The 72089-nt window shown below is 40.1% G+C and overlaps 3 protein-coding genes and 1 pseudogene across 4 annotated transcripts; 3 read left to right on the top strand and 1 right to left on the bottom strand.

Annotated features, from left to right (window-relative positions):
• Positions 1-14430: 14430 nt before the first annotated feature.
• LOC113461350 (rust resistance kinase Lr10-like) lies at positions 14431-30797 on the bottom strand. Its single transcript, XM_088710119.2, has 5 exons — positions 30668-30797; positions 30520-30549; positions 30169-30381; positions 26673-26676; positions 14431-16632 (listed from the first exon to the last, which is right to left on the bottom strand). The coding sequence occupies exons 1-5, from the start codon at positions 30774-30776 to the stop codon at positions 15714-15716; spliced, it is 1275 nt and encodes a 424-aa protein (XP_088566245.2). The 5' UTR covers positions 30777-30797; the 3' UTR covers positions 14431-15713.
• A 589-nt stretch (positions 30798-31386) lies between these two features.
• LOC103697545 (wall-associated receptor kinase carboxy-terminal protein) lies at positions 31387-43033 on the top strand. Its single transcript, XM_088709686.2, has 5 exons — positions 31387-32779; positions 32856-32939; positions 41753-41785; positions 41903-41920; positions 42006-43033. The coding sequence occupies exons 1-5, from the start codon at positions 32119-32121 to the stop codon at positions 42128-42130; spliced, it is 921 nt and encodes a 306-aa protein (XP_088565812.2). The 5' UTR covers positions 31387-32118; the 3' UTR covers positions 42131-43033.
• A 616-nt stretch (positions 43034-43649) lies between these two features.
• On the top strand, positions 43650-44132 carry LOC103697544 (rust resistance kinase Lr10 pseudogene; annotated as a pseudogene).
• Positions 44133-45469: 1337 nt separating this feature from the next.
• Positions 45470-55676, top strand: LOC103697543 (nascent polypeptide-associated complex subunit beta). 2 transcript variants are annotated; one of them, XM_088709703.2, is made up of 7 exons: positions 45495-45607; positions 47556-47623; positions 53640-53788; positions 53886-53942; positions 54350-54388; positions 55077-55130; positions 55400-55676. In XM_088709703.2, coding segments are annotated over exons 2-7 (369 nt in total). In that variant the 5' UTR covers positions 45495-45607; the 3' UTR covers positions 55402-55676. The 2 variants fall into 2 exon arrangements, with proteins under 2 accessions (XP_008777643.1, XP_088565829.1); XM_008779421.6 differs by having other exon boundaries at positions 45470-45607; positions 55077-55676.
• Positions 55677-72089: the final 16413 nt, after the last annotated feature.

Raw genomic sequence — 72089 nt, 5'->3', positions numbered from 1 at the left:
GCAGCCATCTTCCTCTTCCGCTTCATCATCAGCTATCCCACGCCATCAACGCGTTCACAGCCAGCAAATCTCAGCTCCCAGCATCGCGGCTGAGCCGGATTCGAGATCCCAGCGCCTTCCTTCCGCATCAGCCCGTCCGCATCTCAAGCCATCTTCAAGCATCCCGTCGATCCCGAGCCTCCCAAATCAGCAGCCATCAAGGAGCCACCTCACAGATCGCATCCAAACCTCGGATCCCGCCATCATCCCATCCGGATTCCTCCGCATCCAAACGTCCGTGCCAGCTCTTCCGTGATCGGCTCCTCCCAGCGCCCGGATCCGCGTCCCCACCTTCCGCATCAAGCATTCCGCCGATCCCGCTGATCTCGCCTCCACCACATTTCCAAGGGCCTATAAAAAGAGCGAGAGGCCATTGGGGAGAGGGGAGAGAGGGGTGGTGGCCGGCGGGTCCAAGGGGGAGCTCTCGGTGGGGAGTGAAAGCTCTGTTTGTTTGTAAGAGAGAGGAAAAAAAAAAGGGAAACAGAGCCATGCTCTGTTTCATTCGGAGAAGAAAGCATATTTAATTTGAACGGGGAGTGAAGAAAGCTCTGTTTTGTTTTGTTATTCTTTTTTTTCTCTCTTTGTTTTTATGTCTTGTTTTGTAGAAGGGAGGAAGCATTAAGTTTCCAATCCTCATTTTATTTTTGTAATCAATTTTCTTTTTATGAAACCTAGCAATTTTCTTTCATGCAATCCCTGTTCTAGGTTCAAGTTAATTTCTATTTTCTTTTTATGAAATCTTTTAATTTTTCTTTTTATGCAATACATTAAATCTTCCTTTATGCAATTTGTGTTCACTTCAATCTTCTTGTTTCCATCCAATTTAATTCATGCCAAAGCTTTTCTTTGATTAGTTAAATATATAAATGCTTTTCGAATTTAAATACCTGTCTTTTAGTTAATTTCAATTAAAAAATATTCTCCAGTAGACTAGAGAATTCAAACATCCCCGACGTAATATTTTCCTTTGATCATCCAAAAACTCGATTTTGAATCCGAGTGAACGTTTTTATTTTTAAGCAACTCCAATCGCCTCCCTGTGGATCGACCTCTTACAACCACTATTCTTCGAGTAGGAAAGGTAAGAGTAGAATTAAATTTAAACTTTGTTTGTCGGTTCTAACAACGATCTGTCTAGCATATTTTTAGGTAGACAGGAAAGGGACGAACAGAAGGGATCTTTCCCTTCCTTCCATACATGGGTCTCCTAATCCAATTAGGAATTACATGGTCCCACTTGATCAATTGAATTTTAATTCAATTAGAACCCAATGTGTCTTCCAAATTGATTTATGCGAATCCTAATCCAATTTGGATCCAAATTGGACTTCATGGTAAGTTTCTTATTTAATAAGAAGTTCTAATTAATTAGGCCTTCCCATCTTTATTCAATAAGGTTAAACCTAATTTAATTAGGTCAAATTAAATCGATTAAATTGCAATCCAATTGCAAATCCTTCTTCTTTAATTCACTAACTCTAATTATCAATCAAATTGACAATCAAGATCAATTGTGATTCTAAATCACTATCCAACCATCAGAACGATCAAACCTCTAATGTATGTGACCTCGTAGGTTTTATTCTGACTGGTAGTGAGATATATTAAGATCTCTATCATAATATTATTGAAACTTCTTTCAATGGGTTGAAACGATTTCAACTCTACTCTTAGGGTTCACTGATCATCAAGTAAATGCCTTCGAGTCTTACAATCTATTAGTGACACCTAGCAGCATATAGTGACAATCCAGCAGAACGGAATGGATGAACCTCTAGGTGTAGTTAGCGTATGATACAGTACCTCTATCGTGGATCTCGGCATGATGGAGGTTATGGATAACTCGTCAAACTCCATCGTCTGTCTTATGTCAAATTTATTTGACTCAAGTTCGAGATTAGAAAACTCTTTTTCAGAACTGCCCTGGCCAAGATCTTTCGAACTTAGTCTCATAAATCACATAGGATCACTCCTAATCTATCAAGGTCGATAGATCCCATCTAGATGCAACCCTAATCCGACAGTGAACCTACTGCAGCCAATCTGCACCACAAGGACCCTTAGGGCCCATGTTTATGTGCTCGTCAAACTATAGCAACCTCACCATGATTAGCTAAGGCATCGCAGGTCTAAGTACTAGTTATACAACTGCAGCATTAAGTAAGTCACTGACGAGTGGATAGACATCCAAATGACTTCTTACTTTAGTCACGCTCAGTACCCTTGTTCTCTAACAAGCACTTGCACAATCATCCTAGTATCCCCACACTATGGACTTAAGACTCGTCTATCAAGAAAAGAGATCTGTGCACCAATCTCATCGGATCGATCACCGTTCTTCGTGATGATCCATCGATCAGGAGCAATTCAGAAATTAACTATTAAACACATGCCTTAAATTCTCAACTCTTGAGAATATGTGTTATCATTTTATTAATTTCTAGGACAATTCATGGACACATAATAACATGAATGAACAAAATGCCTGATTTTATTAATTAATAAAAGATCAAATATAAATTTTATGCCTCCAGAATAATTACAATGTGTCTGCTAAATTGGCTTCTAGGGCATACTCCTAACAATCTTCCACTTGCATTAGAGCCAATCAGACATATATCTAAGCCCCATCTTATCAAGATGTGCTTATGTCTTTTGTTGACTCAGCTGCTTAGTGAATGGGTCCGCCATGTTATCTATGGAGTCTACTCTCTGCACCTCTACATACTTCTTTTCGAGGTAGTCGTGTATCAGATGATATCGCCGCTCTATGCGCTTGGACTTCTGGTGAGACCTCGGCTCCTTGTCGCAGTAAAGTGTGATAGCATCTGATGACATCACGCCTAACTCTTCAACAAATATTTTATACCAGAATGCTTTCTTTGCAGCTTCAGAGGCGGCAATGTACTCAGCTTCCATGGTAGAATCTGCAATGATCAGTTGTTTGAAACTCTTCTAATTTACCGAACCACCATTGCACAAGAACACATACCCTGATGTAGACTTTCTATCATCAATGTCAGTCATAAAATCTGAATCTATGTATCCTTCTATCTTTAATTCTGATCCTCCTCCAAAGACCAAGAACAAATCCTTAGTTCTTCTCAAGTACTTAAGAATGTTCTTCATAGTTGTCCAGTGCTCTTTGCCTGGATTCGACTGATATCTACTCGTGACACTCACCGCATATGCTATATCAGGTTGTGTACACAGCATGGCATACATGAGGCTCCCTATAGCCGAAACATAAGGAATCTTGCTCATGCGTTGAATCTCTTCAGATCTGTTGGGGCACATCTTCTTGGAGAGATGAATCCCATGCCTAAGGGGTAGTAATCTCCTTTTAGAGTTTTCCATGTTGAACCTTGTCAACACTTCCTCTATGTACATTTTCTGGGATAGGCCAAGCATCCTTTTAAATCTATCTCTATAGACCTTAATTTCCGAAATGTAGGATGCTTCTCCAAGGTCTTTCATGGAGAATTCCTTAGACAACCATACCTTGACCGAAGTAAGCATGGAAATATCATTTCCAATTAGGAGGATATCATCCATGTACAATACGAGGAATACAATAGCCCTTCCATTAACCTTCTTATAAACACATGATTTTCCTTCGTTCTTAATGAAATCAAACGATTTGATAACATCATTGAAACGAGTGTTCCAATTTCGAGATGCTTGCTTTAGTCCATAGATGGACCTTTGCAGTTTGCAGACCTTGTGATCACCATCGCTGGAAGTGAAACCCAAAGGCTGCTCCATATAGATATCTTCTTCAAGATATTCATTTAGAAAAGCAGTTTTCACATCCATCTGTCATATCTCATAATCATGATATGCTGCAATGGCAAGCAATGTTCGAATGGACTTCAGCATAGCTATAGGTGAAAAGATTTTCTGATAGTCAATGCCTTCGCGCTGACTATAACCTTTCGCTACTAGCCTTGCCTTATAGGTCTCTACCTTGCCATCCGAACTTAATTTCTCTTGTATATTCATTTACATCCAATAAGTATTATACCTTCTGGTGGATCTACTAAGGTCCAGACTTGGTTGGTATGCATAGAGTCCATCTCTGACTTCATCGCTTCCAACCATTTCTCGGAATCGATGTCTAACATCACCTCGTTGTAGGTATTGGGATCCTTAGAATGATCCCTATTTTCCATAAGGAACACTTTTCCTACTTCCTCTGTAAGCATACCTAAGTACCTTTTAGAAGGATGAGAAATCCTACTAGATCTACGAGGTGGAAGAGATTCTACGTTTATTGGCACAATATGAATAGGTTTTATAGGCTCAGTGGCTCGTTGCTCTTTAAGGACTTTCTATTCGAGCTTAATTTTTCTCCTACTACCTTTATCAAGGATAAACTATTTTTTCAGAAAGATAGCATGTCGGCTCACAAACACTTTGTGATCCTCTGGAACGTAAAAATTGTATCCTAATGACTCCGTAGGATATCCTATAAAACGAGCACTAACTATCCTAGCCTCTAACTTGTCCGCTTGTTGTCGCTTGACGTGGGCCGGACATCCCTAAATCTTGAGATGACCAAGACTTGGTTTCTTACCTTACCATATCTCATACAGTGTGGTAGGAATAGATTTAGAGGGAACTCTATTCAATATATATATATGGCTGAAAGTAGAGCATCTTCCCAAAGAAATAAGGGTAAGTCAGTAAAGCTTATCATGGACCTGACCATATCCAATAGGGTCTAATTTCTCCTCTCTGACACTCCGTTGAGCTGAGGTATACTAGGAGGGGTCTATTGTGAAACTATACCATTTTCTTTAAGATAATCATAGAATTCTCCACTAAGGTATTCGCCTTCTCGATCTGATCGAAGAACCTTAATAGGTTTTTCTGTTTGTTTTTCTACTTCATATCTGAACTTTTTGAATTTTTCAAGAGCCTCAGACTTGTATCTCATAAGATACACATATCCATACCGAGAGCAATCATCGGTAAATGTTATGAAGTAAGAATAACCTCCCCTAGCTTGCACATCGAATGGGCCGCACACATCTGTGTGTACTAGGGTAAGTATTTCAGTGGACCTCTCCCGGTGTCCTACAAAGGATAATTTGGCCATTTTTTCTTGAAGGCAGGATTCATAAATCGGATATGACTTGGAAGTCAATGAGCTTAGAAGCCTATGTTTCTCCAATTTGTTTATTCTATCTTCTCCTATATGACCAAGCCTGAGGTGCCATAAATACTTTTGATTTATCTTATCTCTAGATCTTTTTGATCCTATGGTACTCACTGTTTGCTCAGATACATTCATAGACACATCCAAATATAAGTGATAGAGACTGTCAATCATAAAACCATGCGCAACCATTTTATTTCTCAAATAAACGGAATAGTAGTCTTTATTGAAATTGAAATCAAAATTTTTCTGTGCTAGACAAGATACAAAAATCAAATTTTTGCTAGCAGCAGGTACATAATAATAGTCCCTAAGTATCAAACTAAATCCAGACGGTAATCAAAGCTTCCACTAAAAGCACTTCTTACTCTATATTATATTCAGCTGTTATCATCTATCTGCATCTCTTATCAATGGAGAATTTCCGTACAATGAAGAGGGTAGGTGCCCACAGCAACAGCAGCAACTCTTGCTCCATTGTCAGCACTTGTGGCTCGAGTTATCAGTGTGGAGTCTAGTTTTGAGCACCCTGCCACCATGGCTCCTATTCTGGAGGAGTTTCACTCTGTCTTTCCTGATGATCCTCTAGATATACTTTCTCTGATGCTTGATATCCAGCATGCAATTGATTTAGTTCCGGAAGCATCTATGCCCAACCTTCCACATCATAGGCTCAACCCAAATGAACATACTGAGTTAAAATGTCAAGTGGATGAACTCCTCGCAATAGGATATGTTCATGAGAGCCTAAGCCCCTATGTTGTATCTGCACTCCTCACCTCCAAGAAAGATGGTTCTTGGAGGATGTGCATTGATAGTCGTGCCATCAATAAAATCATGATTAAATATTATTTTTTCATTCCTAGGTTGGACGACCTCTTGGATTCTATGTCTGGTGCTACAGTCTTTTCTAAGATTGATCTGAAGAGTGGGTACCACCAGATTCGGATTCATCCTGAGAATAAATGGAAGACTGTCTTCAAAACAAAAGATGGACTCTACGATGGTTAGTCATGTCATTTGGGTTAACAAATGCTCCCAGTACTTTTATGAGGGTGATGACTCAGATCTTTAGATCTTTTCTGAACAAATTTGTCGTTGTCTACTTTGATGATATCCTCATATATAGTCGAACTCAAGAGCTCCATCTCATACACTCAAGACAAGTTTGCAATGCCCTTAGTAGAGAAAGCTTCTTTGCAAACCTCAAGAAGTGTGCCTTTCTGATCGATCATGTCACTTTCTTAGGATTTATAGTGTCTTTTGAGGATGTCTCTGCTGATCCTGAGAAGGTAAGCGCGATAGTAGATTGGCCCGAGCCCAAGTCTCTGGTGGAAGTACATAGTTTTCATGGTTTGGCCACTTTCTACCGCCGCTTCATTAGGAGTTTTAATTTGATAATGTCTCCCATTATGGATTGTATGAAGAAAGGAGACTTTATCTGGACAAAATCGACATCCCAAGTATTTCACGAAATTAAGAAAAGGATGACCGAAGCTCTTGTTTTGCGCCTCCCTGATTTTACGAAAATATTTGAGTTCGCATGTGATGCCTCTCGAGTTGGCATAAGTGGAGTGTTAAGTCAAGAAGGTCACCCTGTCATATTTTTCAGTAAAAAATTAAACAACAGCAGGTTACGGTACTCCACTTATGATAAAGAATTCTATGTAGTAGTGCAAGTCTTGTGCCATTGGCGATATTATTTGCTACCGCGAGAGTTTGTCTGATATTTAAACCATGAGGCCTTAAAATATCTCAACTCCTAAAAGAAACTGAACCATAGATACGGCCGATGGGTCGAGTTTCTCCAAGCTTATACCTTTGTCTTGAAGCACAAGGTTGGGATTAAGAACAAAGCTGTTGACGCACTCAGTCAACGGGTCCTCCTATCTGTGATAAGCACTAAAGTAATTTGCTTTGAAATGATCAGGGAACAATATACCACTTGTCTTGACTTTAGTGAAATATACCTTACCCTGCAAGATGGAGTAGAAAGAGAATAAAATGATTTCTTTCTGCAAAATGATTATCTCTTTTGTTCTGACCGATTGTGTATCCCTCGAACCTCATTAAGAGATTTCTTAGTATGGAAAATACAGGCTGGAGGACTTTTTGGACATTTTGAGGGGGACTAAACCATTGAAATGGTGGAGAGGTGTTTCTTCTGGCTAAGTCTCAAAAGAGACGCCAAAATTATCAGCCAGTGTCGCACCTGTTATGTAGCTAAATAACGTAAACAGAACACTGGTCTGTACACTCAAATACCTATTCTCGAGTGTCCATGGCAAGATGTCAATATGGATTTCGTGTTAGGGCTACCATGTACTTCTACCAAGCATGATTCCATTTTTGTGGTTGTGGACCAATTTTCAAAGATGGCTCATTTTTTCTCCTATTCTAAAACTTCTTATGCCTCGATAATTGCCAAACTCTATTTTGACGAAGTTGTTAGACTCCATGGCCTACCCAAATATATTGTGTCTGATAGGGATATTAAATTCATGAGCTACTTTTGAAAAATCATTTGGCACATGATGGGCACCAAACTGAAATTTTCTTCTGCCTATTATCCTTAAATTGATGGCCAGACTGAAGTTGTCAATCGTAGTCTTGAAAATCTATTGAGATGTTTAGTAGGTGAACATGCTAGAACATAATATTTAGTGTTACCGACAGCTGAGTTTGCATATAATAGTTCGGTCAATAAGTCCATAGGCCTGAGTCCATTCGAAGTGGTGCATGGTTACAAACCTAGGTAGCTCATAGACTTGATCTCCATGTCTCATCAACATAGAGTGTCTGAGTCTGCACAGTCATTTGCATCGCACCTGCATTCATTGCATCAAGAAATCAGCAAACACATTCACTCTAATAACTTAAAATATAAATTTCTTGCTGATTTGCACAGACGTTATCAAGAGCTAAGTGTAGGAGATTATGTCATGGTAAGAATTAGGCCTAAATGACTTTCTTCGAAAACGTTCAAGAAATTGCAAACTCGTAGTGCATGACCGTTCAAAGTCCTAAAGAAAATCAGTTCGAATACTTATATTGTGGATCTTCCTAAAATCTATGGGATTTGCGTAACATTTAATATTGAGAATTTTGTCCCCTACAAAAAGATAGCAATTATTTCTTCTGACCCCTTTGTTGACACATCTGCCCCTGTTGATCACCCTAACCCATTACCTGTTGTTGAGCCGCCACCTCCAAAATTTCATGCACGCAGAGAACAAATAGAATATATGTTAGATAAGCAAATTATATCAACCAAAAAAGGCGGTTACCAATGTTACCTTATTCGATGGAAAGGCCGACCAGAGTCTGACGTGGCGTAGATTTTCAGAGCCGAGTTGTAGAGCCTTGATCTTGATCTTCTGGAGCAGTACGACAGCCGGCTAGACCTGCACTCGACGGGATCGAGTTTTTCTCACCTAGAAGAAGTCGATGGAGATATTAGAGCCGTTCAATTAGACGATCGAGCCATTAGAGCTGCTCGCTCGCGTTCGCACCAGAGATTGACATCATTATGGCTCGAAGATGATCTTGAGCCACCGGTTTGAGTCAGGCCCAGATTGGATCCATTTGAGTCTGCTTCATTTTTATTTTTGCTACATTTTGCTTTTGTTTGATCAAGTCAATTTGGTCGTTTGTTTTTATTTTAGTCAAGTCAATTTGGTCAGTTATTTTATTATTAGACAAGTCAATTGGGTTAGCTTTTAAGTCATGTAATTGGATTGAGTGATTTGATCGATTTTGGTATGTAATCAATTAATTGATTTAGTCAATTAATTTAATTGATATAAGGGTCCAAATTTGGTATGTAGTCACTTAATTGACCAGATGTAAGGCCGATATAAAGGCCATCCCTCCCATGAATTAGGTATTGAATGATTGAATAAAAAAATCTAGCCTCCTTTCTGCTTCTTCTTCTTCTTCCTCCTCCTTTCTTTCTCTTTTTCCTCCTCCTTCCCTCTTCTCCCTGCAGTGGTCCTCCATCATATATTCACATGACCCTCATTGAACTGGAAAGGGTTCAACTATAAAAAAAAAAATCGCCAAGTATGGAGGTATATAGATTGAAGTAGAGTTTGGTTAAGAACAGCCCAAAAAAGCCTAGAATATTGCCATGATCAACTGCAATATTTGTAAGTAGATTGAGGTGACTAAAATGATCTTAGGGATACTCTCAAATATAGAATTGTGACTTAGGTGGAACATATATGATTGTTGACCTGACAATTGCAGAGCGACTGCACTAATGTATGTGCATAGTGGAGGATAATCTATACCAATTCTCAAAATTATCAAGAATAGATGCCAGATGCGAGAACAACTATTGAAGTATACAATTATTATATATTAGTATAAATAAGTGAAAAGTGCACTTTGTAGAAGATACTTCAATAATTAATTTAATGAATCTTTATCTTTTTTCTTAGTTTAATCTACCTCTTATCTTAGAAGTAAGCGTAACTAGCTTTCTACAATATTCCAGGCTACACTCTTATTGTAGCCAAGCACTACACCCCTATCGTAACCAGTGCTATATTCTTCCACTATAGTCTAGTGCTACACCTGTTGTTCACCTTCAAATGATAGTATGACAGTAGCAAATATCCTTGAAGGTCAACACACCTTTGAAGGTCAATACACCTGAAGCCATGCTACTCTCTATCCTCTCTTCGATCTCCATAATTATCTTTCCGACTGGTCAAACACTAGTAGCATGCTCGCATATACCAACCTCATTGCTATTTAAGACTCCTAGCCTTTTTAATAATTGGTTGTTGCTCTTCTTACATAAAGATCTCCTAGGCTTTACAACAATCTGGACTAGGATCAAAGGGGTCCTAGAAGGCAAAAGGATCAGGATAAGCTTCATAGCTCACCTTGCCATGTTATAGGATCCGCTTCTATTCTGCCCTCTGCATATTCATCTCTTCTCAAGATTGCATCAGATCTTTTTATATAGAAGTCTAATTCAATTTCATGTTTGTTGCTTTATTTTTTCTTTTCTTTTCAAATCCTGTATACTCTATATTATAATTTTTGCTTTAATCTTAGTAAAGTGAGAGGCTAGACCTCTCTTACCATCAAAATGAAAAAGTGTCAACCAACTGCACTAACAGTTGCTAGCTAGATTCTATAATCATTAAGTTCTTTCTATTTGGCTTTTAGAAGTTAGCCTATCACCAAAATATCTCAATTCCAATAGGAGGATCCATTCATTAGGTTGTAGAACCAAAAAGGTATAAGGAAACTACTCAAAATTAAATCACACTTCTTGTAAAACATCCCATTAAATAACTCATTAGCTTTTTACTTCTCTCAATTTTTTGCTCTTTAATATAAAAAACAATGACAAGCATGTGCAGGCATGAACACTTTATGCAAATTATAAAGAGTTTTCACTTGGAAATGTTTGTATGTAGGAAGAAATAGTTTTGATGTAAGAGATGTAATGCAAAATATTTAAGTACGTCATAAAGAATATTTTTCCTCTACTAAACAATGAAAGAAGCAATCTTTACATGGTTAGATAATAGACACTAACAGCTCAAAAAGTAAAATGTTAAACAAACTAACTACATGAATAATTAAATTTACCAACAATGAAATGAATCAATGAAAATAGGATATTTAATTTATCAATAATAAGTGGCTAGATATAAAGTGATAAACCTCCCTCCATAAATGACGCTATCAAGCTTTTAAGACTAGTCTAAAAGATCTCACTTCTATGTTAGCAAGTTATACCAAGAGTACTCACAAAAGTTTTTTAAATAAAAGAGAGGGAAACAAGTTGATGTGATTGAGAATGGCAATATAAAGGATGCATGGAAATCCTAGGGCTCCAGTGTCACTATTACTATCAAAAGATAATAGGTCAATAAACAATAAACTTGAATTAGTTGAGCCAAAAGCGCGTTTTCTGATTAGGTCATGATCACAGACTCGACTTTCTCTCCTTTGAAATATCCAATGTTAGACAAGTTTCTCCACAATATTTAGAAGTATTATGAGAAAAGACGATGAATTTCTCTATTGATGCTGATAGATCAATCACACAACCACTCCTTTTATAAGGTAGCTATCAACCTAAGATTCTTCAAATGACCAGTGGTTCTTATCCTTTGTCTACTCAAATAGTTGATAAGGTTTAATATTGCCAAAAAAAGAAAGGGTTAAGGAAGGAAGTGTGTTCCACATTGCCAACACATTTGATGGTTGATCGTTGTCCGATGGCTCTTTAAAAGAAACAATCTAAATTATAAATGTAAATCATACCATTGTTGCTAAAATCTTATGACTCACATTATTAGTTGGAATTAATCTTTTTGTGTCATACTTAGAGGAGCGCTTCATAACACTCCTAGACATTTCTCATCATCAAACTATAATGCTAGCATCATGATAGTGTCTACTTTTAGAATTTCATTTGAAAGTTCTACAATCTAACATAACCATTAGGGAACCATTATATCCAATATTATGAACTCAAGGAGCATAATCTAACTTACTATTCATTATATGTATATATTAATATATATTTATATAAAAACAAACACATATATATGGATGTAGATAAAGATATAGATTTAGATATAGATATAAATATAAATAAAGATACAAATACAGATATATATATATATATATATATATATATATATATATATATATATATATATATATATATATATATATATATATATATATATATATATATATATATGTATATATAGATAGATAGATAGATAGATAAGTCTCCATGCTCTATTTTTAAAAGATTTCTATGTCGGATTCTTTTGGCCACTTAGACAATTGACACTTGTGTTATGTCCCAAAGTAACATCGACAATTCATGAACCATATTGTAAAAATAGCCTTGAACAATCTGGATCACATCCTTAGTTCCATTATGATCACATTGGTCGATATCATGGACTATACAATCTCATAAATATGGAAAAACTTGGAATAACACTCGAGGTAGCTTTAATTAGAAATAGTTGATGTATGATAATACTTAAAGCCAACCCTGAATAGTTGGAAAAAAACTAGATAGTTATGATCATATTTATAATGCAACATGATCATGTTATCTACATATTAAATCAGGTGGATATTCATTTTCTATATTTTTTTGTCTATATGGCTTTTAAAATAACTTATAACTAATAAATATCAAGTAGTAAAATTAGCAATGTCATTGGAGTTCATGGAGTTAAAAGTAATAGGCAAATTTCACATTTCTACAACCATATCTTAATGCTTGATTCTTAGTTTTGTAAAATATTCTATGTAAAAGGATGTTTGACTTGATAGGTGATAGATATATTGAATAACTAGACACATTGTTTATTTCATTAGACAATGCTCTATATAGGCTTATGATGGTGGAAACTAGACTCTTATATATGTATATTGATTTTTATTCTCCAATCATCTATTTTATAGTAGGTTCACATTTCAATATCATATTTCTTTTATATCATAAAAATCTTATTATGTGTGATCCAATCCATGACTCGATATAATCTAACCCCCTCTATGATTTACGACTCGATCCCAATCTTGATAAAATTATGCAAACTTTCCTATATTTCGGTTGTACTAGTACATCAAGTTTACCAATCTTTGGTCAGCACAAAGAAGTTTACTTAGAGGTTCCTTTCTCAGAAGTTATTAGCTTTTGTGCCTTTTTATCTTAAACATAGCTAATAATTGATCCAAATGGTTCACATTTGATTTTCTTAAAACAAAGAACTCCATAATGTTTTTTTCCTTGAAAAGATCTATTATGACTTCCCAAACTATACACACATAGTCCACTAGTTTCAGTTCTTCATTTCCATGTCTGAGTGATGCAAGTCTTGGTATCTTACAGGGATGCCATCCAAATGGCCCCTCTAGAATAATCTAATAAGAAATTTTGTTCTGGTTGCTTGTACGATGGGGCGTAGCAGAATAAAGCATAATTATTAGAACAAGCGATATGTCTGGGAACAATGCTATAACAACCCAGGATCAACAGCCAACTATGCTCAGCTATACTCATAACTACATTAGATCTTTAAGGTGCACATACTGCGGTCTATGACCTGTATGGACTTTGGGACATTACAACATGGGCTATTTGAATTGACCACAGGTTTATCATAGACTTATGATTAAATTTATGGTATTTGCGATTAAATTTGAATAGATTTGGACCGTTAGTCTGGTGAGAATACCAGGCTTACACTGGAAAGTATAGGAGGACCCATACGGGCATGCATTTAATTTCAATTGGCTACGCACTGAGTAGATCTTCAGTATTTATACAGGGCCAGGCAACCTAAATAATATCTTTAAGCCAGATTTTTTGGGTGAGGCTGTGGATTATTACAAATATGAATCCACAAAAGTGAGTAATATTTCATAAAAAATAAAATTAGTGGCTCTAAGCTCTGCGGGAATCGGAAGTAGGACAATAATTAAGTCAGAAGATGATGCTTTTTGATGATATTTTTATGCAAAACAACTGCCAAAACTATGGTACAAGAGAAGAATGGAACTTCATTGTCTGGATACACCGATGACATTGTTAATGAGTCTCAAAGACTTGGGGTCATAAAATTGTGCACTTATTTATAAATTAATTTGGGGTCATAAAATTTAAAAAATCCAATTCACCCTCCTCTTAGGTTATCACCTTGGGCAACAGAGAGCTCGGTGCCTCTCAGGAGGGTGAAGAGGAGAACTCCTCTTCGAGGCAGATAAGCTCGCGGGCAGTTGCACCGCTTGCGAGGATCATGGCAACGATGCCACTGAACGGCCGACAGCCATTCTAACTCCCCGGCGTGGCAACTTGACTCTGAGGAAGACGGAGCAGGAACCCCCTGTTCCGTGTTTTTGGGCCTGGGCTGAAGTCGGCTAGGCGTGCCGGCTTCAGCCCAATTACTCTATTCTCACATGTAGATCATAAAGAATATTTTTCCTCTAGTAAACAATGAAATAGGAAATCTTTACATGGTCAGATAATAGAAACTAGTAGCTCAAAAAGAAAAATGTTGAACAAGCAAACTACATGAATAATTAAATTTACCAATAATGAAATGAATCGATGAAAATAGGATATTTAATTTATCAATAATAAGTGGCTAGATATAAAGTGATATACCTTCCTCTACAAATGACTCTATCAAACTTTTAAAACTAGTCTAAAAGATCTCATTTCTGCCCTAGCAAGTTATACTAAGAGTGCTCACAAAAGTCTTTTGATTATAAGAGAGGGAAATAAGTTGATGTGATTGAGAATGGCAATACAAAGGATGCATAGAAATCCTTTCTCTAGTGTCACTATTATTATGAAAAGATAGCAAGTCAATATACAATAAACTTGAATTAGTTGAGTCAACAAGCGCGTTTCCGATTAGGTCATGGTGACAGACCGGGCTTTCTTTCCTTTGAAAATTTCAATGCTAGACAAGCTAATGAGTCTTAGAGACTTGGTTTACTTGTCAGGCCTATAGGCGTTTACTTTGCAGAGAATCTTAGACATAATTTGACTCAGACTCAAGTGCGGTGGAGGGAAAAGGAACAGGTGGATTGAAAGTAAAGTTGCGTACTTTTAGCAAAAAAAAAGTAAAGTTGCGTACCAAAACAAAAGATTGGAATTTGAAAAGTCCACATTGATAAGCTGGCGTATTGGAAACGTTTGAATCCGAAATACACTGTCATGGGCCAAGTAATGGTCAAGCTTGGGACCGACCACTTGACGGTATCCAGGAAATTTCGCTACCACTCTTAATAGTTTGCTCACGACGGTCCTAAAACTCCAGGTTTTTTCCGGGAGTATTTTAGCTCGAACTGTTAACTGATATATTCTATTGAAAATAAGTTGATTTATGTTTAAATAACTAGCAATGGAATAATTAGTTTAGCTCATAAGTTGATTTATGTTTATAAAAGCTAGCAATGGTGTAAAGGACATACCAGCAAGAGTTCCTGAACAAACAGACGTCTCATTAGGATAATTTTCCTAGAAGAAAATCACCTGCTTACCCATAAAGTTGGGCAACCTTTGGTTTCACCAACATGAGCTGTTGAACATCAAACTATGTACTCTTCCCGCACAAAAACGTTGTGATAGATTAATTTTTATTATTGGAGTTCTAGAGTGAAATTACTTTGCAATGACCCTTGATCAAATCCAGGTATGTATCCTAACCACTGTTAAAAGATAAGCATATCAATCATGAAACCTCATAAGAGCATTGGCACTAAACTATCACCACAATAATAACAAAAATAATCTATGCCAGTATTTTTTTTTTATATATATATGTAAATCTATGCCGGCATTACAGACCTCAAACCTTGAATTACAGCATCAACCCACAATTGAATACTTATTATTCACCACACTGATACGTAAACATAAGCAGGCATGGTTTTGACGATTACACTTGCATCACTTCTCGACAGAAGTAACGGAAACACTAACAAACATCAAACTTCTTCTTGCTCAAGAGTATGGTTCGGGGATAGTTGTCAAATTTGTGCTAAGACGCCTATCGGACAAAGCTGCGTGAGTATTTGGTGGACCAGCAGAAGTGAAAGGATTGGGAGGCATTACCAAGTTCTCCATGCTTCCCTCTAACATCTGCACAACACTTTTCATTGAAGGGCGATCCACTGGATACCACTGTATGCACCAAAGTGCCACAATAGTCAGCTTTCTTGCAATAATTTCTTCATTCTCTTCAATAATGTGGAGCCCAAACTCCTCCCCCTGATACAAACGATTGTAGATCCATTCTGGGAGGTACACTTGGCTGGTGTTTTCCACTGTAGCATCCATGTTCTTCCTCCCACCCACCATTTCCAGCAATAGCTTTCCAAAACTATAGACATCGGATTTGTATGAAACATTTCCAGAGTTCCTAGAGCACACTTCTGGTGCAATGTAACCTGCAGTCCCTCTGGCAGCTGTCATTGACACTATGCTTTGCTCTTTTGAACACAACTTTGCAAGCCCAAAATCTGAAATCTTTGGACAAAAATTATTGTCTAACAAGACATTATGGGGCTTAATATCGAAATGGAGGATACGCTGGTCACATCCCTGATGAAGATATTCAATTCCTCTAGCTATGCCAATGGCAACGTTATGAAGCTTGTCCCAGCCTAGCAATGTACTTCTGCCATCAACTGAGAAAATGAACTTTGCCAGCGATTCATTTGGCATGAATTCATAGATAAGAGCTCGTTTGAATCCGTCAGCACAGAATCCTAGAAGACGCACGACATTGACATGGTGAATCCTACCAATTGTGCCTACTTCATTTACAAAATCTTCACCGTTGCTGCCTATGGATCTTAGGAGTGTCTTCACGGCAACGGGTACTCCATTAGGAAGAAATCCTTTGAATACACTGCCATAACTCTCAAGACACTGGAACTTTTCTTCCCAGTAACACAGGTTCTTCCTCTCCAGACATCGGAACCTCGATCTCTTCCCAGTAATACAGGCTCTTCCCATGAGAACCCCAACGGCTCTCTCAATTCAAACTTCCAAAACGTTTCAAACGGTTTAAAACGTTTCGTAAACAGTAACTGTTGAGATGGAGAAACGGAAACCAGTTGAAACAGGACTCTGAACTTCATGATCCAGAAACTTCATCCCTTTGAATTTTATATTAGTTACATTCAGTTACAATTTGCATTGCTTAATAGCTAGATTAGTTACACTTTAAATCCAGCTCAAATGCATATAAATATCACCAATCTGTGCACTGAATGTAGAGAAAAAAAGAATGAAAACAGTTTCTTCCTTCTCCCCTGTTCCCAGCTTCAGTTCTTTCTTTCTAACATGGTATCAGAGCAGGTGCTAGAATTCTGAATCAAGCTTCTTCTTCTTCTTTGAAGATGCATTAATCTGTATCAGCCATTTCTTTTTGTCATAGGATTGTTCTAAAATGGCAGATGGAGAATCTTCAGCTCATATATCCCTTGCATACTCTTCAACTCACATTCCTTCTCCCTCCAAAGATCCAAACAGTCCATTTTTCCTTCATCACAGTGATAACGCTAACACTGTGGTGACCACTCCTTCTTTAACAGGATCCAACTATCTCTCATGGAACAGATCCTTCACTTTGGCCATTTCCGTCAAGAATAAGCTGGGATTTCTTGATGGAACTATTCCCACACCAGAATCAACAAGTCCTTTTTACTTACCCTGGTTGAGATGCAATAATCTGATCCTTTCATGAATTCTGAATTCCATTTCAAGGGAAATTGCATCCAGTGTTTTGTATATAAATTTTGCAAGGGAAGTATGGGAAAAGTTAAAATCCGGTTTGCACAACCGGATAATGTAAGGATCTATCAACTTCAACAACAACTCAGCTCGGTGATGCAGGGAACCCAATCAGTAAGTGATTATTTCACTCAACTCAATGCCATTTGGAAAGAATTGCACAACTATAGACCACTGCCATCGTGTACTTGTGGACATTGTACATGCAATGCAGTGGGAACTATCAGTGAAGTTCAATAGAAGGATTATGTGTTCAAATTCTTAATGGGACTGAATGATTCATATGACAGTATAAGAGGTCAGGTAATTCTTATGAGTCCTATGCCCTCCTTAGATAAAACTTTCTCATTAGTTTTACAAGAGGAAAGACAAAGGGAAGCACGTGCATTAACACTTCCTACCTCTGAATCCTCTGCATTTTTTGTAACACATACAAAGAGAAGAGAGAAGTCAGAATTAGTGTGTTATCATTGTGGGAAAATTGGACACATTAAAGACAAATGCTATAGGCTGATAGGATTTCCACCCAACTTCAAGTTTACCAAAATCAAATCCGGAAATCCCAATAGTATTCCTTCAAACAAATATTCAGCAAATCAAGCAATCATCAGAGCAAAGAGAAGGAACCAATCTCATCTCAAACAGTGCTCACACAAGCTCAAATGCAGCAACTCATTGATCATTTCAATGCTCAGATGTTTCATCAACCTAAGTCAAATGACTCATCTTCCCTGATGACCAAGCCATCCACAGAATCAAACATTCACTCCTTTGCTAACATGGCAGGTACTTCCATATTTACTTCTTCAGCACTTTCTGTCATCAATCAGAATTCTAAGCTAGTCAAGGAACAAGGAACTCCATGGATAATTGACACAGGAGCCACTGATCACATGGTTTGTTCAGTTTCCTTTCTTACTTCCTTAATTTCTGAAACACATGCACATGTTCAAATGCCGAATGGAACTAAGGCAAGGGTGACTCATATTGGAAATGTGAAGCTATCAAAACATCTAACACTCACAAATGTTTTGTGTGTGCCTTGCTTTACTTTTAATCTTCTCTCGGCCAATAAACTCACCCATGATGCTTCTCTGTGTCTTATCTTCTTGGACAAACTATGTTTTATACAAGACCCCTCTTCATGGATGACGATTGGGTTTGCAAAGGTTCATAATGGTCTCTATTTCTTCCTTCCAAGTTCTGCAGACAACCAAACTACCCTTCCAAGTTCTTTTCCCAAAAGTCAGGCTCTTCATGCTAAAGCCGAACATTCTTTTGATCTTTGGCATTTTAGACTGGGACACTTATCCAACCTTCGATTGAATTTAATTCAATCTCATGTCACTGATGTGAAAGGAAATGAGCCAATGCAATGTACTGTTTGTCAGTTAGCCAAGCAAAAAAAACAACCATTTCCTGTAAGCAACTCTGTTACTTCTTCTCCATTCGATTTAATACATTGCAACATATGGGGCCCCTATTCCCAAGCATCCATTCAAGGTCATCACTATTTTCTAACCATAGTTGATGATTATAGCCGAATAACCTGGGTATATCTTATGAAGTTCAAATATGAAGCTAGATATCTTATGCAAACTTTCATTCACTTAGTTCAGACCCAGTTCAATGCCAAGGTGAAGCAAATCAGGACTGATAATGGCTTGGAATTTCATATGCCCAAATTCTATAGTTCCAAGGGAATTATACATCAAAAAACTTGTGTCTACCCTCCACAACAAAATGGCATAGTGGAAAGGAAACACCAGCATTTACTCACTGTTGCTAGAGCCCTTCTCTTCCAAGCTTCACTTCCAACAAAATTCTAGGGAGATGCATGTAATAACCCCAAAATATTTTTTTTTTATATAAAAAAAGGATAGAATAGTCCTTTAAAATTGATATAAGGGGTAAAATTGGAAGGAATCAAAAGATAATGGCATAGTTGTAGATGCATTGAAGTGGTAAGGGTAAAATTGGAAGGAATCAAAAGTTAATGGCATAACGGTAGATATGTTGAAGTGTTAGGGGCAAAATGAGAATTTAATAATATTAAACAAAGGGTGAATAGTATTTTGATGTGATTTAATTGGGGGGTTTGCTGTGGCTTTTGGATGGAAACCGAGAGAGAGTCACAGGGGAGTCTCAGACGGACAGAGAGGAAGAAAAAGAAGGAGAGGAAAGGAAAGGAAGAAAGGAAGAGGAAAGGAAAGGAAGAAAGGAAGAGGAAGGAGATCCCGGTTGCATTTCTAGCTGAAGGGAAAAACGTAGATCTCCTTCTCCTCTACGCAAGGACCTCGATTTCCAAAAAGAAAAAGGTAAATATCCATCCCTATCTAGTCTTTTGATGACATTAGGCTATACAAAGGGTGGATATAGTCTAGAGGGGTCGGATAAGGGTTGTAGAGGTGGTTAAAAGAAGAAGAATCGGATTTTGACAAATTTTTCCGGCACTACGGAAAAACTGTGTCGAAGTCCCAACTTCGGCGAATTATTTAGGGGTCAAACGGCCTCCGATGATGATGCATGATTATCTTTTTGGAATTCTCTATGAGTGTAGAATGTTAGGTAAAAATTTCATCAAATTTGGAGTCCTGAAAGTGGATCAAAACCGGGATGAAGTAACCCACTGTCAGTTCGGGTTACTGTTCATCCGGGTGGAAAATAGGGGATTTCATGCTATAATAGAGTATTAAGCCTAGATCAAGCTAAAAGGGACCTTGTACTCATGCAAAGAAGTCCCTAATACACATAAATGGTGAGTTAATTAATTAAAAAGAAAAAGAAGAAAGAAAAGAAAAGATTTAGGGAACAGGGGAGTTGAATCAATTAAAGTTCCCTATGTTATAATTGGCACGTAGATTATAGCCCTTGATACAAGACTAAATGTATTGTAAATGCATGTCACAGTTGGGCAAGAAGCTAGGGAACAAGAGGAAGAAGTTCCCCACTGCCTGCTGTAGATTTTTGGAGGCGTATCAGGGCTGTGCCAGATTGACAGGTGAGTGGGAGTCATGTACTTTGCACCATGAGCATCTTTAATTCATTTTCATGAATGTCGCCAAGTGTGAATTGATTCCACTTGAGCATATTGATTGATATTGTAGTAGATTCCTCTATAATCTTGATTCTCCATGCTTGATTATTCTGTACATGCATTTGAGGGAACATTGAGAGGAATTACGAGGGGTTGATGAGTAATCAAATTGATTCCGAATTGTGAAATGAATTCTTTTGTAAATTGATTTCATTTCCTCTATTTTAAAGACTTGTGAGTCGTAGCTTGATTATACTCTTTTATGAGTAATTAAATTGGTTCCAAATTGTGAAATGACTTCTTTTGTAAATTGATTTCATTTTCTCCATTTCAAAGATTTGTAGAGCCTTTTTAGTGGTATATTGAGTTGTATTGCACTTTCTTGACCCTCACTCCTAACCCTGATGTTAGTTTATGATTGGGTCATGATCAAGTGAGTGGTAGTCTTGATTATACTCCTTTTTAGTAGAGTATTGGGAGGGTGCATTATGGCATTTATGCATGGCTTGGCAGTATCTGCAGGACACCTATAGTCGATGGGGTTGAACATCGGCCTTTGTGCACATAGTAGCCTTCTGGGTGGGCGGAGCCCAGTCCCTTCCTAGGGGGGGACACGGCCCTAGGCGTAGGATCGGCCGGTCCTACGACTTATATTCTGCTTGCCGCCGGGCATAGTAAGACCCCGCGAGGTGCAGTATGGCTTTCCGCGGATGTAGAATTCCCGCGAGGTGCCGTTTAGTATGTAGATGTGAGATGGATTTCTGTTCTGGATACTGGCCAGCATTTATATGATCAGTGTGGTGTCTTATCCTGCATATGCATGTGACAGTAGGGAGTTGTTGCTGGTTCGCCTGGGGCGTAAAACCCACCTCCCGATAGCTGTCTAGCATTTATGTTATCGGTATGGTGTCTTATCCTGCATATGCATGTGACAGTAGGGAGTTGTTGCTGGTTCGCCTGGGGCGTAAAACCCACCTTCCGACAGCTGTCTAGTGATGATTTACATATTGGTGTGGTGTCATATTCGATGTATGCATATGGCAGTAGGGAGTTGTTGCTGGTTCGCCTGGGGCGTAAAACCCACCTCCCGATAGCTGTCTTGTTGATGATTCAGCCTATTGACACCTGATTTATATGATTCAGTACTATGACCTGTTGAACATATTCATGAGTAGCATATATGTTGACTTGATTATTCCATATATGCTTCAGATGAGTTGATATTGATTGTGGTGATATTGATAATTTACTCCATATTCTTTATGTTGAGTTCATGTTCATCTTGTTATTGATCTTGAGATTTTACCTCGAGCCATGATTATATCTTGTCTCATGTGCATAGTACTCTCTACTCCACTCACTGAGTATTTATATACTCACTCCCCAGTTTGATGTTTTTGATTGCAGGAAAGGTATTGTATAGAGAGGAGCAGGATTAGTGGTTGCCTGCTAGCTGTGCCGCTCCATAGTATAGTATAGTATAATGCAGATAGAGGTTTATATCTTTTGGTGTATTATAAACCTTCTATTGTATATAGTGCATAGTTACAGTCGTAGATCCTGTTGTGGATATGGGTTTGACCATGGATGGATTGGGAAGCAGGTATATATATATATGTGTGCAGATCAATTGTGTGCCTGTGATAATGTATTGCTATATATTGTCTAGGTTTATTATGTGACAGATTATGTGATTGCTGCTCTGACAGGTAGTGTGTTGTATGTATTGAGATAATCCTGACAGGTCACTATAGGAAAAGTGATCATTTTGTGCATGTATCATGCCAATTTTTTTCAAGATCTATTGATGATTTATAGATAGTAGGGTTCTACGCGGTGGCTGGTGGCCTTATGCCTACCCGCACCCTAGGACCGTCGCGGCGGCCCGCCGGGAATGGGGCGGGGGTCGTGACAAAGCTTGGTATCAGAGCAAAGGTTAAGAAGAGTCCTGTCAGAGCAATAGGATGAGTCAGGATTAAGTATAGGATTATACTATGGAGCATAGGATTTTTCTGTATGTTATTTTATGAGTCATTTACAACTCAGTAAAATATATCATGACTCAGTGTGTAACGACCATCCTCTCTTTTTGACTTTTTTAGAGAGATATAAAGAATACCTCCAAGGAGAGGACCTGCTCGTCCTGGAAGGAGGATGGAGCCAGATATAGCATTGGATGCGGGTTCTGCACATGTCGAGCCCCAAAGAGAAAAACCTCCTCCTACTGATAGACGGAGGGTTGATGATCAAGGAGATGTAGGAAGTAGAGATGCATTGATGGAACAGTTACTGGCGGAGAATCAGGCTCTGAGGGAGCAGATTGCTCGGGGGAAATCTCCTGCCCCGTCAGTAGTATCCATCCCACCTCCTGTACCTGTGCCAAGAAGTTTGGCCAGGCGGGCTCTAAATGATGAGGGGATTACTGTACAAGAATTTCTGAGGCTTAGAACCCCGGAGTTTAAGGGGGAAGAAGGTGAAGATCAAGGTGAAGATCCTCAAAGATTCCTGGAGAAGACTGAAAAGATGATACGGAGATTGCCCTGTTCTGATGCAAGTGCTATAGAACTTGTAGGGCTTACAATGAAGGAAGATGCCTGGGATTGGTACCAGAGGCACGTGGAGGACAGATTGTACAGTAGGAATCCTCCAACCTGGGAAGAGTTCAGGCAAGCAGTGATGGATGAGTTTTTGTCTCCGGCTAAGAGGCAGAATCAGGCTCTTCAGTTTGAGAGGCTGAAGCAGATGCCCGGAGTGAGCGTATCTGAGTACGCTCGTGAGTTCACTAGATTGGGGAAGTATGCTCCTTACATCATCCCCACTGAAGCTGCCAGGATAGAAAGATTCAGGCGGGGTCTGATTTCCCCGCTTTATAATGCAGTACTGGCAGTAGAGGTCCCCACCTTGTCTAGGCTGATTGATAAAGCAAAACAGTGGGAGACCAGAAACAAAGAGGAAAGAGCTGAAAGAGAACAGAGGAAAATGAGTATGGAAAAAGGGCAAAGCAGTAGAGATAGATCTGAGGGAGTAGATCTCTCGGAGGGCCCGACGGAGCAGTCTGTACGCTCAGCTCCACCTGCCCCACGTAAGAGGAAATGGAGGAAAAGAGGTCAATCACAAGATACTTTTCTACCATTAGCACCTCGTCCTCCAGTCACTATGGCCAGAACTGAATCTAGGTTCCAATCATGGCCAGTATGTGGCATATGTGGGAAGCAGCACCCTGGCAGATGCAGAATGGGTCAGGGAGTGTGCTACAGATGTGGACAGCCGGGTCATTTTGTCAGAGAATGCCCGCAGGGTGCCACCCAGCAGTTTGTGCCTTTGGCATCCTATCCTTCTGTGCAGATGGACAGGCCTAGTAGTAGGGAGCCTGTAGGCAGAGGTAGAGGTCAAGCACAAACATCACAGCAGAGTGCTGGACCATCTCAACTGTCAGCTCCAATAGGCAGAGGGCAAGGAAGGGTGTTCACGGTAAATCCACAGGAGGTACAGGCATCGAATGCAGCTGTGACAGGTATGCTCCTCATTGATAAGATTAAAGCTTGAGTGTTATTTGATTCTGGAGCTACCCATTCATTTGTGTCCCCTTATTTTGCTAAGAAGTTAGCTAAGGATAAGATATTAATGCATATTTTCTTAGCTATTAGTACATCTGTAGGGGATAGTATAAAAGCGAAGTATGTGTATCCTACCTGTGTGGTAGAGATAGAAGGTAAAACACTCCCAATTTATTTGATTCCCAATACCACACCGAGCAGAATATGAAGAGCAGATACATTCACCCCTTTGAGTAATCAGGTAATTTACTCTTTTAAATTCGAGGACGAATTTTATATAGGGGGGGAGGATGTAATAACCCCAAAATATTTTTTTTTTATATAAAAAAAGGATAGAATAGTCCTTTAAAATTGATATAAGGGGTAAAATTGGAAGGAATCAAAAGATAATGGCATAGTTGTAGATGCATTGAAGTGGTAAGGGTAAAATTGGAAGGAATCAAAAGTTAATGGCATAACGGTAGATATGTTGAAGTGTTAGGGGCAAAATGGGAATTTAATAATATTAAACAAAGGGTGAATAGTGTTTTGATGTGATTTAATTGGGGGGTTTGCTGTGGCTTTTGGATGGAAACCGAGAGAGAGTCACAGGGGAGTCTCAGACGGACAGAGAGGAAGAAAAAGAAGGAGAGGAAAGGAAAGGAAGAAAGGAAGAGGAAAGGAAAGGAAGAAAGGAAGAGGAAGGAGATCCCGGTTGCATTTCTAGCTGAAGGGAAAAACGTAGATCTCCTTCTCCTCTACGCAAGGACCTCGATTTCCAAAAAGAAAAAGGTAAATATCCATCCCTATCTAGTCTTTTGATGACATTAGGCTATACAAAGGGTGGATATAGTCTAGAGGGGTCGGATAAGGGTTGTAGAGGTGGTTAAAAGAAGAAGAATCGGATTTTGACAAATTTTTCCGGCACTACGGAAAAACTGTGTCGAAGTCCCAACTTCGGCGAATTATTTAGGGGTCAAACGGCCTCCGATGATGATGCATGTTATCTTTTTGGAATTCTCTATGAGTGTAGAATGTTAGGTAAAAATTTCATCAAATTTGGAGTCCTGAAAGTGGATCAAAACCGGGATGAAGTAACCCACTGTCAGTTCGGGTTACTGTTCATCCGGGTGGAAAATAGGGGATTTCATGCTATAATAGAGTATTAAGCCTAGATCAAGCTAAAAGAGACCTTGTACTCATGCAAAGGAGTCCCTAATACACATAAATGGTGAGTTAATTAATTAAAAAGAAAAAGAAGAAAGAAAAGAAAAGATTTAGGGAACAGGGGAGTTGAATCAATTAAAGTTCCCTATGTTATAATTGGCACATAGATTATAGCCCTTGATACAAGACTAAATGTATTGTAAATGCATGTCACAGTTGGGCAAGAAGCTAGGGAACAAGAGGAAGAAGTTCCCCACTGCCTGCTGTAGATTTTTGGAGGCGTATCAGGGCTGTGCCAGATTGACAGGTGAGTGGGAGTCATGTACTTTGCACCATGAGCATCTTTAATTCATTTTCATGAATGTCGCCAAGTGTGAATTGATTCCACTTGAGCATATTGATTGATATTGTAGTAGATTCCTCTATAATTTTGATTCTCCATGCTTGATTATTCTGTACATGCATTTGAGGGAACATTGAGAGGAATTACGAGGGGTTGATGAGTAATCAAATTGATTCCGAATTGTGAAATGAATTCTTTTGTAAATTGATTTCATTTCCTCTATTTTAAAGACTTGTGAGTCGTAGCTTGATTATACTCTTTTATGAGTAATTAAATTGGTTCCAAATTGTGAAATGACTTCTTTTGTAAATTGATTTCATTTTCTCCATTTCAAAGATTTGTAGAGCCTTTTTAGTGGTATATTGAGTTGTATTGCACTTCCTTGACCCTCACTCCTAACCCTGATGTTAGTTTATGATTGGGTCATGATCAAGTGAGTGGTAGTCTTGATTATACTCCTTTTTAGTAGAGTATTGGGAGGGTGCATTATGGCATTAATGCATGGCTTGGCAGTATCTGCAGGACACCTATAGTCGATGGGGTTGAACATCGGCCTTTGTGCACATAGTAGCCTTCTGGGTGGGCGGAGCCCAGTCCCTTCCTAGGGGGGACACGGCCCTAGGCGTAGGATCGGCCGGTCCTACGACTTATATTCTGCTTGCCGCCGGGCATAGTAAGACCCCGCGAGGTGCAGTATGGCTTTCCGCGGATGTAGAATTCCCGCGAGGTGCCGTTTAGTATGTAGATGTGAGATGGATTTCTGTTCTGGATACTGACCAGCATTTATATGATCAGTGTGGTGTCTTATCCTGCATATGCATGTGACAGTAGGGAGTTGTTGCTGGTTCGCCTGGGGCGTAAAACCCACCTCCCGATAGCTGTCTAGCATTTATGTTATCGGTATGGTGTCTTATCCTGCATATGCATGTGACAGTAGGGAGTTGTTGCTGGTTCGCCTGGGGCGTAAAACCCACCTTCCGACAGCTGTCTAGTGATGATTTACATATTGGTGTGGTGTCATATTCGATGTATGCATATGGCAGTAGGGAGTTGTTGCTGGTTCGCCTGGGGCGTAAAACCCACCTCCCGATAGCTGTCTTGTTGATGATTCAGCCTATTGACACCTGATTTATATGATTCAGTACTATGACCTGTTGAACATATTCATGAGTAGCATATATGTTGACTTGATTATTCCATATATGCTTCAGATGAGTTGATATTGATTGTGGTGATATTGATGATTTACTCCATATTCTTTATGTTGAGTTCATGTTCATCTTGTTATTGATCTTGAGATTTTACCTCGAGCCATGATTATATCTTGTCTCATGTGCATAGTACTCTCTACTCCACTCACTGAGTATTTATATACTCACTCCCCAGTTTGATGTTTTTGATTGCAGGAAAGGTATTGTATAGAGAGGAGCAGGATTAGTGGTTGCCTGCTAGCTGTGCCGCTCCATAGTATAGTATAGTATAATGTAGATAGAGGTTTATATCTTTTGGTGTATTATAAACCTTCTATTATATATAGTGCATAGTTACAGTCGTAGATCCTGTTGTGGATATGGGTTTGACCATGGATGGATTGGGAAGCAGGTATATATATATATGTGTGTGCAGATCAATTGTGTGCCTGTGATAATGTATTGCTATATATTGTCCAGGTTTATTATGTGACAGATTATGTGATTGCTGCTCTGACAGGTAGTGTGTTGTATGTATTGAGATAATCCTGACAGGTCACTATAGGAAAAGTGATCATTTTGTGCATGTATCATGCCAATTTTTTTCAAGATCTATTGATGATTTATAGATAGTAGGGTTCTACGCGGTGGCTGGTGGCCTTATGCCTACCCGCACCCTAGGACCGTCGCGGCGGCCCGCCGGGAACGGGGCGGGGGTCGTGACAATGCAGTTCTAACAGCTACCTATCTAATCAATCGTATACCCACTCCTACTCTCAAAAACAAATCTCCATATGAAACTCTCTTTGGCTTTGTTCCTTCTTATACCCATTTAAGAGTATTTGGTTTTCTGTGCTTTGTTTCCACACTCAAACACAATAGAAATAAACTCAGTCCCAGAGCTAGCAAATGTATTTTCCTTGGATATCCAGCAGGGATTAAGGGATACAAAGTCTATGACTTAGAAGCTCAATCATGTATCATTTCCAGAGACGTTGTCTTCTATGAATCCACTTTTCCTTTTCAAAGTTCCAGTGTCAAAGAACTTGAAATTTCATCAACATCATTACCACCAGCCTTACCAGACATATACTTACCATATCAAACAGAAATGAGTCATCTTTCCAACTCTCCGGCATCCAGTTCTGTAGACATAAACATATCAAATGAGTCACCATCACAGGATGAACATCACAACACTGATATTCTCCTCAGAAGATCCAATAGAATCAGAGTTCCACCAAGCTATTTGAAAGACTACCATTGCCAGTTAGCCACAAATGCAACTGCCGAACACCCAAAGTCTCGTTCCACCTGTCACCCTCTGTGCAAGCATCTATCTTATGACAATCTTTCATCATTCCACAAAGCATACACACTCTCCCTCTCCTTGATCAAAGAACCCAAGACATATACTGAAGCCATGACTTCTCAGCATTGGAAAGATGCAATGCGAGCTAAAATAAAAGCCCTGGAAGAAAATGGAACTTGGACCATTACTTCTCTACCTCCGGGGAAGAAAGCTGTAGGATGCAAGTATGTTTATAAGACCAAGCTTAAATCAGATGGAACAATTGAAAGATACAAAGCTAGATTGGTGGCTAAGGATTATACACAAAGAGAAGGATTTGATTACTAAGCGATTTTCAGTCCGGTTGCAAAACTCACAACCATAAGGGTATTTCTTGCCTTAGCAGCAATTCACGGTTGGCATTTGGAACAATTAGATGTTCACAATGCATTCCTTCATGGGGAGTTAGATGAAGAAATATATATGGAATTACCTCCGGGTTATCAGATTAAGGGGGAGTCATCTAACAAGAATTTGGTGTGCAAATTACACAAGTCCATTTATGGCCTAAAACAGGCTTCTAGACAGTGGTACTCAAAATTCTCCTCTTCTCTTACTACTATTGGTTTTCAGCAATCAAAATCAGATTACTCCCTGTTCACAAGAGATGATAAGCATGGTTTTATAGCTCTTATAGTTTATGTGGATGATATTATTGTGGGCAGCAATAGTATGACAGCAATCGATTCAATCAAAGCATATTTACATACTCAATTCAAGATAAAAGACTTGGGAACTTTGAAATTCTTTTTGGGATTGGAGATTGCAAGATCGGTTGCTGGCATTCACCTATGTCAAAGAAAGTATACTCTCGAAATTCTAGAGGACATTGGGTTTCTCGGCAGTAAATCAATCACAACTCCAATGGAAATCAATCACAAATTATCACACTCATCCAAAGATTCCTTGGTTGATGTCACAAATTTTAGAAGATTGGTTGGTAGACTCATTTACCTAACAATTACAAGACCAGATATAACCTATGCTGTGAATGTCCTCAGCTAGTTCATGGATAAACCAGCACAAATCCATTTACATGCAGCTCACAGAATTTTAAGATACTTGAAAGGTTCTATAGGCCAAGGTATATTATTTTCCTCACAATCTCCTCTTCATCTTAAAGCTTATAGTGATTCAGATTGGGCAGCATGTCCCGAAACAAGGATGTCTGTCACTGGTTTTTGCATCTTCATCGGAGACTCATTGGTCAGCTGGAAGAGCAAGTAACAAGCTACTGTATCACGATTTTCTGCAGGAGTAGAGTACCGGGCCTTAGCTCACACCAGTTGCGAAGTTGTCTGGTTACTTGCCCTGCTAAAAGAATTCAAGATACAGCATGCACAGCCGGCACTTGTATATTGTGATAATCAAGCGGCTCTTCACATCACCAAAAACCCAATCTTCCATGAAAGGACCAAACACATAAAATTGGATTGCCACTTTGTCAGGGAAAAAGTTGTAGCAGGAGTTATTAATCCAGTTCATATTAGCTCAAAATTTCAACTAGCAGATATATTCACAAAAGCTCTGTCTGCTACCTCCTTTCATTTCCTTCTATCCAAGATGGGCACGATGAACATCCATGCCCATCTTGAGGGGGAGTCTCAAGACACTGGAACTTTTCTTCCCAGGAACATAGGTTCTTCCTCTCCAGACATCGGAACCTCTCTTCCCAGTAATACAGGCTCTTCCCATGAGAACCCCAACGGCTCTCTCAATTCAAACTTCCATAACGTTTCAAACGGTTTAAAACGTTTCATAAACAGTAACTGTTGAGACGGAGAAACGGAAACCAGTTGAAACAGGACTCTAAACTTCATGATTCAGAAACTTCATCCCTTTGAATTTTAGATTAGTTACATTCAGTTACAATTTGCATTGCTTAATAGCTAGATTAGTTACACTTTAAATCCAGCTCAAATGTATATAAATATCACCAATCTGTACACTGAATGTAGAGAAAAAAAGAATGAAAACAGCTTCTTCCTTCTCCCCTGTTCCCAGCTTCAGTTCTTTCTTTCTAACAATAACCACCCTCACCTAATTTAGTTTTGAATTGATTGGTGATCTTCTTGATATCAGCATAAGAATATCTCATGGGTTTAAGAGCTTTATAGTCTTCCAAGAACTTTTCGACCTTTAGTTGACTCTCCTTTTCGTTCTCTCTTCTTAGCAACGAAGAGTGGCATACCTTAATTGTGGTTGCCGTCGTCGCTGAAAGAACCAAGATGCCCAGGACTACAGCACCTGCATATATGTAAAAGAGCATCAGAATGCATTATGAGCTCTGGTGCGCTATCCGAGCTCTGGTGCGGTATCCATATATAATTTCAGTAATAGAGGGTGAAGATGTCTGGTCCTTGTTGATAAATTAGATGGCCTCACCTATAATCAAACGCTTCTTGCATATTCCGCCTGCATAGAGATGATGGGAGAAGATCAGCAACCAAATAAATTTTGCAGAATGAATTGAGAATTTTGCAGTTCAGAAATTGGGAAACCAAATAAAATAACCAATAAGTGTGATACGGACCATTGCATTCAGGTTGGTATAAACACATAATTTCATGGCTATTAGAATTATTGGGGCGACAAATCCCTCGTCCAGTTTCGCAGCGAGCGCAATCAGGACGCTCCCACATTAGAGTAGGAACATATTCATCATATGCGGATGAATAATCATCTAGATAAAAAATATATGGCCGTATCACTTGAATGGTCTTTATGGGTGTGCAAGATTTTGGTATCTCAACCAAGCTCGAAGATGATGGCACGGCGAAGATGTGATTATCGGATTCACTGAGGCAGTCGATTTCATCATAACGATAATCGACGTAAACGTAACGGCTGTTGAACAGTCGAATAATCGTTTTTGTAATTGAATAGGCTGTTGAACAGTTGAGGAATGTCCAATTGTCAGGCTCGCCTTCCAGGCCGTAACTGTAGAAGCGGAAAGGCGAGTTGGAAACATCAAGGTTCAAGAGGATGGATGCAGGGCAGAATTTTAATTCAAGACGGAGCATCTGTCCAGCATAATCGATGTGTGCTATAGGAAAAACTCCGGATGATGGAAGCTTGATGATAGTGTCATTACCCTGGCAAGCCAGCTCGAATCCTGGATAGCCACAGTACTCTGGGTGGTCACTTCTCGGAAACGGGAATCTGATTTCGTGGCTGTTCGGACAGCATCTTGAAGTCGGACAATCATCTTTGCTAGCTCCAATATCCAAAAAGAAGAAGAAGAGAATAGTACAGAGGGCACCTAAGCTACCCATCCTTCTTCACACGTACAAAGATTGCAACGGTAGCAAGTTGTGGCCTCCTTACAATCATAAATAACTCCCAATCAGGCGTCCCATAGCCCTTTGCGGTGAACAGGGCATAATATGCACTCTTTCAGCCTCCAAGGCTTTTCCATGAACAGAGTGATCACTTCAATCAATTCCTTGCTGCTGAATAGTCACAGGTAAGAAGACAACGCAGGAAGAAACTGATCTAAGCTATGAGGTCAAGCTCATCCTAATCATGGAAATGATTGCTCACGCGCAAGGAGCTCGAACAAAATACTGACCGTACGATTTTTTCCACGCGAAATTTCCAGCTGAGTTTCCGTCTTTGCTTTCTGCCAAACAAAATCAATCCATCCAGTCGGCTAATAATACATCCAAACAGAAATACAAGAAGGGAGGAAAAAAATGCAAGACTGCCTCAGTGACTTCAACATCACCTTGGAATCAAATCAGCCGGGAGGAAGCTTCCTGAGTCAAACATGCATTAATTTCTTGTGGAACATTAGGCAGCACTTCAGTGTAGGAATCAGATAAGCCGAGAGGATGCTTGATGAATTTTCTTGTGGAAAATTAGGCAGCACTTCCTTGATGAACTTTTGGGGGGACGAACTTGCAATCGGCATTTCCTGTCCCAAGTCCCGAGTACAATATTTACCCAAATCCACCGCTCTTTGGAGCCTTATCGCCTCCATCCATGGACCCGAGACGGCTGGCCTCCATTATAGCCATCTTGCTGTTAACGCATACCATCGCCTCCGGAGAGGACTGCCGGCCTTCTTCTTGCGGAGATCTCCGGAACATAAGCTACCCCTTTCGCCTGACCACCGATCCTTCCACCTGCGGCGATCCCCAGTACCAACTCACCTGTGATCAGAACCGAGCCGTCTTGGAGCTGTATTCGACCAAGTACTACGTGGAGGAGATCTCCTACGAGGACCAGGTGGCCCGCGTCGTCCTCGCCGACCTCTCCCGGCAGTCTCTACCCTTCTTGCGTCCGAGCAAATTCAAGTATGGAGATCCCTTCGACATGAACCGAAGCAGCAACAGCGTCGCGTTCGTAACTTGCCCCGCATCATCGGTGGACGATCCTTCGTTACATGTCCCCGTCGCTTCTTGTGTCGATAACTCTTCCTCCTCCAAAGAGTACTTGTATGCGCTGGCGGGGGATGCGACGGTGGCAGATCTTCGGAAGAGCTGCGCTACCGCAGGGACGGTGCCTGTGGCGGGCATGCTTCGGAATCGTACGCAGGCCGCGGTTCAAGACGTTTTGCTAAGAGGATTTTACATATCGTGGAAGGTCCCCATGCTGTGTCGTGACTGCGTGGCTAAAGGGCAGCAATGTTCGGATTATGAATGTGGTCTTCTTTCACCAACTTCTTCTCCTTCAATCCCCCTCAGAATTTTATCTGACAGAAGTGTCGTACTATACAGGTCCCCGCTTTTACGTTTACGGGCAGAGGGCGCACCGGCACTGTTATGATGAATGCACAAATCATCCGTTCGGATCCGCCTTCTGTGAGTTCCTAATAACCTTCCACCAACGTTATCACAATAACTCCTTGATCCAATTTAAATTTTATAGATTTTGCATTAAAATTTTGCATTAAAAAAATATTTAGTTGTTGAAAGAAAGAAGAGATTTTTTTTTTATTTTAAAGGATCTTTGATGATTTTGATCTTACAATTACATATGGAAGCAGAGAAAATCTAAATGCCTCTCGAACTATTTTTTTCATTTTTACCGTAATTCAAAAAGATTATCAGACTTGCTGTCCATCACTTTAGCCATTATAAGTAGGACTCGGAGTAGATCACTTTGGCCATTATGGATAGGGTTGAACAGTGCCCAAGATCAAAATCCGCGACATTAGAAAGTCAAATCGGGCGCCAAACTTCTAGAGCTCATAATTTGGTCATATGACATCCGATTAAAATAATCTTTTTTTAAAAAAATTGGGTAACTTTTCGAAATCTACAACTTTGGGCCAATACTTTTGTAAACTGGGTTAAATTCTATCGTTTGGGCTCTAAAATAGGCTGGTCAAATAGAAAGTTTTTTTTTTTTCGAAAAAAACTTTGATCAGGTGTTTAACCAAAAACAAATTAGGCGAAGCGGCAAAACATAAAGTTAATGTAGGAGTTGAGATCTACATTCTGTAAAATTTATTTTTAATGATTATTTCTATTAGTCATATTTATTTTTAAAATTTAGTCCTATTTGATCTAGGAAAGGAATCTGATCTGTATTGTGCAAAAGCGGACCTCACTACTATTATAGATAGAGAGCATATACCTTCTTTTATAGTGTGTGGATCATCAATGTAAGAAAAGGTGATGTAAACTCTACTTTCGTAATTTTTCGTCTTTTTCTAAATTTTTTTTTAAGATATTTGAGTTGGGCAAGTTGAGGAAATTATTTCTTCTCTTTGATTGGATAAAGTTGGTATCAAAGTAAGATAAGGTAGTAGAAGTCTAAGTTACTCCTACTCCTAAGATAGAAACTACGGTCAACTAAAATATGATAAAATGCATTGATTTGATTGTCGATGATCCATAAATTATAATTTTCACTTATTTATACTAACAAACATTAAATGCATACTTTGACAGTTGCCACTATGTCTGGCCTCCACTTTTGACAGTTTTGATAGCTGACGCCGGTTATCCTCTACTATGCACAATTGTCGGCATAGTTTTTTTGCAACTGTCTTGCCATTATTTATCTCTTCTTGGTTTGGACTTATTTGGATGCTCACATTAGTTATGTTTCTTCACTCCATCCTACAATATGATCTTCTGCACTTTGTGAATGTCTTGAAGACCGATTCAATCACTTTGGCCTACTCCCACTAGCCATTTTCCTTGCATTATGATTTATTATGGCCAAGTGTTGAGCTTTTGGCCTACCTATCAATACCATGGTTGAACTCATCCTCTTCGGTCTATGCCATAGGTAAGATTTCTTATGGTCGGACTCTTTCCAACCCAGCAAGGGTCATGTGATTTTCATTTATCTTTACTTCATCTTATCCTATCCATGTGGTGCTTACTCACGGCTTCTAGCTTAGTTGTCGAGATATGGTGTAAACACCACCTCTCACATCATAGGTAGTGTGAAGTTGGGTATCATTGCTCATAATAGATACTTATGCTTGTTATTGTATGCCACATGGGCCACTATTCCCATGCATGGTAGATAGTTTGACCACTCCTCCTGTGCATGGGTAGTTGTAGCCATTAGTCGACCTTTCATCACAAATTGAAGCATTTACATAAAAGAATTCTTTGTGGACAAGCGGTAAGGCCCCCCATGTGGCGCACCCTCAGACCAATAGAAGGGGATTTCGAACTACCAACCATCATCCCTAGACTCCACTCCATACGGATTCATCATAGATCATCATACATCGATAATTCTCGCACCCTTGGATGTATACCATATTCACTCAGTTTGCATTGACCGGACTTAAACATAATGTTGCCACTAGAGTATCAGCCTATTGATTGAAGCTGGTCTAGATGTGGTGTAAGAAATAGCATCCTTCCAATGAGATCTGAATGTATCAACTGTAGTAGCCAAGAAGATCTTGTTTTGGTCTCTTAAAGGATAGCTTGTGCATCTTTCCTTGGATGTACACCATATTCACTCAGTCTGCACTGACCGGACTTAACATAAATGTTGCTACTGGAGTATCAGCCTCTTGATGGCAGTTGGTCTAGATGTGGTGTAAGAAATAGCATCCTTCCAATGAGATCTGAATGTATCAACTATAGTAGCCAAGAAGATCTTGTTCCGGTCTCTTAAAGGATAGCTTGTGCATCTTTCCTTATTGGCATTCAGTGCAAGTTAATGCTAGTATTCACTTTGATTCTAGGAAGTCTATCAACTAGTCCTTTACTCTGCATGTCTTGAAGTCTGTCATAATTTGCATAAGTACATCTAGCATACCGCAAATCAGTTGTGCTATGTCTTACTTAATAGTCTGAACTACATAAGAATTACCAGCAGATATAATATAAATTTTGTTAATTTTTTTATCTTGAGTAATAAGTTTTTCAGAAGCTAACATTAACATAAATCTCAATAGTAATAGGCCCAAATAAAATGGATACCTTTTATCCACGATTTGTGAGACAAAAATCAAATTTTTATTCATACCAGGCATGCAATATATATTATATATAGAAATAGAAGAACCGGTAGATGGTATGAGAGATAAGTCACTAATATTTTTAATAAGATAAAGTGAATCATCAGTTGTAGCAATAGCATTAGAACCAGTATAATCATGTAGAGAATCCAATATCTCTCTATGGCTAGCAAAGTAATTAGAACGTTTAGAATCAATAATCCAATCATGAGAAGAATTAATGTTTGACCTGGTTATTAAGGCAATTGGCATCAACGATGGAAGTAGTGAGAGCCTAGTTATCAATACCCTTCTCTCCCTGATACCTTGAAGTATAGAGTGCCATTTAGACTATTAGAGTGTCACCTTGCAATCTTCAATTTCATGACCAAATTTTTAACATCTATTATAATTTTCCTCGAATTTATTATTTTTCTTCTAATTAAAATTTTTTGGCCTTCTTAGATTCTTCAACTAACCTTTTTTTTCTGAATTTTTAAATTTATTATTCCATTTCTTAATTTTAACTTTACTATCAAAAAATAAGATTTTCTTTTTAGGGGATATAGTCCAATTACATATTTAAGTATTAAGCACTTCTTGATTAATAGGTAGATTTTCCAATTCTGCCAGCTCATCTAGAGATAGAAAGTATATAAGCACCATACTCTTTATTCATACCATGAATCAATAGTATATGCCATTTATTTCCACCATAGTAAGAAATTTCATCAAGCATGCCAAACTCATCAAATAATTTTTTTATTTAAGAAAATATTGGGAGATCTTAAGATTATCTTGTTTGAGAGCACCAATCTTATTCTCCAAAAATTGAAGCCGAGCATCATTAGACTTTAAGTGGATGGCTCCGAGAATATCTCATGCCCTCTTAAGATCCTCTATGTCTTGAATATGCTGATGATTATTTTCATCCATATTGATTTGAAGAATATGCCTAACCTTATTACCTTTATCATCAACACTTTCCTTACTTCTTCATTATCCAGAGTTTCTAGTGGCATCACTATATCTGTCCCATCAATGATCTTTCATAAGTTTTATTTGATCAAGTAAGACTTGATGCAGAACATCCAATAGCCATAGTTAACATTGTTCAATTTTCTTATTCAATTAAGAGAGATGGTGTTTACACCACATATAGATTGTTTATACCCTATTTCAACAATCTAGCTGGTGATCACGAGCACATGCCATGTGGATCAAGTTAAATAGAATAAGAATGCATAAAGGTTACGTGACCCTTACTAAACTAGATAGAGTTCAGCTATAAATCACCCTAAATATGGAGGAGTAGGCTGAAGAGATAGAATTTGGCCATGATGGGGATGGGTAGGCCGAAAGATTGGAACCTGGCCATGATTAACCACGATGCACCGATACAAGTCACAAGCCGAAGGACATTAAATAGTGATGTGATTCGTGGTTACCCTACGCATGAGATCATGGGAGTGAACCTTCGAAACTGTTGAGGATCATTGCGATCTGGGTAGTTACAGGGATCAATGATTGTGTTCGGTTATTCTATTTCTTAGTATAAAGAAATGTAATTATTCTTTATTAAGAACTTTTGAACAATCCAACTTATCAATGCATCTTATTTTATTTTAGCTTATTTTACTAATAGATTTCTACCTTAAGAGTAGTGTTAACTTAGAGTTTTACTATCGTAGCCTAGACTCCGCCTCTATGCAGATCCAAATACATCTTCTTCGAACAGTAGTGTGATAGTGGCAAAGTTCTTGAAGGTCAAGAGATCTAGACCAATGCTACTCGTATCCTCTTTTTGATCACCATCTTTTTGATTGCTCTAATGCTGGTGGCATGCCTATACACATATCTATCCAACTATTAGACTTGTCCTACAACTTCTCTGGCAAGTTAGCTGGGAAACAAGTTTATTTGACACACTCGGAGGACGGAAAATAAATAAATGATAGTAGCATCAGCCATGATGATTTACCTATTGAATCATAAGAATAAGAGTCCACATGCTTGCACTAGCACACTCATATTGAATTGCGAGATGTACTTCAACTATGCTGATCTACACTCATAAATCACCGATCTCAAAGTTTATGGCTCTGATAATATGTAGAATAGGATATCTTTCAATGCAAATCAAATTCAAAGAAGCCACCCAAAAGCAAAAAATTATTCAAAAAGTTTGTATGCCGACAACCAAACTTGGTTCTCTCTTACACAAAAAAAGCCATCCAAAAGCAAAAGCCACCACACTCTAAGATCCCTCACTATCATTAAGTAAAACCCACATTCTCATATGTTCCACTTTCACTAAAAGATGGAAATACTGCTATCTCCCACTAAAAGATAAACTAAAAGACAAACTCAGTGTAATTAGCATAGACCAATACTAAAAGACAAAAAAATATTTTATTTTATTTTATTAATAAGTTGGAGTTGTGATGATTCCTACAAGAAGCCCCTCTTCTCTACTCTCTTCGTATAAAACAAAGAAACAAAAATTATAAATACATAATAATTTGAAGGTGATTTTGTCAAATTCATTATAAAGAAAATTATACTCCTAGTTTCTCTATTTCCTCTTCTACTTCTCCCTTTTGTTCCAAACTTTTAGGGTTTTGATCTTGAACCTAGAATTGATAAAAGGCAATGGTGAGAGGACTGCGGCTAGTACTTATCTATCTTTCTCACTCTTTTTTTCTCTCTTTATCTGTATATAAAAATGAGTAGCCTTGCTCTTGTGGTCTCTCTTTTTTCTACAACTAATTTTCTTTTTTCTTTAAATCCTAAACATAATTTTGTATGTGCTCATACACTAATTGGAAAAAGGAGGAGAACCAAAATAATCCTAATAAGCAATTATCTATTTGTGCATGTGATTTCATCTGCTAACCATAGCGCAATTACTTACTAAAGAAAAAATTGTTATACTACATATTTGTACAATATTAAAAAGATCAAACTTTTCAATAAAAAGAGAAAAAAATAATAAGGCAAACTAAAATTGGATTTATCAATTTCCTATCAATTTTGGTGTGCACTAACTTCAACTTATTCATAAAGTCTTAATACCCCCATTCTTAAAAAATTCACACACTATCTCATAAATGTCAATCGCATCTGAAAAAAGCTTTTTGAATGATACATTCAAAAAAAGTTTTCACGAAACCCATGATAAAATAAATGTAAGCATGCGAATTAGCTATTCTCTCTGCATGTTTATGTTTTGGTGACGAAACTCTCTAGTTGCATCTTTGTTTCTGTGCATCATTTTAAACTAGAGAAATGTATATGATGTGTATGAGTCAAAATAGTGAGATGGAGCAAAAGAAAAGGAAAGAAAAATGAGAAGAGTAGCATTGGCTGAGGTTCGAGACTGTTGTGGTTGAAATCTGTCCTGAGGGTGACCACGCCGGAGGAGTCGGAGGAGCCGCCGGGTGGGCCGAAGAAAGGACAACACCTCCCATATGCCGGCGTACATGCACAAAGCCTCACCGGTGGATTCTAGTGAGGGCCCTCCGATGCTTAAGTTAGAGCGGATCTTAGTTGGTCCAAAAAAGGTCCCAAGCATTACCTGATGTGGGCTATTTATAGTCCTCGCAGAGGTACCCAGGTGGCGGAGGTATGGCCCGTCCTCATCATGGGAGGAGATGGCTTTAGCCAAGTAGCGTGCAGTCAGGGCTTGCTTGAGGCACACGGTCTAGATCGTTCTTGTGAACGGCATGGCATCGACAGACGTGGCAGGGTATGACTCTTGACAGGCATGGCAGGGTATGGCCCTTGATGGGAGTATCATGATGTGGCTAGGTACGGTGGCGGGGCCGAGGTTGGCTCCGGCCTCTGGTGGAGGTTGGTCTAGCTCTTGGTGGGGCTGAGGTCGACCTGGCTCTTGGCTGGGCCGAGGTCTGCCTGCTCAGCGCTGAGGTCTGTTTGGCTGAAATTGGGTGGTCCCACGCTGAGGTAGGACGATCCATTTTGCCTCCCATCATTTGCCCTCCGACTTACGAGTCCGAGTCGCCTTTTGGCTCGGGCGAAGAAAGTAGCCGAGCTATCGATCATCCTGTACTGTAGCCCGATGCTCATGAAGATGTATGCACCGAGCATAGTACACTTCTTGTATTTTTGGGGGTGGCTTCAGGCTGAGCTTCTTGAGCCGAGCTTGGGTGGTTCAAATTGCCACGTCATTCCAAGCAAAAATGGCTGTAGGAGCTCTTCAATGCATTGCGTGCGCGCTCCCTTTCGAGGCGTTGCTTGGTGGAATGCAAAGGGCCAATCATTAAGGGCCCGTCGGTGCGCCTGGTGGAGAGCGAAGGGTCAATCATCAAGGCCCCATCCTCCAAGGTGGCCAATCATCAATGCCCTGTTATCCGAGGCGGCCATCATAATCACTTTGCCTTTAATATCGCGATCCGGGAGGATTCGTTGGGGGAGCGTCTGAGTCTGCCACGCGGCAAGATCCAGCTACTCGGCTGCCCAGGTTAGCCGATCTGAGCCATTGGGTAGGCTATATGAAGCCTTAGAGAGGCTCTAGGGCCCTCATTTGATTTTCCTTGCTTCCACCCTTCTTTCCGGCCGCCATCGTTGCTCTTGAGCTTTCTTGGAGCTTTCCAGAGTATTTCGAGGCGGATTCCCTCCTTTCTTCGATTGTCTTCTCCGGTGAAGTCTCGGGTAGGTGTTCTTTGTCTTCTCAGTCGCTCGGAGAGCTGTCCTCCTTTTTCTTTTTTCTTTGATATTCTGTGAGTAAGGCGATAGGGTCGCTCACAAGAGCCTTTGTGCTTGGCGCAGGTTCATCCCAAGCCCGGGCTTCTTCAAATGTGGAGGAGGCATAAGAATAGTGTGTATTTCATTTTAGTTCATTTATTGGCATATCATAGCTTGATGATATATAAAATATAATTAATAAATATAATCTTTTTTTTAGCATATTTTGTTGGGATATGAAATGAGTACAAGATAGTAGAGACTAGAATATGACATGTGCTATAATGCGGGCGTTTCAATCTAAATAAGTATTTATTTATTTATGCATGTAATTTTTGCCAACAAGCCATCATGTAATTGTAAAATCGTCCCCCCCCCTCCCCCACACACACACTATAATAAAAGAGCATTTTTTTCATAGGAAAGAAAAAAAAAACAAATTAGGACTATCTATCTATCAACTCTCTTTCAAATATCATTCAATATAATTGTACTAACATCAACTTATCCATATAGTTCTAAATTTCAACATTTGTACCTCCATTCTTAAAAAAAATATCACATATTATCTCATAAATGTAAGTTGCATCTAAAAAAAAGCTTTTCGAAGGATATGCATAAAAGAAGTTTTTATGCATCTCAAAATAAAATCTAAACTGACAAATTAGTTACTCTTTTCATGTTTATATTTAGGTTGCAGAACTCTGTAATTATATCTCTGTTTCTTTGCCTCATTTTGCACTAGTGATTTGCATATACAATGCATGTGAATCAAAATGGAGAGATAGAGTAAAAGAAAAGAATTAAAAATGAGAAGAAAAGTAGCATTAGCGGAGGTCCACGAGTATGGAGAAAATTCAGAAACTTTTGAAATAATTAGTATCAGGTAGGTGCAAAGCACATGTTTGTGAAGGAAAAAAAAAGCAAAAATATCATTATATCAAGTTCCACGGCCTACCTTAAGAAGTTATTGAAAGTTGTGTAGCATTTTATTAATTATTTTAAAGGTGGAGTTAAAAAACGACAAAGTTCTATACCAAAATGTGCAATACACACGGTCTTAGAGAGGGAACTAAAAGAAAAAAAATTTAAAAGAAAAAAGTGAAAATATTATAGACTATGATATGGATATGGTGTGAAGAGTTGCATAGTACTTTAGTAATTATCATTAAGGAGGAGTCCTATTTGTAAAAGTTTCTAGTGCAATAGTAGAGATAAGGATTGCATATATTTAATTTTAGTGCTTTCATCCAGAAATCATTAGCTTGATGAGCAATAAAATATTGTTAATTAATATAAAATATTATTTTTGAGCGAAAAGACTCACCCAATATTTTATTGAGGTATGAATGAGTAAAAGAAGGTCCAAAGACCGAAGAGGGATAAGCAGGCCTAGCCCTTCAAGGTTCATTGGAATCAAACATTTGCGAAGGAACATATATGGTTCAAAATGTTGAAAACATTTATTGAAATATTTGTTTTGGTCTCATGCAGGTTTCTTCGAACTATTAACGTTCATTATACTAGGTAAGACCTTTGGAAATCATTTTTACTGAATGACAATATTTTTTTATTTCTCAACAAGACTGACGTTCTTCAACTGCTTGGGTTATTTTTTTGATATATTGGCGGATGCTGTAAAAGAGATCCTTGTCGTGGAAGGTACAGTTGGTTGTTTATCTTGCAACTACTAGTGACCTTGTTGCTATGTTCATCTGAAAATCTCTTAATGTCTCTCTTTGCATAGGAGTTGTTATCATACCAGGACGAACAATCATTGGGATATCATGCTTGATGGTCTACCTTGTGTACAAATTACGAAGGAAGCCTAGATCAATGGACAGCAGAATCGAAGATTTCTTGAATGACTAAAGGAATTCCATGCCCATCCGGTACTCTTATCGGCATATCAAGAAGATGACCAATCAATTTAAAGAAAAATTGGGCCAAGGAGGTTATGGTTCTGTGTTCAAGGGAAAGCTTACGACGAGCCGTCCAGTGGCAATTAAGATTTTAGAGAAGGCCAAAGGAAATGGGCAGGATTTTATCAATGAAGTGTCTACCATTGGAAGGATTCATCACACCAATGTGGTGCAACTCATTGATTTTTGCTTTGATGGTTCAAACAGAGCTTTAGTTTATGAATTCATGTCCAATGGATCACTAGATAAGTATATATATTCCCAAGAAGGGAAGGCTGAGGCTTTGAGTTGGGAGAAGATGCAGGATATAGCACTCGGAATAGCACGAGGGATTGAATATCTTCATCGAGGTTGTGACATGCAAATTTTATATTTTGATATCAAGCCTCACAACATCCTTTGGATGACAAATTCAACCCCAAGATATCTACGAGTGCAAATGGGTCGGGTCGGATCAGGTCCGGAGTGACCCCGATCCGATTCGGTTTTTTGTTCGGATCCTAATTTTGGACCAAGACCCAATCTGGTTGAAGATCGGATCGAATCGGATCGGATTCGAGTCGGCTTCGGATCGGTCCGGATCCGAATCGGATTGGGTTCGGGTTCGAATCGGATCCCATTTTTTTGTGCTTTTGGGGGGAGAATTTGGGCAAATCTAATTTGGTCATATCATAATTATGAGGTGCTGGGCGACCCATGACTTGAAAGACTTGCAATTGACCTCCAGTCAGAACGAAGGGCCCGTGACGTGCTAACTAAGTCGGTCTACAAGCCAAATTTCATACCACACTATTTTTTATCCATATGACTGGTTATACGGAACTTGGTGTCTTCCAGCTCCCCTGTCACGAGGGCAAAAAAAAATCCCAGACCTTCTTCCAAAATCCAATTCCATCGCAGAAAACTGGCACATGACCCATATTCAGTTCAGCGTCCCCTCACTTTCTCTCTTCAAAAGTTAAAGGAAACAAAAACCAAAAAACAGAAGGGAAAAAAAAAAAACCAGCTACCGAGGCACCACAGGTATCAACAGTGTAATAGATGGAGAGAGAATCCTGACGGGCCGAGGTTCCATTGGCTCCTATGAACCTATGTGCCTGTTGCTATCCTTCCTACTCCCCTTAGAGTTTTTCCCCTTTCTCTCCCTCTCTCTCTCTCTCTCTCTCTTCGGGTTCATTCGCATCAGATCGGGTTCGTTCGGTAAACCTAGACTTGACATAAAAAATAATTCGGATCCAATTTTCGGATCTGACCCGGACCCACGGGTCCTCAAATTCGGGTCGAGTCGGATCTACGCGGGTCGGATCGGGTCGGGTCAGGTCTACGCGGGTCGGGTCTGCACGGGTCGGGTTACGTGTCGATCCGACCCATTTGCAGGCTTAAAGGTATCTGACTTTGGATTAGCAAAACTCCATCCTATGGAAGAGAGTAAGGTTTCGGTAACTGCTGCAAGAGGAATCATGGGATACATGGCCCCTGAACTATTCTATGAAAAGGTAGGTGAAGTCTCTTACATGTCTGATGTTTATAGTTTTGGGATGTTATTGATGGAAATGGCAGGCAGAAGGCAGAATCTAAACCCACATGCTCCACGAAGCAGCCAAATCTACTTCCCCTCGTGGATTTATGACCAGCTTGATCAAGGAAGAGACTTGGAAATGGAGGATGCCACTGATGATGAAAAGGAAATTGCAAAGAGACTCCTAATGATAGCACTACGGTGTATACAAATGAATCCGGCAGAGAGACCATCTATGAGCCAAGTTGTAGAGATGTTAGAAAAGAAAATGGAGGATTTGCAAATGCCATCAAAGCCTTTTCTATCATCTCTAGACAAGGTGTTCAGGGAAGATCATGCAATCGACATGGAATCCTCAGAATCGTTATATGAGCCTGGAAGCAATACAAACAATAGATCAAATGATGAGATAATCTCTTGCTCTTCCAAATAATAAAGTAAGGGATGTTGTCTAATAAGGATATCTCAGCGTTCTTGTGGTCGTCTAATAGAACAGTTGAATTGGATGTGTCTTAGGAGGGGCTTCCTGTCGTCTGTGTACTCTAAATAAGGAGGATATTATGAACTTGTATGTTGCCATCCCTATGAACTTTATCTGTGTACTCTAAATAATGATATCATAAACTTGTATGTTGCTGTCCCTGTGAACTTTATCTGTGTACTCTAAATAATGATATTATGAACTTGTATGTTGTTATCCCTGTGAACTTTGTTTACTAAAGTTCAATAAAATGTTGACAAAATGAAATGAAAGGAGTAGCAGTGGCTGTTGCAACTCCAAGCATCCTCATGTGCCATGGAGATCAGATTCTTCTAGTTAATTGTTTATAAATTAATGTTCAAGCCAATTATCTGCAAGTACGATCAACATATATACGTGATTGATGTAATCCCAAACTGTCCCAATCTAGCCCGATTGGGTAATACCCGTCTCGACTATTCATCACCTGACACTACTATAGAAGTGAGGATGGCTAAGAAGTTGTTGCTTTTGCATCACTTTCCCACCACCCCAATCAATGAATTAGTTTCTGTGGAGAGCATAGCCAATTTTTCAAATGCAACTCAACCCTTCAACATTCAGTCTACCTCTCAGCAACTCAAGCTGATGATCTTTGCCATAGAATAGCCAACCTTTCTAATATTCACCATTCATTGGCTGACCTGACCAAGGAAATAGATGCCATAACTACTTCCACCGATGATCTAGAAGTCAAGATCTCTTTCTTTGAAGAAGAAGTTAAGCTTGCCCTGGATGCATATATGTCAGTCCAGGATAAATTGCAAGCCTAGAAGGACTAGATAGCATTCCTTGAAGTCGAGTTCCTGACATCTACAAAGAAATACAACTCCTGGAAGAAGAGTAAGCGAAGCTGGAATACAATAATAATAATTTTTGGTTGGAGATGCAGGCAACCAAACAGCCTGTTGTTTGACATGTAACCAATCCAAATTAGCTGGCTCTAGGACTAGGATTTCAAATTTATGCAGAAATATCATTGTCCATTAGATGGGCCATCCGTGACATGTGGGTCTTGTGTTGGGTCCGGTCGGGACACCAGGACTGATTCAGGACTCCGTGCAACCTGGCCAAATGGGCCCCTGCGAACCATGAAACAGGTTTAGGCTTGGGCCCCCTGCGAACCATGAACCATGCAACCAGGCCAAAGGAGCCTGAACACAGGACTCATTTGCAGTGTTCAGGCTCAGGATTCGGGTCGGGTCCGACGGGCGACCATCTGTGGAAATCGGGGTTATTTTGGTAATTTCGACCTCCCTGAGAATATCTTCGTCTACGCCCGGGCCGCCCACGGACGCGTTGTTGCTGGAAGTGAGCTTTTGCTCTTGCAGCGTCGTTCCCCTTCGCCATCTTCTTTCCTCTCCTATCAATCCTTGAAATCCCCGAAGGTATTCTCTCTTCTTCTTCTTCTCCTCTCGGTTATGTCTATCAGCAATAGGCTATTCTATTTTTTTTCCTTTTACCCCTTTCATTCTCTAGTCGGTGATGTTAGGGTTTAGGGATTCTCATTGAAAGGGTTTTAGGGTTCTGTGGCTTTTCCTAAACGAACTGGATTCTAGGTTAGGTCTTGGTAGATCCTGTTGGTTGTCTAAATTGGAAGGGTTTGCTTCCATCTAGGGTTGCTCTCTGGTACTTGGCTTCACCAGGGGAATTCAGTCTTTTTTTTTCCTTTTTATGCTCTCTATTTAGATCTTTATATGATCTTGTTTCATCTTAGAGTTTTATTCGTGTATAATATATGCAATAGAATGCTAAAAATGCTTTTGTACTTGTGAATTAAAATTCTAAAACTAACGCTTTATGTCTTTGTTGTTTGCCTCCTAAGCGTGTAGAAGTGACTGTGTGTAAGGAGTTTCCTAGTTTCAATTATTCTTGATGGTTGTGTTACATGTTGATTTTTAACATAATAGATTGCTATGATTGATTGATGAGTTCTTGATATATAAAGCTCTCCTTTTTAATGGTAGCTTGCTAAACATGAAACACGCCTCAAAGTCCTAGAGGAGAAGGTCGTGATCTATGAGCTGCTAGATTGATTCCATGCTAAGAAACATGCACATGCTCAACTACATGGTCTTATTCATCATTTCTATAATAAAATTTAACTAAGTGAAGATCCTATCAACTTATCCTTGTCAGATAACGTGAATACGAAGTTGAATGATCGTCCATACAAATTCAGCTCTAAGAACTGCCTGATTTCCTGAATTTCCACGTATCAGAAAATCTTCTATGGTTTCAAAACATTTGCAATTTGCAGGTAATTTGAATGGGAATATATCCTCAGCTATTACCCTCCCCTGCATGAATACGTACATATATGTAATTATTTTTTCTAGAACTTCGTATTTAGCGAACTTGAGGCAGTGAAAAAGTGCACTTTTGTCAACAATGGATCACTATTTTCCCAATTATGGTCAGATTATCTTACCTATAATAAACCAGTTGTTTGTGAAATGCCCATCTTGTTTCCATCACTAACAAACATCCTGAGTAAAATAAGGGGGGCTCCTCAGCTATCCTGGATACTAGCAATAGCATATCTGGAGCTACTTTATAGACCTTGAAAGAAGTGCTGAAAGGCTGTAAGCATGCGCATTGTGTCTGATTATGACCATACTTGCATTATACTTGCTCACACTGAGGATTAGAATAATCTTTGAGAGTAGCTGGTTGCATCTATCTCCCAATCCCAGGGTAGATTACTTGCCACCTCGAGATCTCAACCATGGTTACAATTACTGACCTTTGCATCTATAGTTTGTTGGTCTGATGCTCTGTGGTTTCTGAGCTTTCCATAACAAGATCTATACCAACACTTTGAAAGGGTAATTATTATTCTTAAATATAACAACAGCTACATCATTTTTTGGAAATTCTCTTTCAAAGCTTATCTACATCCATATGTCATCTATTTCATGAGGATCTTTTGACATGCAAAATTTGAAATTATTAGCTACTTTCAGGCAAAGCCCATCTCAGGGAGCACTTCTATTTGATCTTTGACCAGTCACCAAATGGTGATCTTTGTCACGCCTCTCTGCTTTTTCCCTTTGTGGTTATATAGTTGCAACAACTCCCTTATATTACATTCTTGTTGGAATATTTTTGGTATCCTTGTGTTTGACTTTTACATTGTTGATTCCTAAAACTCTAGATAAAATTGTATCGTAATCATTGTTGTCATGGCTGATTGCACTTTCACCTATGCATTTCCTCGTCGTTTTGGGTATAAAGTCTTTTACCTATACTCTTGTGATGTGTCATACTTTCCTCTGCAAATTCTTTTGAATGATATGTACCCATCAATTCTTTACATTTCTTTTCGCTGTGCAGATGGATAGGGAGAAGCTCATGAAGATGGCCGGTGCAGTTCGCACTGGTGGAAGGGGCAGTATGCGCAGGTTCTAAAGTTTTTCACTTAATTACCTACTATGAGAGTATACCATCTAGATTCTCTAGAGCAACATTTTGAGTGGTTAAGGATATAATATGGCCGAAGTGCTTGTGAAAGTTCTTGACAGAGAATATGCAATAAATGTCTGGAGAAATTAGAAACCTGTTATTAGCTTGTGGTTGATAATTACATTGGTAATTTATATGGTGTTCTTTAATAGTTAATGAGAAATGAAAGTTTTATAAATTTTAGCGGATGTGTCTTGAATAATGAAGCCAACCCCATAGACAGGGTAAGCATTTTGGTGCAAGGTTGGTTGAACCGGACCGAATTGCCTGGTTCGGCTAGTATCGAGTCAACCTAGTGGGGAATCGGGTCAGTTCATCTATTAAATTCGGCTCTGGCCCCGAACCGGTTGTGAACCAGCCATAACCGTTCGAAACCGGCCAGTTCCATTCGAACTCGGTGCGAACCGGACTCAAATCGAACCAGTCAGAATCGCCGCGAACTAGCCATAACCGTTCGAAACCGGTCAGTCCGTTCGAACTCGGTGCGAACCGAACTTGGACCAAACCGGCCAGAACCGACTGCGAACCAGTCATAATCGTTCGGAACTGGCCAGTTCCGTTCAAACTCGGTGCGAACTGTCCGATTCGCACCCAGTCAACTCGGTTTGAAATCGGGCCCCCTCCCCCTTTTTCCTTTTCAATATCTTGTTCTTTGTTTGGTAATTTAGACTTTAAAGTCTAAACCGCTCCCTCTTTCTTCCAATTTACAAAATCATACCTATTTAGCGCGATTGCAAAAAAAATTCAAGCCTAAATAAGATGTGCTTTCTCTCCCCTATCTCGTTCCTTCCAATTTTTTTGGCTCTAAAAAAAGCTTGAAATTTGCAATATAAGGAGAGATTATACCAAAATTTTTGATTTGGGCTTGATTTTACGATATGTTATAGATCTATGGATGATCTACACGATGACATAAATTTTTTTAATTTTCGAATTATATATAATTTTTAAAAATTTTAAAAAAATATTTTTGATTTAATATATATAATAAAATTAAAAAAATATAAAATCAGAAGTTAGCGGTATGCAAACTACTATCCAGCAAAATTTGGTGCCTATTTATTCAAGTTTTAATGCGATTATGCGCATAGTGGCCTAGGCCTAAATTTTAAAAAATTAAGAAATAATTGGCATTAGATGCATGCCCATGGGCCTAAAAAAATATATGCAGCATCCATTGTTGGATTCTATATGGATCTGAGCTGAATTTAATTTTTAAATATTTATATTTAAAAATTATTTTAAAAATTTAAAAATAATTAAAAATATCTAATTAATTCCAAAAATTATAAAATATTAGTAGTACATATTACATATTTCAGAGTATTTTCTGAAGTATAAAATATATGTTTCTGAATTTATGTTATTTAAATATTTTTTAAAATTTAAAAATTATTAAAAATATATAAATAAATTAAAAAATATGAAAAATTAGTATTATGTATTAGATAAATCAGATATATTGTTTGTGGTAAGAAAATTATCTTTATTATAATAAATTTTGATAATTTTAAATAATTGATAAACTGACGTACTTGATAAATCTGCAGGAATGGACTATCAAAGAAAAAGGAGTCAGTGTAATATTGATTGGGATCGTGGGTAAATGCTCTCGGGTTGTTACTATTGGAGGTACAATCGATGCAACATAGAGTTTAAGAGAGGAAGAGTAATCAGATTGAAGCAGCACTTAGTTGGTGGTTATTACGATATATCTATGTGCCGCAAATATGCACAGAAGGTTCGATAGTTGAAGAAGCACTTCGTTAAATTCAGAGCAGCGAATGAGAGAATTTTCAAGAAGAAGATGGAGGTAGACTACCGAGTGGCAGAGTCACCTTTCTATCATTTTAAAGAGTCAAAAAAGGCATTCGCTCCAGATGATGAGGCACAGATTCAGACTGTCATGCTGACGAGCCTGAATGATCAGTAGCAGCAGGATGAGGTGGCCAGGCATAGGCCTCAATTTGGGCCCTCATACTATAAGTCAGGTTTTGGTTTTGCAAGCAGCAGAAAAGATGCAGAGTTCAAGAGGACTTTCTCAGTTAAGGAGGCCGTCAGTAGAGGTGGTGGCTATATTGCATCTATATTGGAAGCTTTTGGTAGCAAAAAAGTCATCAGGGGAGATTTTATCAGGAGCCACCATTTATGATTTAGATCTACATGCCTTCTCTAACAGAAATTCGAAGCAGCAGAGGGTTGACACAATGTTGAAGAAGGATAAGAAGAATTTGTGGCAAGCTATTTGATCTTGCTTCTACTTTAGCCACATCCTAGTGAATGTGGCAAACAATACGTATTATAGGTCTGCCATTTTTTTATACAAGCTATCGGTCCCGATGTAGATTTTTTAGGACCGAAAAACATCTACAGTGAGCTTTTTGACAATATTGAAGAGCTAGAAAAGTGGATTGCCTTATATAAAAGCAAGTGGCCCACATACGGACTGACAGTGATGTGTGATGGTTAGATCGATCTTACTAGACAGAGCATTGTCAACTTTCTTACATATTGTGATATGAAGACTGTCTTCCATAAGTCGGTTGATGCTTCCAATCAGGTGCAGGACGATATATACATCCTAAGTTTGATAAAAGAGGTAATTGATCAAGTAAAAGAGAAGAATGTCGTGCAGATCATCATTGATAATGGGCCACAATATAAGACCGCTAGAAATATCTTGATGGAGCGGCGACGATAGCGGCAACCATATTTTCTGGATCCTATGTGCTGCATATTGTATCGACCTTATGTTGATAAACATTGCAAAAATTTATAGGGTAAAGCAGATAGTGGAGACAACCCAAATCATTGTTAGATATATTTATAACTAAACATGGGTCTTTTTACTAATGAGAAAGTATGTAGTAGAGATCTTGAGATTAGGAGTTACACGATTTGCTACCAACTATGTTGTACTTGATATTCTTCTTGAGAAAAAAGCAGCCCTACGCTAGATATTTGAAAGTTCCGAGTGGCAGAAAATTAGATTTACGAGGGCCAACACTGAAGGGAGCATTGTCGGAGACCTGGTGATGAGGCAGATGTTCTGGCAGTAGGCTACTATGATAGTGAAGGTTATCAGACCATTGTATGAAGTACTTCGGGCTATGGACAGCGAGAGGTACCTCAAATGGGCTTCTTGTATCATATGATGGAGAGGGCAAAAATTTAAATCAAGCAGATTCGAAGTATGCCCAAGTGTACATCGACATCATTGATCAGCGATGGGACTAACAAATGGGTAGAGACTTGCATCTAGCAGGTAATCAAGAACATTGAAAATTAAACTGTTTCTGCACTTGTACAATTTTACTAAGATAATAACAAACTCTATATGTAGCATATTACATGCATCCGAGGTTTCAGTGCATCGTAGCTGGACTCGATATGGATGAGAAACCTCTGGCCGCTCTATGTAATGTGATTTACAAAATAGAGTCTGATCCAAAAGTCGTGGCCTTATGTCTAGAAGAGGTAAGTTAACTTAAGTGATATGTATAAGTTAATTGGTATATTCAATTGTTAATATATTACAACACGGTTTTTTTTCACAAACCAAAATATTTAGAGAGGGCACGGACAGCTTTCGAGTTTCGACAGCTGTCATAAGTAAGAAAAATATGAATTGAGGTATATTACACATCAGGAGGATATTTACCTGGCGCTAGATAGCTACTAATATGATAGTATCTTTTATGTAATTTTTTTTAATATTTTTGCAGCTGAATGGTGGATTTATTTTGGTTTGTCCACGAAAAATTTAAACAGCTAGCTATTCGGATTCTCTCCTAAAGGTTCTCGAGTGGCTGTGAGCACAACTGGTCAATCTTTGCCCTTATCCACAGCAAGTGGAGGAATTGTTTGACACAGAAACGCCTCAACGATATTGTATATGTCACTATAATCTGAGGTTGAGGTTGAAGTGTATTTAGGCAGAAGAAGAGCTAAAGTATGCAGATGTGATTCATAGTGCTTTCATTGATGATGAGGATGATCCTATAATTGGATGGCTTGTGGGCCAGTAGCAGGAGCCAAAGCTTGATGAGTAAGGATTGCCTCCACGACTGATCAGTTTCGTAGCCAGGAAGGTTAGGGTCAATGTAAGGCAATGGACAGAGAGCAATATTCCATGCATCCTTTCAGCTGATGAGCCACAGCTGTAGGGGTCACCACATGACTCTGTCTGAAACATCCTCTCAGAGATATGATCGAGAGATGCTTAGATAAGGCCACTATGCTATCCGGTTGACTTGGTCAAGAGGGCGACATACACCCTTCCAACATAACAAGGCAGCGAGTGGCACAAGTGGTAAGCATGCAGCAAGTGGCACGAAGGGTAAGCATGCAGTGAGTGGCACGAAGAATAAGCAGGCAGCTGTCTAGCACACAAAAAAAAAAGAACAAATGACATCTACAACCTCAATGAAGAGTGTGGAGAAGCCAGTTTACTTAGATTCAGATCAGAAGCAGCAGTTTTGGTGGTCATGGATCTACTGGCAAGGGAGTGGAGGATATGAAACTACCGTTTATGAGACAGTCAGGATGGTCTTCGATTCACCAGTGAGTCCCAATTTACACATGCTACATAGGATGGGGACCATGGTGCACGATCTGGTAGAGCCCACAAGAATACGATTACATATAGGAGACGAGCTCCTCGAGGTCATTTAGGAGGACACGATGTAGCTACAGATGATCTTGCATGTGGAGTACGATTTGCAGATGTATCAGGTTCCGAGTCGTATATTTAAATCCTATTATCCACAGTCATAGGCAGTTTATGATCCATAGGGATACATATATGGATATGGTCCGTCTGAGGCATCTTCCGATGGCTACTACTTATGCAATCCAGAGTATCTTACGGGTTGGATTTTACTGCTGGCTTATTCGGATGGGCCCCTTTACAACTGTTTTATTAACCATTTTATTAGTTAGAGGACATTTCTTAGAGCCAAAGTTTCAACGAGAGATTCGAGAGTGCTTATAGCCTAGAGCGCGTTCCTTATGAGATGAACATATATGACTACAATGCTTCTTGATTATAGGGATGGACCGATGTGCTTCCTGACTATGTTAATGATCCGGATATCCACGAGAAGTATTGCCATTCGACGAGATTTTAGTTATCGATATGTATGTTGTACTTTAAATATATATAATTGATTGTATTATTTTATATTTTTCACCTCACTACTTGATTTGAGGATATTTTTATGTTGTTTCTTATAGCATGCAACATTTCACTAATCATTTTATGTTTTGTATCATTTTAAAACAATAAGATGCATCATTTTGGAGATCATAAAAACATCAAAAAAATGTCAAAAAATAATCAAATTAAACTTAAAATTATTGAAAAAGTTGAAAAAGATTGATTATCAATTAATTAAACTTGAAAAACTAAAAAAAATTGGGTGCGCTGGTTCTAAACCGGTGCACCACAGCGTACCGTGTGTCGGTACAGTACCGAACTGATATCATACTAATTCGTCTGCTGACTGGTACGGATTCCGGTATTGGTTTGGCGGACCTTATTTTGGTGGATGTTAAAATTAAGTAAACCCTTGATATCTCTTATTGATTGGACAGCATAATTTGGATGGATGTTTTGGTAAAGTTTATTTACTTAAACATAGTTGAAATCCTACAGCACATGTGCACAGATACAATGTGTGCATGTGAAACGACCACTTCTATTGTTTAGGAAGGAAGAATTTGATTTGGGTAATGATTTGTGATTTTAATTACGTAATTGCTGATGTCTCTTAGCATTAATTTATCTTAAGAATTGGATAGCTTGATTATATGAATGTTGTAAAACTTATATTTGGGCATATAATTTTAACACTTCTAATGTTCAGGAAAAAAGAATTTTAATTTTTTTTATTTGGGCAATGATTTATGATTTTTCTTCCCTACGTCTTCATTCTATTTAGTTGTGTCCATTAGGAAGAAGAAGGCAATCCACAAGACCACGCCAACAAATGACAAGAGGCTTCAAAGCACTTTGAAAAGAATAGGGGTAAATGCTATCCCTGCCATTGAAGAAGTCAACATCTTTAAAGATGATATTGTCATCCAATTTGTGAACCCTAAGGGTAAAAAGCACATCGTGTAAACTGAGAGAATGAAGTGATAATTATTTTCCAGAATTGCTCAGTTGTGACTAAGTAGTTTTTTTCTTTATTTGTCCAGTGCAAGCTTCAATTGCAGCAAATACGTGGGTAGTTAGCGGTTCTCCCCAGACAAAAAGTACTCTTCTCTCTAGCTTATAATCATGACTAAAGAAACCCCCCCCCCCAACCCCAAAAAAAAAAAAAAAAAAAACATGGACACACTTGTGTCTGCCGGCAAATTATTGCATGTATTCCCACCAGCATGGAATTTTGTTTGTAATCATTGAATCAAGTATCATGATGTTACCAGAAGTAGTAGTCACACTGCACAACCCTACAGGTTGAAGGACTAGTTTTCCTGCTGGAGGTTTTCTGCTGTCATAGTGGCCACAAACATGATACGATATTATGTCCAAGATTGTCAACCAAAATTTAAAAAATATTCTTTCCGTATAAAAACCATTTTCTTTTTCATAAAGCAAGTCTGTTCTTGCTAGCTTTCCTGAATATTTACAGCTCACACGTGGCACTTCATGGTGACAGGACTTCAAGATCTGCTGCCTGGGATCATCAACCAACTGGGTATGTTTTCTTGCATGATCAAATCATACTGCTTATCTGCTTTCACCAAGACCAGTTTTCGCTTATAATCTGCCTTGTAATAACTTGCCAGTCCCCATATGACTTGAATGCCCTTACTCTGTGCTTATTGATTATGCTGAACTTTAGTAGCTGGCTTTCTGCAATCATCCGCTTCCCCACACACCCTCCTCTCCCATACTCACTTCCGATTACGGCAACTAAGCAGCTGACTATCGATTGCCTTACCTAAGGCACAATTATTCAAGTTTTTTTTTTTCCATTTTGCTTGTATACTATGATGTCAAATTTCCATTGCCTCTAGCATTTGTTTATGACAAGTTTGGGAGCTGGGCTCGACCCTGCCAGACTACCATTTTTTTAATCCTTATTACTTACTGGAGTGTTTTTTTTTAATTTTTTACCCTTTTCTTTTGGGTTTGCCAATTTGCAAGTACATATATCCTATGGTATCATATCTTCCATATTTGCTGAACGAAGGACGGTTTAAATTCCTGTGTTTCTTATTCATTTATTTGTTAACTTACATTCCTAAGTTATACAGAATTGATGGGAGTTTTTTTTAAATGATGTTCCAATAGCAATCTGCCAATTAAAAGACTTTCAGTGCCCTGGTTTTTTTGTAATGCATGACTGTGTTAATTACTAAACTCTAACTTCTCTTATTCAGGCCCTGATAACTTGGACAACCTGAGGAAGCTGGCAGAACAGTTCCAGAAGCAGTCACCTGGCGCTGGTGCTGCTGCTAAGGTGGATGACGATGATGATGTGCCTGAGCTTGTGGCAGGAGAGACATTTGAAGCGGCTGCCAATGATAACCAAACTGCAGCTGCTACTGAAAACAAAGCCGCAGCTGACCATGAAAACCAGGCACCATAGAGATTACAAACTTTCAGGGAATCTGTCAAAACCCCGTTTTAAGTGTTTTAAGTGTTATATGGAAGCTTTCTAAAGTTTTGATTTCGCAGGTTCTTTCTCATTTTGTGACAAAGTAGAAGACCTGATCCTGTCATTCTTGTTTTGTCACTCGAATAGTCGGCCATTTAAGGAAGCTGATGTTTTGCTACTTTGTTTTCCTAGAAGGCATGTTGGAGTGCTTTCTTCTTCATAGGCATGGTTCGCCTGACCAAGTTGATGAACTGCACAAAGTGCTCATTTTACTGTCTTATTACTTAATGGATTTAGTTCTTGTCAAACTTGCTGCTTGCCAACAAAAAATGCAGTATTCAACATCTAAACTCTTTCAAAGAATCCTGCAAAGATTGAAATATGTCTACTTCCTCGTGTAATAGAATCTGAATAATTTGTTTTGAATCGGGAAGTAGTACAAATCCTTTCCATAAAAAAATAAAAATTTAAAAAGAAAAACTCCATGAGTTGGTGGAAGCACGGAATCACCATTAAACATTTCACATAAAGGATATGACATAATTTGTTAGAGCTGACCTATGTGAGAGAGCTGGCTTGATTTACCTTTTGTATCATCTTTTTCGTATTCTTTCTTGGTTTGACCGTTAAGTACGATATACTACTGTAGTCATTCTCTATCTTGTTATCAGAGCTTACAATGTGAGTTCTTGTCCAAGATTCAGGTGTGTCGTGGAAATGAATATAAAACTTGATAAATGGAGATCAGAGACATGGTTTGTTGGAAGGTCGAAAGGCTGTCAACCGGTGGGGGAGCGCCCTTCAAAATGGCTATCTGCAAGAGAGTTTGTTGCTTCTCAACTACTGAGAATTCTCCCGAAGTTCTACGAGCAGTGAGAAAAGCAACTCGAGCTTGCCGAATGTCTTGTTCCCGGGCATTCTATCCTGGATGTATGATTTCCTGTTCTATTAGTAGCATTGGTTGCCGTTTTGAGACTAGTCTACCTCTTCATTAGCATTTGAGATTCTTACAAGTATCATCATGTCCCTGGTCCTGCATGTGAATTTGCTGTTGGTTCAGCAACGAAAGGAGATTGTTTTCATTGAGCTTAAGGAATCATATCCAGTCGGCTGACAGATGAAAATTGCAGCTCTATACCTGCACTAGAGGGTGGCAATCGGATTAGGTCGGGTCAGATATGGGTCAGGTCAAAAATTCATCAACTCAAATCCGATCTATTAAATAAATAGATTAAACTTTTAAATCTGAAACGGGCCTATTTATTAAACAAATAATTCAACCCGATCTACATAACATATTTATTAAATGGGTTAGAAAGATTTTTAATGACTCAAATGGATTTAAACAGGTAAAGCGGGTCAGGTTAAATACGTCAGAAACAGGTTAAGCCAGTTTTGAATAGATTAAATGGGTTTTAAACAGATTAACTGGGTCGAGTCATAACCTGACCTAATTATTAAATGGGTAAAAATGGATTAAACGGGTCAAAGATTTAACCTTGAATCCAACCCATTTAATAAATAGGTTTAAACGGGTTAAGCCAGCGACTGAAATTTATTTATGTCGAATCCAAATCTACTTAAAGACATAACCACTTCTCAGTCTCTTTGTGAGATTCGTCCTGGTATATCCTTTTTCACCAAATAAGCAAAAATTAGGAAGAACAATCCTTGAATCTGTTGCCTCGGTGTGCCCTGTAATTGTTCTATCAAGTGTACCGTTCTCTTCTACCAAACATGCCGAATGTCATATCCACCCACCCTGTCTTGATTGTAGATGTGACAAATCTGCTAAATATCACGGGGATAAGCAGGCGTTAATATTTAAGGCTACAGCCAGCTTAACAGCCAACGGGAGGGCAATGGAGTAAACCTAGCAGAGATTAATTTTTATTTACAGCAGCAAAAGAGACACAGCAGAGTCGATAGCCAAAAACATCTGCAGCAGATGGTGCTACGAACATTCTCATGTAAATGTTACTGCATCTGATACTGTAAACTTTTCTGCACATCTGATCAAGAAGCCATCATACCACCTCGTGCATAACTTCCTTTACCATGCTACCAGCACTATCTCCTCGCCTATCAGGAAGTAATAGAAATGGTGAAAAAATAATGGGACTACCTTCTCGAGCTAAATCAAGGACCTCACCTCAACACCAGCACTCTAGAGAGAGGTGCCCACCGGCAAACTAAAATCCAATTGGTCATGTTCAACTTAGTAATCATTATTTTCCTCAAAAAATTTAGTAATCATAATCGTATCTCCATCATGGTAGTTCGTATGGGAACGGTCTAAATCAGAATTCCAATGAATGACCAGATAAGAGCAGTATCTATCAATGACAAATCCTTTGTCTGAGCAAGCTCTAAGAAACTTTTAAGAAAATAATGAGAGAGATTCCATATTCGGAAGGTTAAAATTGCTCCACTCGAACTATTGATAGTCTGACCGGAAAACGTATTTGAGCATCACTGTCTATAATTTACACAGTATTTATTTCATCAACCAAAATTAACACCCAAAAAACATTTACTTGTAGTACTTACAATGTTTATAGCAATGATTTCTAAATAATTGGGATGGTACAGCCAACTAAGAGAGACCCACCTACAATAATGTTGATGCTGTGGAAGTTCGTTGTTTACTTCCAAGAATGATAAGAATGATTTTCACGTCATCATGATATTTTCTCCTCCTTCCAACAAGAACACTCACCAATTCTTCAATGCTAAACTCTGCGCACCAGATGAGATGATTTAGAAATCTGAACAAGAGTTGTATAGCACCGCATTCATGTCAAATGTTAATGAATAATTATATCGCTATCATTTAAAATCAATACATAATTGAGATGCATTAGTTCTCACATAATATAATGCACCATACTGAAATGTTATACTATTCCTTGAACTTACTAAGCTACCTAAACCTATTGTCATAAATCACAGGACACACACCAAGATAACCAACTTATACTTAGACCATTTATTTTATCTCAACCATTTATTCTATAGTTAATTCAGTACCATAGCTACTTTTTTCCCCATAAAGTCTATCATTCATATTTTGAGACAAAAGCCCAAATTCACAACCCATAAATCAAACCTAATCAACAACCTTTTTCAATTAATCAAGTACCATTGCCAACATCCTACCCCAAAACCATAGTGACACAACCTTCAATCTACACTAAAAACCCAATCCATGACTCCAAATAAAACCTAATTAAAACTACTTCGAAATCCAACTCAAATGCTTAAATACACCCCACCTCAACATAACTAGCCAAGTGCAACTACCCAAACACATTGGCAACACGAATCTATTTCAAATCAGCTAATAAAGCCAAAGCACGTATTCAAGCCTATCCAAATCCAATAACCAAAACCTAGTAAAGCCTAACCACCCACTCTTAATCCCATTACACTAGCCACCTTATTTCCACACTATGGCCGCCTTTTGGCTACTCCATAACCTATTATTGACCCACCTAATTCATTCTCATTGCTTTAAATATTCTCATTGCTTTCTTAACTTAAGAGAATGAAATTTCCTTCTATCATTACTTTACAAAAATTTGAAATGCATAAATATTATCGACTCAGTGTTGGAATGGAACTATAAAGAAAAACGAAGGACCCAAAGCATGATATTGGCTGGGGGCATGGGCAAATGCTCTCAGGACGGCACTATTGGTGGTGCAATTAGTACAACATAGAGTTCAAGAAAGGAGGAGCAACAAGATTGAAGCAGCACTTAGCTGGTAGTTACTCTGATATATCTATATGCTGAATGCCTATAGAAGGTTCGATAGCTGATAGAGTAGCACTTTGCTAATTTAAGGGCAGCAAAGGAGAGGATTACTAATAAGAAGGTAAAGGTGGACCGCCGAGCAGAAGAGCCAACTTCCTATCACTCTAGGGAGTCAGAGTAGGCTTCCGCTCTAGATGACGATGATGCACAGATTTAGGCCACCATGTAGGCGAGCCTAGATGATTAGTGACAACACAAGGAGGTGGCCAGGCATAGGGCTCGATTTGGGCCCTCATACTATGAGTCGAGCTCTGGTTCTGCGAGCAGCACGGCAGATCTAGAATTCAGGAGGGCCTCCTCAATCAAGAAGGCTGTCAGTAGAGGCGGTAGCCGAATTGCATTTATACTGGAGGCTTTTGGTAGTAAAAAAAAGTCATCCATAGAGATTCCATGAAGAGCAGCAATCCATGATTTAGATCCACATGCCTTCTCTAGCAGAGATTCGAAGCAGTAGAGGGTTGACTCAATACTGAAGAAGAATATAAAGAAAGATATGTGGCAAGCTATTGGATCCTATTTCTACTTTAGCTACAACCTAGCGAATGTAGCAGACAATATGTACTATAGGTCTACAATTTTCGTCATACAGGCTGTCAGTCCCGATGTAGATCGTCCAAGCATGAAGGGCATCTTCGGTGAGCTTCTTGATAGTAATAAGGAGGAGATAGAGAAATGAATTGCCTCCTATAAGAGCAAGTGGACCACATAGGCAAAGCATCATCAACTTTCTGACATACTGTGATATGAAAACCTTCTTCCACAAGTCTGTTGATGTTTCTAATTACGTGCATGATGCCACGTACATCCTCAAACTTATGGAGGAGGTGATTGATCATGTAGGAGGAGAAAATATCGTGCAGGTCATCACTGATAATAGGCCACAATATAAAGCCGCCAAGGAGAACTTAATAGAGTGGCGGCCCCATATTTTCTATACCCCGTGATGCACATTGTATCGACCTTATGTTGATGGACATTACGAAGATTTGTAGGATGCAGCAGATAGTAAAGACGACTCAAACTATCACCATGTATATTTATAACCATACCTGAGTCCTTATACTGATGAGGAGGTATGCAAGGGGAGAGATTCTGAGATCAGAAGTTATACGGTTTGCTACCAACTATGTTGCACTTGATAGCCTTCTTGAGAAGAAAGCAGCCCTACGTTAGATGTTTATCAGTCTCAAGTGGCAAAAAAGTAGATATGCCCAGCATGACGCTGAAGGAAGCAGTGTCGAAGACTTAGCGACGAGAAAGATATTTTGGCAGTGGGCCACTACGATAGTGAAGGCTATCAGACCATTGTATGAAGTGCTTCGGGCTGTAGATAGCGAGAGGTACTCCTAGATAGGCTTTCTGTATCACATAATGGAGAGGGCAAAGGCTTAAATCATGGAGGCAGATCCAGCCCATGCCTAGGAGTACATCGGCATCATTAAGCGGCTTGGGACTCCTAAATAGGTAAAGATTTGCATCTAACAAGTAAGCAAGAATATTAAAAATTAGACTGCTTCTATATTTGTATAATTTTACTAAGACGGCCTTCTCTATATGCAGCATACTATCTGAACCCTCGGTTCCAGTATAGCGTAGCTAGAATTGGTATGGATAACGAACTTCTGGCTGCTCTGCGTAATGTCATTTATAAGATGGAGCATGATCCAAAAGTCGTGGCTTTATATTTAGAAGAGGTAACTTAAGTGACATGTGTAAGTTAACTGATAACTTCTATTATTAATATAATACAAGGTTTTTTTTCATGGACCAAATTATTTTGACAAGACAGTGACAGCTTTGGACGGCAAGCAGCCGTTGTAAGTAAGATAAGTATAAATCCAGGTATATTACACATTAGGAGGATATTTTCCTAATGTTAGATGATTACTAATATGGTACTATCTTATTACTATTTTTTTAACATTTTTGCAGCTGGATAGTGGGTTCATTTTGGACTGTCTGCAAAAAATTTTAAGTGGGTAGCTATCCAGATCCTTTTCCAGACAATCTCCTCGAGTGGCTGTGAGCGCAACTGGTCTACCTTCGTCCTCATCCACATCAAGCAGAGAAACAGTTTGACATAGAAGCACCTCAAAGACCTTGTATTTGTCCACTACAATCTAAGGTTGAGACTAAAGTATATTCAGAAGGAAGTGGAACTCAAGTATACAGATCCGATCTATAGTACTTTCGTTGATGATGAGGATGATCCTATGATCAGATGGCTTATGGACCAGCAGCAGGAGTCAGAGCTTGACGAGACAGGATCGTCTCCACATCCGGCCGGCTTTGTAGCCAACAAGGCTAGGGTCGATGCAATGCAATGGGCTGAGCGCAATATTCTACGCATTTCTACAATTGATTAGTCACATCCACAGAAGAGCCAATCACTATATGACTGCTTGTCCGAAACATCATCTCAAAGATATGATAGAAAGATGCTTAGATGAGGCCACTACGCTATCCGGTCAACTCGGTTAGAAGGACGACATAGCCAGATGAGAGAGGCACGAAGAATAAGAAGGCAGCTGGCCAGCACACCAAGAAAGAAAAACAAAAGGCACTTGCAGCCCTAATGAAGAGTGTCAAGGAGTCTTGGAGCAGCGCAATGGCAGTTTTGGTGGTCATGAATCTACTGGCCATAAAGAGAGTGGAGGACAGAAAACCACTATTTATGAGACAGCCGCAGAGTGGTCTTCGATACATCGATGAGTTCTAATTTATGCATGATATACAGGATAGAGACTACGGTGCACAATTTGATAGAGCCCGCGAGGATACGATTGTATATATGAGATGGACTCCTCGAGATCATTCAGGTTGACATGATGCAGCTGTAGATGACCTCGCACGTGAAGTAGGATCCATAGTTGTATCAAGTTCCGAGTCGTATACTAAATTCTATTATCCGCAGCCACAAGCAGCATATAACCCATATGAATACGGATATAGATATGGTGCATCTGAGGTAACTTCCAGTAGCTAATACTCTACGCAGTCTGGAGCATCTCACGGATCAAATTTTGCTACTGGCATATTCGGATAGCCCCTTTATAGTCGTATTATCAGCCAGAGGACACCTCTTAAAGCCAAAGCTTCAGAAAAAGAATTGAGAGTGCTTATAACCTAGCGTGCATTTCTTATGTGATGGATGTACAAGACTCCAACGCCACTTGATTAGAGAAGTGGGTTGACGTGCCTCCTGACTATGCTTATGATCTATATATCTATGAGAGCCATCGCTACGCAACCCGATTTTAGATATCGGCATGTATGTTGTACTTTAAATGTATATAAGTAATTGTATAATTTTTATTTTTTATGTCACTACTTGAATTGAGAATATTTTATAATTTATATCATTTTAAAGCAATAAGATGTATCATATAGGTTAAACCAGAATCATAGAAACATAAAAAAATATCAAAAAAAATCAAGACAACATCAAAAATGCATCAAGTTTATAGAGAAAGTTCAAAAAGAGTGATTACCAATTAAATTTTTTGAGAACTGCAAAAAAAATTAGGGTGTGTCGGTCCGTGAACCGGCATGCCCTACCGGTTCGATTCAGCACTGAACCACTACCTAACCGTACCGGGCGCCGATTGATAAGGGACCTGGTATTGGTTCGGCGAACCTTGATTGAAAGCCTAACGATTATTATTAACTACCCAATGAGAAGTAACAAAGGAAAATAATGAGAATATTTAATGGATCCACTTATCACCAAATAAACAGCTACTTTTCTTGCTGCCATGGTTCAAAAATAAAAATGCCAAATGAAAATTCGACCAAGCAGAAATTACTCATCAACTTTTTTTTTTGTAGTACATAAGAACTGTTATAGGAGTCTTCTAAAATAGTTATAGTAGTTTTTTAGCAATTAAAACAGTCATGCTAGTTATAATGTTATAAAGGTTGTTATTGTGAAACCTTGGATGGCCGTTGGGAGAGAATAGAACTATATGAACAACAAATAGAAGAAAATTAGAAGATTAGTATAATATAGAAGAGAAACTTGAACCAAGCCAACATGGGAGGGAGACCAGGAAATCTCGAGAAAGAGTATCATATCAGACCAGCAGGCCAGGATCAACAATTAGGTGAACAATGGGCAGAAGGAGGCCAGATGAAAATGCTTCTTTTAGTAGGGTTCATCGATAACATTTTCCTATTCATCCTTGTTAATATTATCATGCACCCAAAGCTTTTTATAGTAGTCGACAAACTGTAGCATAATCTTGTCTTGTAATTCAAAAATCCCACCATTTGCCTACTCGATGAACTCAATTCAGATTCTACCGCTTCTTACTAATGTTATAGAGTGAAATAAAGGTGTGTTTCTATCACCATTCTTAACTCAAAGCTTAACCTTCACTTCCATATTATAGTTGTTATATTACTTGATAAAAGAATAGGAAAGGATGTTCCATAAAATGATTACATGTGTTGGGGGAATATAAATTGCCCCAAAGCACGTGATCAGAAGCGCCCGACCTTGGACGCCCGACCAGGCGCTCGACCTCGGAAGCGCCCGACCTCGGACGCCCGACCTCAGATCGCCCGACCTCGGACGCCCGACCAGGCGCTCGACCTCAGAGCTCTCGATCTGGCGCCCGACCTCAACATTCTCGACCTCGGAAGCCCGGCCTCACCATCCACCCGCCGCGGTCACATCCTTCTGCAACTCGACCGGAAACCATGTCCTGCTTCCGCTGCCAACAATTAATACGCATGGCCTCTGCTGATCTCCGGCTCACTCAATAATCAATGCGCATGGCCTCTGCTGATCTCCGGCTCACTCAACTATCAATGCGCATGGCCTCTGCTGATTTCCGGCTCACTCAACAATTAATGCGCATGCCATCTACGGATCTCAAACCCTCCACGGCAAACAGCTGACCCGCTCGGCTACGTCCGATCAGCCACGACGACTCGTTGGCTCCGGCCTGATCTCCTACGGCAATGCATTAATTCACACGATCGTGCATTAATTCATACGACATGCTCAATCATGACAGTAATCCGTTCGCCCCGTCACATCACAGATAATTCTGTACCCCTCTATAAAAGGAGAACCCCTCCATTTTAGAGGGGGTTGGACTCTGAAACTCCGAAAATATATTTCTTCCTCTACTCTCATACATTTGCCCCCTCTGACTTAGGCATCGGAGGGCCGGCGCCGGAAACCCCGGCCATCGGCTTTTTTGCAGGCCCCCCGGAGGATGCCGCCTGCTGACGGACCGCCACCCGCCATCTTATACCGGAGCTCCTCCTTCTCAGCCGACGGCCGCCCCCGAATCCAATTTCCAGCAACAGTTGGCGCTAGAGGAAGGGCCCGAGTCGTGGCCATGAAGTTGAGAAGCAAAGGAGCCTCCAACGCCTCCCGACGTCTCTCACCAAGTCCTGGACACTCTATCCAGAATTCGCCATCTCCGGCTGTTCCAGTTCCCCAAGTCCAGCCGAAACATTTCAACATCCTGGTGCAGCAGGTTCAAGCCTTGGTCGCAGCCGTCCAAGGCCTGCAACGTGAGGAAACCCCACCTGTGCTGCCTCCGCAGGCCTAGGTCCAGCAAGTGCTTCCTCCAAACGGACCGGTGCCCCAGGGTCCAAACCTCCACGGCTCCTTGAGGGCCAACAATGAAGAATGATGTTGTCGCCAAGGCTCAGCCCGGGCGTCTCTCCGGAGAGAATTGCCAGGGAGGAGCATAAACAGAAGGCCACAGCTGTCGGAAGCCGAGTCAGCCCCGAACCGTCACGAGCCGAAGCAGACTACGGTGGCGATCCCCCAGGCCGGGGAGCTCGACAGGAAGGTCGAGAACCTTGAGCGCCAGATTGAAGCGCTTCACAGCAGGAAGGCAAAGCACGAGGGCGACTTTGAGTTTACCACCAAGTCCCCCTTTTCTCGCCAGATCGAGGATGAGCCAGTCCCACCGAGGTTCAAAATACCCCTAGTGGAACCCTACAACGGAACTACCAACCCCCTCGATCATTTAGAGAGTTACCGAGCCCTCATGGCATTGCAAGGATCCTCGGAGGCTGTGCTCTGCAAGGCTTTCCTAGCAACTCTTTGGAGAACGGCTCAGCTTTGGTTCTCTGGTTTGAAGCCGAGCACGGTATCCTCCTTTGAGCAGCTCGGTAGGTAGTTCGCCACCAACTTTGCTACCAGCCGGCGCTAGCGGCGAACATCGGATTTCCTCCTAGACGTCAAGCAAAAGGAGGGGGAATCCCTCAGAGAATACCTCGACCGCTTTACCGTCGCAACCTGAGAGGTCCGCGAGCTCGACCAGTCGATAGCCACGTCGGCACTAAAGACTGCGGCTCGCTCCTACAGATTTCTCTTCTCGATTGAGAAGAGCTTCCTCGCCGACTTCACTAAAATGCTGGCCCGAGCTCGGAAGTATGCGAAGGCCGAGGAGGCTATCGCCTCCAGGCGGGGCGCGACCGAGCAGGCCTCAAAGAAGCAGAAGAAGTGCCGTGAAGAGCGTGGCCGCCCGAGAAGCCGATCTCCCCGCCGAGATAAGAAGCTGCCTCGACTGAGGAGCCCACCTCGACAGCGGGGACGGCTTAGACCAAGGTCCCCACCTCGACCGAGATCTCCACCGCGGCCACGAATGCCCTCGGGGAGGTACGAGAATTACCTCGACCGAGATCTACACCCCCCTGAATGCCCCCGAAGCAGAGGTCCTAATGGAGATAAAAGGTCGAGACTATTTCCGACCTCCACCCTCGATGCGGGATATCGGAGCTCGGCGCAATCCTAGAAAGTATTGCCGTTTCCACCGGGACCTCGGCCATGACACGGAGGATTGCTTTCAGCTCCGGGATGAGATCGAGGCGCTTATCCGTCGTGGAGTACTCAACCGGTTCGTGCGAAACCGGCGTGAGAAAAGGAGGCCAATGGAAAATGCCGCACTGCCCGAAAATCTGAATGACAACGGGCCTATCGCCGGCACCATCAACACTATTGGAGGAGGAAGCTCAGCTGAAGAACCAATCGAGGGAAAGACCCCCCCCGAAACGCCCGCGCACCTCCGAAGCCATCTCATTCTTGGACGAGGACTTGGAAGGAGTTGAGACTCCTCATGATGACGCTGTGGTCATCTCCATGATTGTAAACAAATTTGATGTAAAGCGCGTCCTAGTTGATAATAGAAGCTCGGCTAATATTTTGTACTACGATGCCTTTAAAAAAATGGGGATGATGGAAATCCAGCTTCGGAGAATGAACGCTCCACTGGTCAGATTTACCGAGAATTCGGTCCCAGTCGAGGGCGAGGTCGGCCTCCTCGTCACGATCGGGCTCGCTCTTCGAGAAAATACCGTAAGGACGGATTTCCTAGTGGTCCGCCTATCTTCGGCCTACAACGCCATTCTTGGACGATCAGAGCTAAGTGCCCTCCGAGCTGTGGTCTCGACTTATCACCTACTTATGCGGTTCCCCACCGACCGAGGAATAGGCGAAGTTCGTGGGGATCAGGCAATAGCTAAGCGGTGCTACATGGCAACTCACCGAGCAAAGCAACCAGCTAAGGCACCAAGCTGGGAGGAGCTACCAGCCAAGGTGCCAACTCAAACGTCAGATCAGATGCTGCCCATCGAAATCTTGGAAGTGCGAGACGATCCCCGAAAAGGACAGGTAGAACTTGGTGAGCTTCTTACCCAGATTTCTTTACAAGAAAATTGCCTAGAGCTAAATGTGCAGGTCGGCTCCAGCCTGAGCTCCCTTAAAAGAAACTGCCTGATCGAGTTTCTTCGGTCCAATATGGATGTCTTCGCCTGGTCGCCCGCCGACATGCCGGGGATAGACCCTGAGGTTATGATTCTATAATAACCCCAAAAATTTTTATATATAAAAAAGGATAGCATAGTCCTTTAAAATTGATATAAGGGGTAAAATTGGAAGGAATCAAAAGATAATGGCATAATTGTAGATGCGTTGAAGTGGTAAGGGTAAAATTGGAAGGAATCAAAAGTTAATGGCATAACAGTAGATATGTTGAAGTGTTAGGGGCAAAATGGAAATTTAATAATATTAAACAACGGGTGAATAGTGCCTGATGTGACTTAATTCATGGGTTGGTGCTGTGTCCGTGGGATGAAACAAAGGAGGAAAGGGAGTCTCAGGCGGTGACAGAGAGAAGGAAAAGAAGAAGAAGAAAAGAAAGGAAGAAAAGAAGAGAAAGAAGAAGAAGAAAAGAAGAGGGGAAGGGAGCCCCGGTTGCACTGCCAACTGAAGGAAAAAGCGTAGATCTCCTTCCCCTCTACGCAAAGACCTCGATTTTTCGAAGAGAAAAAGGTAAATACCCATCCCTACCTAGTCTTTTGATGAAATTAGGCTATACAAAGGGTGGATGTAGTCTAGAGGGGTCGGATAAGGGTTGTAGAGGTGGTTAAAAGAGGAAGAATTGGATTTCGACAAGTTTTTCCGGCACTGCGGAAAAAATGTGTCGAAGTCCTAAATTCAGTGAATTATTTCGGAGGTCAATCGGCCTCCGATGGTGATGCATGTTATCTCTCTGGAAACCTCTATAAGTATAGAATATCAGGTATAAATTTCATAAAAATTGGAGTTTGAAAAGTGGACCAAAACTGGGATGAAGTAACCCACTGTCGGTCCGGATTACTGTTTATCCGGGTGGGAAACTAAGGAATTTCATGCCATAATAGGGTATTAAGCCTAGATTAGGCTACGGGGGATCTTGTACTCATGCAAGAAAGTCCCTAATACACATAAATGGTGAATTAAAATTAAAAAAAAAGGAAAAGAAAAGAAAAGAAAAAATTTAGGGAAGGGGGGAGTTGAGTCAACTAAAGCTTTCTATGTTATGATTGATACATAGATAATAGGCCCTTGATACAAGAATAAATGTGTTATTAATGCATGTTTCTGTTGGACAAGAAACTAAGGATCAAGAGGAAGAAGTCCCCTACTGCCTTCCATAGAGTTTCGGAGGCGTATCGGGACCGTACCGGATTGGCAGGTGAGTGAGAGTTTGTACTTTGCACCATGAGCACATTCCTTATTCATTTTCATGAATATTGCCAAGTGTGACTTGATTCTACCTGAACTTATTGATTAATTGTTGTGGTAGATTCTTCTATGTTTTGTTCTCCATGCTTGATTATTCTGTACATGCATTTGAGGGAACATTGAGAGGAATTACGAGGGGTAGATGAGTAATTAAATTGGTTCCGAATTGTGAAATGATCTCTTTTGTAAATTGATTTCATTTCCTCTACTTCAAAGACTTGTAGAGCCCTTCTTATGGTATATTGAGTTGCATTCTACTCCCATGATTCCTCACTCCCAACCCTGATGTTAGTTATGATTGGGTCGTGGCCGAGTGAGTGGTAGTCTTGATTATGCTCCATTTTAGTAGAGTATTGGGAGGGTGCATTATGGCATTTATGCATGGCATGGCAGTATCTACAGGACACCTATAGTCGATGGGGTTAGACATCGGCCTGTGTGCACATAGTAGCCTTCTGGGTGGGCGGAGCCTAGTCCCTTCCTAGGGGGGACACGGCCCTAGGCGTAGGATCGGCCGGTCCTACGACTTATATTCTGCTTGCCGCCGGGCATAGTAAGACCCCGCGAGGTGCAGTATGGCTTTTCGCGGATGTAGAATTCCCGCGAGGTGCCATTTAGTATTCAGATGTGAGATGAGTCTCACGGTTTTCTATGAATTTCTGTTCTGGATACTGGCCAGCATTTACATTATCGGTATGGTGTCTTATCCTGCATATGCATGTGACAGTAGGAAGTTGTTGTGGTTCGTCTGGGGCGTAAGACCCACCTCCCGATAGCTATTTAATGATGACTTCGCATATTGACACCCGATTTGTATGTTCCAGCATTATGATCTGTTGAGCATATTCATGAGTAGCATATATATTTACTTGATTATTCTATATATGCTCCGGATGAGTTGATTGTGATTGTGATGATTTACTCCATATTTCTTATGTTGAGTTATACGTATCCTGTTATTGATGACTGCTCATATGTTCTTGATATTTCACCTCGAGCCATGATTATATCTTGTCTCATGTGCATAGTACTCACTACTCCACTCACTGAGTATTCATATACTCACTCTCCAGTTTGGTATTTTTGATTGCAGGGCAGGTGTTGTATAGAGAGGAGCAGTGTTAGAGATTGCCTGCTAGCTGTGCCGCTCCATAGTATAATGTAGATAGAGGTTTATAACTTTTGGTGTATTATAAACCTTCTATTGTATATAGTGTATAGTTACAGTCATAGATCCTGTTGTGGATATGGATTTGACCATGGATGGAATGGGAACAAGATTTTTATACAGATGAGTTAAATGCCTGTGATGATGTATTGATATATATTGTCCAGGTTCATTATGTGACAGATTATGTGATTGCTGCTATGACAGGTGGTGTTGTTGTATGTATTGAGATAATCCTGACAGGTCACCATAGAAAAGGTGATCATTTTGTGCATGCATCATGCCAAAATTTTTCAGAATTTATTGATGATTGATAGGTAGTAGGGTTTTACGTAGTGGCTGGTGGCCTTATGCCTACCCGCACCCTAGGACCGTTGCGGCCGCCCGCCGGAAACGGGGCGGGGGTCGTGACAGATTCACTGACTCCAGGTGAAACCGACCTGCAGACCTGTGCGGCAAAAGAAACAGGGCTCCGCCCCGGAACGACAACGAGCAACGACCAAGGAAGTGGACAAACTTTTCGAGGCTGGCTTCATCCGGAAGGTCTCCTATCCAGACTGGCTCGCCAACGTGGTCCTCCTGAAGAAAGCTAACGGGAAGTGGCGCATGTGCGTGGACTACATCAACTTGAATAGAGCCTGCCCAAAGGATAGCTTTCCACTCCCCAGCATTGACCAGCTCGTGGACTCCACCTCGGGACATCAGTTGCTGACATTCATGGACGCCTTCTCGGGATACAATCAAATCCGAATGCCGCCGGAAGACGAGGAGAAGACGGCCTTCATCACCAACAGGGGCACTTACTGCTACAAAGTGATGCCTTTCGGGTTGAAAAATGCTGGAGCAACATATCAAAGGCTGGTCAGCCAAATCTTTAAAAACCAAATAGGCCGAAATATGGAGGTTTATGTGGACGACATGCTGGTAAAGAGCCGAACAGCGAAGGACCATGTGGCTGACCTCAACGAAACATTCTCCACACTTAGAAAGTACCGGATGAAGCTCAATCCTGCTAAGTGCGCATTCGGAGTCACCTCGGGCAAATTCCTTGGCTTCGTAGTCACCCAGCGTGGAATCGAAGCAAATTTCGAGAAGATCCGAGCACTACAAGAGATGGTGCCACCAAAGACGGTTAAGGAAGTACAGCGGCCCACAGGGCGGGTCGCGGCTCTGGAAAGATTTGTTTTTAGGTTGGCCGAGCGGTGCCTCCCATTCTTCACAATCCTCAAGCGATCGAAGGACTTCTTGTGGTCGGAGGAATGTCAGCAAGCTTTTGAAGAGCTTAGGCACCTCCTTGCTTTCCCTCCATTACTCACAAAACCCCAACAGGGTGAGCTCCTCTATTTGTACTTGGCTATATCTCCGGTTGCGGTAAGCTCAGTCCTGGTCCGAGAAGAGAACAAGCTTCAAAGACCAGTGTATTATACCAGCTGGGTCCTGAGGGATGCCGAGACCCGATATTCCAAACTGGAGAAAACAATCTTCGCCCTGGTCATCTCGGCTCGGAGGCTCCGGCCCTACTTCCAGGCCCACACTGTGGCCATACTAACCGACCAGCCTATGAAGCAGATTCTGCAACACTCGGATCGCACCGGGAGGAGTTCAACCTCGAATACCGTCCGAGGCCGGCGATCAAAGCCCAAGCGTTCGCCGATTTCATCGTGGAGTGCACTTTGTCAGACGATCCCGAGCTCCCACTCATGCCAATGGAGGAGACCCCGAGATAGCCATAGGTCCTATATGTGGACGGCTCCTCGACCTCGGGGGGTAGCGGAGCAGGTCTTATCCTTACAAGCCCAGATAGGACAGTTGCGGAGCAGGCCCTACGCCTCGAGTTTCCAGCCTCGAACAATGAGGCAGAGTACGAGGCGCTCATCGCCGGGCTCAAATTGGCAAAGGAATTGAAAGCCGAGGACCTGAAGGTCTTCAGTGACTCCCAACTGGTCGTGAGCCAGATCCTAGGGGACTTTGAAGCAAGAGAGCCATCGATGCAAAGGTATCTTCAAAAGGTGCGAGACCTCATATCCACCCTGGGCTCCTTCAATATCCAGCACATCCCCAAAACAGAGAACCTAAGGGCAGACCAACTATCGAAGCTGGCGACCTCCCGCATGAGCGAGCTTCCTAAGGCAACAATGCTCGAATATCTCCAAATGCCCGGCACGGAGGAGCCTGAGCTGACCCTCTGCATCGAAACTGAGCCGAGCTGGATGGACGAGCTCATCAGTTATCTACAAAATGAAGCCCCTCCCAATGATGAGCTCGAAGCTCGCCGAATCAGGCGTTTAGCCTCTTGATACATATTATATGAAGGCAAGCTCTACCGGAAATCCTTCACCTCTCCTCTCCTCAGATGCCTCCTGATGAGAGCACAAAAGTGCAATCATCAGACTATTTTAATTAGTATTTTAGCTAATTATTAATAATAAAATTAACTAATTAATGTTTTATTTATGCAAGTAAGCCTAATCAGCTCGTTCCCCACACTTCAAACAATGCGGGCCCAATCCTGCCATGATCTGATCGAGCACAATTGCTCCCAAACATCCGAGCCCGCGTGCGATCCTCCAGTGATCCTCGCATTCCTTCCTTTCCGGATTAGCACGTGCACTCTTCCGGAATAAAGATTCCCACTCTCACTTCATCACAAAAAAAAAGAACTTTTTAACCTCCAATCCCATAAACAATAGCTGAAATTACTATTTATTCCCGAAATTACTATTCATTCCTGAAATCACTGTTCATATGAACAGTGTTCCGTGAAAACACTGTTCAT

Source organism: Phoenix dactylifera, chromosome 13 (genome assembly GCF_051530095.1).
Source record: "Phoenix dactylifera cultivar Ajwa chromosome 13, Ajwa_hap1_PhDact_Kaust_v1.1, whole genome shotgun sequence".
NCBI lineage: Eukaryota > Viridiplantae > Streptophyta > Magnoliopsida > Arecales > Arecaceae > Phoenix > Phoenix dactylifera.
This window is presented reverse-complemented; position numbering and strand designations above follow the sequence as displayed.

Coding starts and splice junctions, on each gene's coding strand:
- LOC113461350 (XM_088710119.2), bottom strand. CDS start 30,776: ATGTGGGAGCGTCCTGATTGCGCTCGCTGCGAAACTGGACGAGGGATT. Junction 30,550..30,667: donor ATACCAACCTGAATGCAATG/GTCCGTATCACA, acceptor ATCTCTATGCAG/GCGGAATATGCAAGAAGCGT. Junction 30,382..30,519: donor CAAGAAGCGTTTGATTATAG/GTGAGGCCATCT, acceptor ACATATATGCAG/GTGCTGTAGTCCTGGGCATC.
- LOC103697545 (XM_088709686.2), top strand. CDS start 32,119: ATGGACCCGAGACGGCTGGCCTCCATTATAGCCATCTTGCTGTTAACG. Junction 32,780..32,855: donor GCAATGTTCGGATTATGAAT/GTGGTCTTCTTT, acceptor CGTACTATACAG/GTCCCCGCTTTTACGTTTAC. Junction 32,940..41,752: donor TCCGTTCGGATCCGCCTTCT/GTGAGTTCCTAA, acceptor GGTCTCATGCAG/GTTTCTTCGAACTATTAACG.
- LOC103697543 (XM_008779421.6), top strand. CDS start 47,556: ATGGATAGGGAGAAGCTCATGAAGATGGCCGGTGCAGTTCGCACTGGT. Junction 47,624..53,639: donor GGAAGGGGCAGTATGCGCAG/GTTCTAAAGTTT, acceptor TGTGTCCATTAG/GAAGAAGAAGGCAATCCACA. Junction 54,389..55,076: donor TGGGATCATCAACCAACTGG/GTATGTTTTCTT, acceptor TCTCTTATTCAG/GCCCTGATAACTTGGACAAC.